Raw genomic sequence first — 72,089 nt, 5'->3', positions numbered from 1 at the left:
AGAGACTGATAAGGGCGGGCGACCGTTGTGCCTCGGTCGACTGCCGTGACATAGAAATAGATCCGTTGGGGCTTGCGCATGTTGACTTTCTCAACCCTGTATTTTATATTTTAACCCCCAAACAGTCATATTTCCTTATGGGCTGTATATGCAGTATCCAAACCTTTCTAAATAACCTTTTGGCAAGATTAAATCCTATCTTCTTGAACCTAAACTTTTATATGAAAGGTTAAAACTTCTTTGAACTTGTATTTGTGCATTCTATCAAAAGGTACTCCATAGGCTTTACATTTTATCTTCCTTGGAGTGTTTGTGAGCTTTCAAAGTTATAATCAGCCTATCTAAGAGGTAAAAAGAGTTTTTATTTTATTTCTTTATTTGTTTGTGACGGTCTCTGATTCGGCCCTTTAAGAAAGGTGAATCATTGTAAGAGGGAGGCGCCCTCGCAAGGCTTTGTGTGAAAAGGGTATGATCCCTTTGAAGGAAAAGTTGGTGTTCGGCTTTGAGATTCACCCGTTGAAGAATCTTATTAGTTTAATGGAGATCCCAAGGAGAAAAACTTGGAAGAGTGGAGTAGGTCAAGTTGTGACTGAACCACTGTAAAACTTGTGCCTTGTGGATGCTTTCTTATTTCCTTCTCTTTGCACTTTGGTGGTTGGTAATCTCTATCCTTTACTTGTGTTTATGTTTCATTGAACAAGGGTTAGAGTATATAAGCATAAAGTCATATCTAATCCCTATCCTACATTATATTCATTGATTGATAAAGGGTTAGACTTGTTAAGGCTTAATGGGTAAATTAATTTTAATAATCCACTTAATTAAGCCCCAAACTTTCAATTAGCCAATTCACCCCTCTCTTGGATTGTCACCTTGTATTTCACAATCCACTAAGGCACTTCCCATAAAAACCCTTGAAAATGTATCTCATATTGGACAACTTGTGTATTTGCGATTTTTTATGAATTCAACTTGTAATCATTCATTAAAATTATCTAACATAGTGAATGAAAGTGAAAAGAGTCAAAGAATCAAGAAATTTGCACTTAAAGTGGAGATTAGTGGCATAATTAGTATTTTACGAAATATTAGTAATTACCAAAATTTGTGAAACTAAGAATATCAAATAAATGCTATGGTCTTTAAATATGCTTTATATGTGTGTATTAAAGAAAGAAATTGAAGAGAAATCAACAAAATCCCTTAGAATGCCTAAAATATGTGGGGTCGGTCGATCAACCCTACCTGGTCGACGAGGTAGTAAAAATGCCAAAATAAAAATCGACTTGGGGTACTGTTTCTTCACTTTTGTTCTTAGTGGTTCTTCGGGAGGTTCGTTTTTATCTTTCTTTCATCCTCTTTCACAAAATCAATCATCCCTATTCGTTTCTTCACAAATCAAAATCTTATTTTAATTACTTCTTCCATTTCCATCATCCATTCTATTTTCGTTTTTCTTCAAATCCCTAACTACCATTCTCTAAAACCTCTTTTAACCTATCTTTTTCTTCTTGGTCTATCATTCTCTACCCCTAATCCACCATTTTCCTCTCTACTCACTACATCTAGATTCTCCACTTCTCATTCTCTTTTAGGATCCACCTCCAAACCTCATTCTCTCTTCAAACCCTAGGAAGCTTACCTCTTTGTTTTTCATATCAATCACATTTTCTTCCCCATTTCCATTTCTCTAACCTTAAACCACTTTCTTTTGGAAATTCCTAGATTATCTTCCCTAGAAAAACCCTAGATCTCAAAACCCACAAAATCTTTAAAATACCTAGAAAGACCATTGCCCCGACTAGGAACAAGGGAAAGAGGGTTGCTCAAGGGCCTTCAATTGATGAGGAGGAAGCCAAAATGGTGATTGCAAATATCATGGACGATAAATCCCAGAGCAACTACATTTGACTTAAATCAAGGGTCATCATATCCGATAAGGAAGTAATTGTGGGACCCGATCCCGCGAGAGGGGTGGGGCGCGAGCCGCCACGCTCTCTCTTGGTCTCTCGTACCCACGCGAATGGCGTGTGCTTTTTATTATTGATTTTAATTACCCAACCAAGCTGGTAGCAACCAAGCCATAGGGTGCAAACAAACGTGCAACCCAGTACCCATAAGGGCAGGGGTAAGCCGCCGAGCCTAGCAAGGTGTGATTTAATTCATCTTTTCCGTGAACTTGGGATTACTAAGGCAATCCGAATTCCACACAAAAGAGAGTGACAGAGTCGCCACCTAGATGAGGGATCTAGGACCCATAATTGATCAGAAATCTAGACTCGTTACCTGGTTACAAGAATGGAAGGTATGGGGAGTTACCACCACATGCACCATTCCTGCCCGGTAATCGGTCTTCAATTCCAAAAGTTAACTCTTTTGAATTTCTTTTAAATGGCTCATTTAACTCTATATTAATGTGCGAACTATGTGACATGCATCCTAAGATCTAATTTCAATGTAATTTCTAAATGTGTATCTTGATTTTCCTAATTTGTTTGAATTCAATCTAAATGAAAGTTCTCCTAAAATGTAACCGCAATCCAACGGCTCCTAAGACACGGATCGAGTTAATTCGATTTGTCGAACTTAATGATTTTCAATTTTTGAGTATTTTTTATTCCTAAACATCTAAGGATTACCAAAGGCTCTATGGTTCGTAAGTTTCGGCCTCGGATCGCAACCATGGAAGGGAATCGTGCTCTCAACACTTGTATAATTTAGCACGTAAATTATAGTATCTTATTGCCTGGCATATTTCTCAGGATTTTCGTGGACAGTGGACCTCAGAGCCAATATCATACTACAATTTACACACTCCAATTATGCAGGATTAATCGCAATTAGTATACGATTACGGTTGTGATCTCGGCAGTTAAATTGTCACAGAATAGCCAATTTACAAAGGCAATCTATGAACCCTAAGGTTTCTGTTTCAAAAAAGTTTGGGATTGCATTTACGATGAAAACTTAAGGTTTTTTGGAGATTTTTACTGACTTTTGTATTGATTTGCTATTAAATTATGATTTAATATCATTAAGACCAGATTGCTAGGAATACACAGTAATCATAAGCAATCGAACTCCAAATCAGTTGAAACCTTTCCAGTTACAAGATATGGATGATTGTGGCTTACTAAAAAATTTTCATGAATTATCATTAAGATTTGATATCAATTCCCGATTTTTCAAAATCTAAATCAGATTATAGATTAACACAGCAACCTATATCATATCACTTTCAAATTACTCCAAACTTTTATAGAATAAATATATAAATGATTAAAGCTTACTGAAAAATTTGGATGAATTATCATTAAGATTAGATATCAATGTCCTATTTTTCAAAATTCAAATCAGATTATAGATTAACACAGTAACCTATAGCATATCAATTTCAAATCAACTTAAACTCTTACAGTGTAAAGATAATCATGAAATTAGACTACTGTATGACTTTAATAGATTTTTAGGACTATTTGATGCCCATTTAAATTCACACAAAAATCAGATGAAACCAAAGAATTACTTAAAAAGCAAACATAATGGTATCCTAAAATCAAATGAAAAATTTCAGTAGATATATAATAGATTATAAAATTTATTATCAAAATTTCAAAACTTAAAACTTAAATCTCCTCCATAAAATTGGTTTTTAAATGCAAGAGATCAATTTGTTTCCTAGGCGTTAAAACCCGTTTATTAACATAAATTGCAAAACCTTATCAAATCTTTGCAAAATTAATTGAAAATATTTTTCTAACATTCCAGTAACCAAAGTTACTGGTTTGTAAAGAAAAGTTTTGAAAATATATTAATCTAATAAGAAAAAGAATTATGGCACGTAAAACGGGGAAGCGATTAGAAAATAGTAAAAACCATATTTGTTTTACAATATTTTTCAATGGAAACTTCCATTTATTATTAGGATTTAATTCTGGAAAGTTTCATCAATTTTTAAAATGATTTGGTATTTATTAAAAATAGCCAAAATTTAAAATAATTAATAATCCGATTAAATAAACTCCAAAAAATATGAAAATTTTTGGGTGATCTAAAAACCTTGTAAAACTACTGGAAACAAACTTTCACTAAAGTTGGACATGATTTGATATACTTTTGGCTCTATTCATCAAGAAATAACCCTTTTCGGGGTTATTCTTTGAAAAATAGAATGAAAAATAAAACAGCTGAACCGCGGTTGAAAATTAAGTTTCCAGTAGTTTTGGATTTTATATAAAACCCAAAAAATATCATTTTTAAAACATAACCATGTTTTCAAACACTTGCTTTGATAATCTAATTTAAATCCATATTGAATAAAAACAAAAGAAAACCATTTTTAAATGGAGGAAAATTAATTTTTGGATCAAATTTTGGATTTTGAAAACTCATAATCTATATTATAACATACTGAAATTTCAAAGAAAAACTCGTTGATTTGATCCATCAAAATTAAAACCCTAGCATGCTTTTTCTACTTCACAAAGATGAGGAATCCTTACCGTTGATCGCGATCCTTGTCTCTAAGGTTGGTGATCAAAGATATACTCTTTGTCCAACCTTTTATACGCTAAAAAAAGCTAGAAAGAACACTCCAATAATTCTTGATTGTGTGATGCCTTGGAGAAGAAGAAGGAATTCAAGAATTCCTTTTTGTGAAGAACACTTGAGAAAGAGATCACACTTAAAGAGAGAAAAAAAAAATTTCTTGGGAGGAGAGAGAAAAATGACGAATTTGGATTTTTTCCAATCCTTTCTAGCATTGTTTGCTTTGATTTTTATACAAAAAAGCTAGGGTTAAGAGAGAAATAGTAATTTTCAATGTGAGAGCTCCCTTTTTGGCTTGTTTCCAATTTTTTCCTCTTGCTTTCTTTCTTTCTTATTTCCAAATTGGATTTGATTCCAATCTTAATTTCTTATCAATCAAGACATGCTATTCTCATTCCACATTACTTCTTTGGAAGAAAATTTTTTTAAGCAATCATTCCTCTTTTCCTTCTTTTCATTTTTTATTCTTTTTATTTTTCTTTTAACAAATATGATGTCACCATTGTGACATCATCAAGGTTGGGTGCTCAACTCATGTGGGTCAACCATCTGGGCCGCCCACCATGGTGGTTGACCCATATGGGTGAACCCACATGAGCTCCATCTTTGCGGGCTTTAGCCCAAATGGCCATTTCACACGGGTTTCGGGTTTTTCCGTAAAAAATCAATAAAATCTTTCTAAATTCAACATTCTATATATGGACCCAACCCATTTGAAATTTATGGTGCATCACTCACACATGATCGGACCATCTTTTTTAGAAAATAACTTTTCGGACCAAAATGCCCCTATTTGACTGTTAGACATCCAAATGCGACCAAAATACCCTCATATTGGTTCACCCCTAAAAGAAAAAATTAAAAATGGAAAGTCTTTGTGGTCAAACTTCAAAAATAGAAACTTTTAAAATTGGGTCCTTTCGGTGAGCAATATTAAACAGGATCATTTAGTATCTCCTGAAAATACCCAAAATGCCCTCAACACTTAGAATTTCCAAATTAAGCGAAACTCCTGAGAATTTCTAAATTTAGCAGTTTTTTCAAAATTCAGAAAATCATTCATAATCTCTCAGACATATTTCGGGGATCAAAAGAATTACACAGGAAAAGACCAAATTACCCCGAGGTGCTAGAATTTGGCGAGACTAGTGAAAACCTTGAGAAATTCTAAAAATAGCAGATTTTTGAAAATTTATGAACGGACTCAAGATTTCTTAGACACAACTTAGGGACTAAATATGATATGTTTGGAAATGTCTAAAATACCCCCGAAGTGCAAGACTAAGAGAAAATCCTGAGAGATCTAAATTTAGCAGGTTTTTCAAATCTTACGAAATTACTCCTAATCCATCAGCCGTACCCTCGAGATGGTTTTGACATATGAGAAATGATTGAAATATCCATAAGATGATGAAAATGTGGAAGCCTCATGAGTTTCTAAAAATAGCAGCTTTTTCAAAATTTCTAAAATCACTCAAGATTTCTTAAATATAACTCGGGGGTCAAACGAGACACATCGGGAATGACCAAAATACCCCTGCAGTGCAAAATAGGCAAAAATGAGGGAAACCCTGAAAATTCTAAAAATAGCATATTTTTTCATTTGCTTGGAAACTTAAACTTTCATCTTCCAGAGGCCAAAGGAACCCCCTAGAGACCTTCAGGATCGCGAATCAACTTTAAAACTCCCATAATGAGGTGAAATCTACCCTAAAATGCATAGATGCGTAATCTAATGCTGAATACGGACTCAAGACTCGATGATACTACGGAATCTTTCACTTTTTAAAGCGTAGCAAAATGGGGGTGTCTACAGTAATTTTTGAGGATTTTTAAAAGTACGAACTTAGGGCAATGTTTGCTAAACAGGGTTGGATTACGTGTATGAAGATCAAGTTTGATGTATACCTGTTTGAATAAAATTATACCGCAAGCGCATGGGTCGTGTGTAGTTGTGGGTCGAACACAAGGAGGTAATCTTGATTAGTTTTAATTCTCAACTAAGGCAGAGCGCATGAATTACCCAATGATTTGTCACAAATTAACTGATCACGAGGCTCAAGCGAAATAAATTGGTAAATTTTAACGAGATGAGAAAAAAATCAATTAAGGAAAATACTTAGGGATGAAATCCACCATGAGAGAGCGTCAAACTACTGATCATCACACCATTGAATTTACATGTATGATGAATTAGGTCACTAGGGAATAAGGTCAAGAGACAATTATTTCCTATGAGTAACGCATTAAACAAGCAATTCAAATCAATGAACATACGTGAATTCATATGAGACACATCGGCAATTATACATACGAACTCAAAAGATGGCATGTATAATTTAGATTGTGTAAATATAAATTCCAATATATTATTTTAACAAAAACAAGCACACAGGTTTATGAAGATCATCAATCCTCCCTTCTCTCATGGCTTCATCCAAACCCTAAGTTGAGGGGTTTAGTTATCCATGGTGAGAGTTGAAGAAGAATGAGTTGAAGCAATGTAAATCATTATACTTTTAAGCTGAAAATTAAAATCTATGTTGCCGAAAATAAATCTAAATGTAAGAAACTTATCTCAATGAAGAACATTCACGGAATTGAAGTAGAAAAAAAGATTGATTGAAGAAGGTATTGTAATGCACCAATAAATCTCCAAAGAACAAAGGGTCTTCTCCAATTGAATTCCTGATTACATTGATCTAAAAATCGAAAGACAAATCTCAAAAATAAAAATTCTGCAAGTGAAGAGAACTCTCGAAGGAAACTTGCCACACCATTCTTCAAGGATTCCCTCCAACTCCAAAGAGAAGCCTCAAGATAGAAGACAATTTGTCTTTTAAGGCTTATTAAAGAAGATTACTAAAAAAATTTCCTAATTGGATAGATTCAAGGTTATGGCAATCTTTACAATAAAAGAGTGGTTCAAGATTTTCCTTCAACAACTGCTAAAAATCTCCCGCGTGGAGAGGAGTGGTTAACTTTTATGAGAGAAAGTTGCCGCAACTTGACACCCCTCACCAATAGGAAATTAAGATCGATTCCTATGAGCTGCACAATATTTCTTTGTGAGAATAAGTAAGGATTCCCCAAAAACCACTAATTACCAATTTGAGAAGTCCTAATGATATATATCGCCTTATATATCATTTCTTCCCTCTTTTAATTCAATAACCAAAGTGGTTGTTTTTCTAATAATTGAATGTTTCCTTTTTCCATTTGCCCATCCCAAATTAAACCATGTATGAATTAAAAAAGATCCATGAGGACCCCACTAATAAGATTCGACCCTTTCGGCTTGGGCAGCTTCCATTTGACTCGTCTTGAGCTAGAAAGAGGCCAAAACCTTGGACTTTTGTGTTTTTCTCTGACATTATCCTCATTAGACCTGAAACCTGAAAACAAGAGAAAACAAGCCGAATAGCTCCGTTCCAAGTATTAAAAATGCATGAATTAATACTGAAATTCACACATTAAAATGTGGTCATCAGATTCTCCCATACTTAGACATTGCTAGTCCTCTAGCAAACAAAAAGAAAACTAAAGAAAACAAGAAACAAAATCCTAACTCACTTTCGTAGGAATCACGATTGCATTTAGCATGTGCAATAAGCCTTTAAACTCCTAGGTTACCCTAGTGGACGAGTTGTGTCTCGTGAGTGTTTTCAGTGAATAAACACACAAAATTCGGTTTATTGATTCTGACAGAGGTTGAGATATGATCCGTAACCGATTCGAGATTGGATTTGGCCATGAAAATTTTACTTTGAGATTGAGATCCCATGATCTCCCACACTTGAATTTTACTATCCCATTCCAAGTTGTGAAACTGTCATACATCCTAATTAAGGAGTCTCCTCATGTTTTTCACATTATTTTTCCTAGTGTTAGATCCTAATGTCTTCTAGGCTACAAAAGACCTTAGCTCGAAGCTTTGACAGAATTTTGCCACTCACATGGTTCTATTTCCAGTTTTCTTTCCACATTCCCATATGTGTCTAAGAATTGAAACTCAATTGTTCCTCTACTACCGTTGGCTTGAATAACATGCAGAGCTTGCACCAGACACCCAAGTTACTAAGCAGCGTTGGAATAAAATTGTTGTGTATATATCTTTCAATCACCATTTGGCGTGACTTCAGAAATTGATGCAATATGAGTTCAAACTTAATTTTTCACATGTACCAATATTTTTTTTACTTTATTCCATGCAATGTCTTGACCTCTTAAGCATTCTAGATGGCCCTTGTAGCGAGTTTTAGGCTACTTACTCTCAAACCAAACGGTTTTAAGCAATTAGGTGTTAAACACCCATCGGGCTTACTTACTCGAGTCAAAAAGGCTACAAGCCAAGACTGGATCAAAAAAAAAAATTCTTTCTTATTTTTCCACATTACCATGTAAAAGCCCAAGTTCTAGTCTCATCTCCTAGCCAGGACTCATGTAAACATGATTACACAAAAGATCGGTCCTTTCGGTAGAAAGTGTTCTTTTTCGATTTGGCTCCTACCTCAAAATATACAACAGTCTCCTTTCTTAAAATAGGATTTTTATTATTTCAGAATGTGGGATACTTATTCGCCTCTCTCTCTTTCAAACTTCACAATCACTCACAAAGTCGAAGAAGTAACAAACTCGACCTTCATACAAGAATGATGCCCACAAACTCATCTCATTTGTAAAAGCTAGCACAACATACTCTTATTCAAATTAAAATGCTAGTTCTAAAGTTATACCTACTTGCTACTATTGTGGTAAAATTGGACATATAAAATACAATTGCAAGTTTAGGAAATCAAGTAGATATGTATGGGCAATAAAGGCTATCTCTTATGGAACTAATCCAAAAGGACCCAAAGAAATTTGCGCACCTAAGCTCAAGACTTGATTCCCTATTTTGTAGGTATGCATGAGTAGCAACTCCACCTTGGACAAATGGTACCTTGACAGTGGATGCTCAAAGCATATGACATCGATCCCTCCAAATTGTTTACTCTCAACATGGAAGATCAAGGAACGGTGACATTTGAAGATAATGCCAAGGGAAAAATCATCGGTGAAGGTACAATCAAGTTCAGAGATATTACCATTAAAAATGTATTACTTGTTGATGGACTTAGACATAACTTGCTTAGTATAAGTCAACTATGTGATAATGGTAATGAAGTACTTTTCAAAAATGATAAATGCATTGTTAGGACTTCAAATGATAACAAAATTGAATTTGTAGCTACTAGAGATAGTAATCTTTATACTTTTATGCTTGAAGAACTCATAAGTCAAAATGTTACTTGTCTTACATCTTTTGAAAATAATACATGGACATGGCATAGAAGACTAGGACATTCTAATATTGAAATCATTGTTAGAATCTCTAGAAGGAATATTGTGGATGGTTTGCCTAAACTCAATTATCTTAAAAACCATATGTGTAGAGCATGTCAACTTGGTAAACAAGTAAAAGACTCATTTCGACCTAAAAACATTATCACTATTTCTAGGCCATTGCAACTACTTCACATGGATCTATTTACTCTCATGAAGACATGTAGCTTTGGCGAAAAAAGATATGTCTTTGTAGGGGTAGATGATTTTTCTAGGTTCATATGGGTTTTATTCCTTGCTTCCAAAGATGAAACTTTTAGAGAATTTTACAAGTTGTGCAATATGTTGCAAAGAGATAGAGGATGTCATATCAAGCAAATTAGAAGTGGTCATGGAACAGAATTTGAGAATCATCAATTTGAGGATTATTGTGTAGAATTAGGCATAGATTATAACTTCTCAACCCCTAGGACTCCTCAACAAAATGGTGTGGTGGAAAGAAAGAATAGGGTCTTACAAGAAATGGCTAGAACACCACTTCATGATAACAACATTTCTAGACAATTTTGGGTAGAAGCTGTAAATATAGCTTATCATGTGATAAATAGAGTATTGATAAGACTCCACACTAGCAAAACACCATATGAGTTGTGGAAGGGAAGAAAGCAGAATATGAGCTACTTTAGGATCTTCCGATGTAAGTGCTATATTTTAAACATTAAAGACAATCTTCAAAAATTTGATCCTAAAGTAGATGGAGGGATATTTTTGGGGTATTCAACTAGAAGCAAGTCCTATAGAGTATTCAATCAAAAGACTTTGACAGTAGAAGAGGCTATACATGTTAAATTTGATGAACAAAGTGAGAAAAAAAGGTGACAGTTAATGAGGAAGATGAGATTAACCCTGTAGTATGTGAAAAGAACCCTTCTACCTTGACTAATTCATTGAAAAATCTTAGTATTGAAGGTGAATCAATTGAAGAGAGAGGGAATGAGGAAAAGGATCCAAAAGGCAAAAGAATTATTGCAAGTCACTCCTCTACTCAAATTATTGGTAAAGCTTGACAAGGAGTTAAGACTAGGTCTCATTTTAGGACTGTTTGTGGTCACTTAGCATTCATCTCACAAATTGAACCTAAGTTTTTGTTGAGGCAGAAAGGATGAGTTTTGGATGATTGTCATGTAAGAAGAGTTAAATCTAGAGTATGGCAATTGGTTCCTAGGCCAAAAGATCATCCTGTGATTGGAACTAGATGGGTTTATAGGAATAAATTGGATAAAAATGGTGATATCCAAAGAAATAAAGCCTGTTTAGTCGCCCAAGGTTACAACCAGGAAGAAGGGATTGATTATGATGAGACTTTTGCTCCTGTAGCCCGGTTGGAGCCCATTAGAATGCTTCTTGCATATGCATATTATAGAGGTTTCAAGTTGTAGCAAATGGATGTCAAGAGTGCATTTCTAAATGGATATATTATGGAGGAGGTATATGTTGAGCAACCTCTTGGATTTGAAGACTTCAAGCACCCAGATCATGTCTTTAGATTGGACAAAGCCCTATATGGATTGAAGTAAGCTCCTAGAGCTTGATATGAAAGGCTTAGCTCATTTATATTAGGCAAAGGATTTGAAATGAGAAAAGTCAATAAGACTTTATTTATCAAAAGAAATGGTGAAAACATACTCATAGTCAAAATCTATGTAGATGACACCATCTTTGGGTCAACTAATATGAGTATGTGTGAAAAATTCTCCAAATGCATGCAAAATGAGTTTGAAATGAGCATGATGGGAGAACTTAAATATTTTCTTGGTCTAGAAATCCACCAATTGCCTAATGGAATCTTCATTAACTAAGAAAAATAGACAAAAGAAATTTGAAATGGAAAGCTCTCCTCCAAAGTCCACTCCTATGAGCACATCTTCAAAATTAGCAGTAGATGTTATTGGACCAAAGGTTGATCAGAAAAACTATAGAGGAATAATAGGGAGTCTGCTCTATCTGACTGCTAGCCGACCAGATATCATGTTTAGTGTTTGCCTATATGCTAGATTTCAGTCAGACCCAAGAGAATCTCATTTGTTCTTTGTAAAAAAGGATATTCAAATATTTGAGAGACACTCCCGGTCAATGTCTATGGTATGGAAGGTCAAATTCTTTTGACCAAGTAGGATACTCTGATGCTAACTTTGCTGGATGTAGAATTGATAGGAAGAGCACTAGTGGCATTTGTCAGTTTCTAGGGAGATCCTTGGTGTCTTGGTTTAGCAAGAAACATAACTCTGTTGCTCTGTCCTCCATAGTAGCAGAGTACATTGCTGCAAGAGCTTGTTGTGCACAAATTTTATGGATGAAGAACACCTTAGAAGATTATGACTTAAAGTTCAAATGTGTTCCAATCCATTGTGACAACACTAGTGCAATCAATCTAACCAAGAACACAATTCAACATCCCGAACTAAACATATTGATATAAGACATCACTTTTTGAGAGATCATTCCCAAAAGGAAGATATCATTATTTCTTATATCAATACCAATGATCAACTTGCGAATATTTTTACTAAAAAATTTGTGATCTTAGAAGTGGTTTAAATATGTGAACACTCGATCATGTGAAAGAATTTGAATGAAACTTTACTTATATATCTATCTATATCTATTATGTACTTGATTGTGTGTTTGCTATTGGATGCATGCCTATTTGGATGCTATTTTGATATATGTATAGGCATATCCATAGTTAGATAGGGAGAGTTAAAAGTGAACTACTAGCACACAAAAAAAATTGGGGAATCTTGCTCTATCTATGGAGACTCTCTCTCCTCACTCTTTCTGATGTAACAAAATGGAGGAAAATATGACATTTTGATTATGGTTAGTATGTTCATGACTATGCATTGATTTGATTATTTGGATCATGAACCATATTTACAATTCCTCTATGCTTGAATGGACTACTAAAATACAAGTGTGACAACCCAAGAGGGGGGGTAAATTGGTCAATTAAAATTTTGGGGCTTAATTAGATGGGTTATTAAAACTAATTTACTAAACATAGATCTTACTTTACCATGTATTCACTAACCCTTGTTAAATTAAAACATAACTACAAATAGGGTTAGAGATTACCAATCACCAAGTGCTAAGAGAAAACAAGAAGAGGCAATCCACAAGAGACAAGATTTATAACGGTTCGGTCTATCACAAGACCTACTCCACTCTTCAAGTTTACCTCATTGGGATCTCCACTAAAATGTTAAGATTCTTCAAAGGTGAATCTTCAAGCCTTACACCAACTCCTTCAACTAAAAAGGGGACACACACTTTATGCATGAAGCCTTCTCGAGGGATCACACCCTCTTACAACGATTCTCCTTTGTTAACAGGCCGAATCGGAGACCCTCAAAGATAATGAAGAAAATAAAGGAAAGAACTCCCAATGGCTCTTAACAGGCGGGTTACAAACTTTGAAAGCTCACAAACTCTCCAAGGAATGGATACAAATGTAAAGCATATGGAGATCCTCTTGATAAAATGTAAAAATCCAAGCTCAAAGAGGTTTAACTTTTCATATAAAAGTTTAGGTTCAAGAAGATGGGATTTGATCTTGCAAAAGGTTATTTAGAAAGGTTTTGATAGTGTATTTATAGCCCACAAGGATATATGACCGTTTGGGGTAAAACTGTAAAATACAGGGTTGAAAAAGTCAACCTGCGCAAGCCCCAACGGCTAGTTTTCCCAGCCGCGACGGTCGACCGAGGCACGGCGGTCGCCCGCCCTTATCGGGTTCTATTTTCAAATTTTAAATTTCATACCGGCGCGGTCGACCAGCCCTATGGCGGTCGCCCGGCGAGGGAAATTTGTTTTGAATAAAATTCGGTTCAAAAACACTATCGCGGTCGACCGGCCCCATGGCGGCGTCCTCCAAGACCAACCTGGAATGGTTATGTTTCGATAGAACCATTTCCGCGGTCGCCTGGCTCACCCTGGTCGACCGGCCAGATAAATTTCGAGATGCCCTGGAATTTCAGGTTACATCCCGTGGTCGCCCGGCATAGCCCTGTCGACCGGCCCTGTGTGAAATTCCATTTTTAACTTTAAAATTCAGGGGCTTTTGGGCCACAATTGGCTCGGTCGACCGAGAATAAGTTTTGAATGAAAAAAAATAAAACAAACAATAAACCCTCGGCGGGCGACCGCGGCCACCCCGGTCGATCACGATGGTTTGAAATTTGAAAATAAAAAAGAAGCGCCCGATACGGGAGGGCGACATCCGTATCTCGGTCGACCGCCCCGGTATCGAGAACTAGATGTTGGTACTTGCGCAGTTTACTTTTACTTTGCCAAATATTTACAGTATTGCCCCCAAACGGTCATAAAAACACTTGGGCTATTTAAACCTCATTCAAGTCCTTCCAAAGAACCTTTTGAACATTGATCTTGCAAACCTAGAGCTTTCTCTCTTGAAAACAAAAGGTTTCTTCTTCCTCCTTGAAATACAGGTGTGACAATCTAAGAGGGGGGGTGAATTGGTCAACTAGAAGTTGTAGGCTTAATTAAGAGAAGATTAAAAATTAATCATTTAATTAAGCACTAATTAATCTAACCCTTGTTCAAATAATCATATTAGTAAAATCTAGGGATTAGACATTCTAATCATGCACATTTGCTAACTCTTGTTCAAATAGATATTATAATGTAATTTAGGGTTTAGAAATTCAACTTAGGTGCATTTACTAACCCTTGTTCAATTAAAGCATAAACATAAGTAAGGTTAGAGATTACCAATCACCACACGTGCAAAAGAAGGAAAGAAAAAGAGAGAGATAATGAACATAAGACTTATAGTGGTTCGGTCTATCACAAGACCTACTCCACTCTTTACGTCCACGTGTAAGTTCCACTATCTCGATCCTCCTTCAAGGCCGGATCAATGAGCCATTACATGACCAAGCTTTTCCATTCTCAAGGGCCAAAGCGAAGCCCGCTTTTTCATTCTCATGGGCCAAAGCGAAGCCCATCTGTACAAAGCCTTCGGCGAGAGGACACACCCTCATATGTCGTCTTCACCTTTTTTAACGGGCCGAAGAAGAGACCCTCAATGAAGAACAAAGAAAATGAAAAACATTCAATGCCTCTTAAATAGGCTGATTACAACTTTGTAAGCTCACATTCACTCTAAAAGAATAAGCAAAGAAAAGCCCTATGGAGTGCCTCTTGAAAGAATGTAGAAATGAAAGTTCAAAGTGGTTTTGATTTTGATTTTCAAAATGAAGCACAAAGAGAAATGGGATTTGATCTTTCTTAAATGTTCAAAAACTTATAGAGATAGGTTTTAATTATGTATATATAGTATATTTGAAAATATGACCGGTTGGGGTAAAACTGTAAATAACTGGCTTGAAAAAGTTAACCAGAAAACGCCCCAACGGCTAGTTTGCCCGATTGTCGCGGTCGACCGAGTCACCGCGGTCGCCCGCCCCTATCGGGCACCCTTTTATATTTTTAAATTTCCTACCGTCGCAGTCGACCGGCCCCATGGCAGTTGTCCAGTGAGGCTAACCTGTTAGCTCAAAAATTCAACTCAAAAACCTATCCCGGTATACCGACCCACGGCGGTCGCCCGCTGACACCCATGATGGATTGTTCTTGGATGTCCAAGGACACCTCCGTGGTCGCCTGGCTTGACCCGGTCGACCGGCCTGCCAATATCCGGCAAGTGCTGGATTTCCATCTACCTTGCCACGGTCGCTCGGGAGACCCTCGGTCTACCGGCCCTAGTTAAAATTCCATTTTTACTTTAAAGCTTTAAGGCTTTTGGGCCATGGTCTTTGGGATAAAGTCCTAGCTTTTTAAACACATTTTAGGGTGTGTTAATGGTTTTCAAGGTTGTAAAAAGTTAAGTATGAAAACCATTTGAAAACCTTTCGAAAGTGTATTTTTACATAAAATCAAGAGGATTACAAATAAATTCTAAAAATAAGAACCTTGAGTCTTCTTGGAATGTCTTAGCTCCTTTGCACTTTCTTGGACTTCTTCGGCTTGAGAGTGAACTTCTTGACCTTATTTGGCTCTTGTGACTGGTCCTCCAATGTTCAATGCATGTTGAGGTACATGAGGTGTCACCATGGCATGTTCAACTCCATGCTTCTTCTTGACAGTTGTTGGGAACTTGTAGAATCTTCATGATGAGCTTCTTGATTTGAACATCTTCAAATGAGGATGTCTTCACTGTGGATGCAAGCTCTTAGTTCCTTTGCTCCTTGATCCACAAGCCATGTGTTGTGAAGAGTTGTGTGATGGCGATTATGACATGAAATTCCTGTATGCAACACAACACCTCAAAGTAACACATCAGTCCATAAATGCTAATCAATTTGGTTTGCTAGCATCAAAACAAGAAGGTAAGGTGAATGATTAGCCCATGGAAACCCTTGGGCTTACATTCTCCCCCTTTTTGATGATGGCAAACAAATTGATTAAGGAGGCAGGAGATATTAAACAAATATATGAATAAGCATTAAATATTATAAATAATGAAGCAATGCTCCCCTTCATTATATCCACAAGTTTAAAAGGGTAATGTAAAGCATGTGGTGCATACAAAATATGGACTAACTAATCAATTTTTAAAAACTCCCCCCCTTTTGGCAACAACAAAAAGGAAGGATATGCAAGTGAAAGTGCAAGTGGGGTGTCCAGATAAATGATAGCTTATATAAGCGATATATATGGTATATGATATAACATTTATGCTCATAGAATGCTTACCAAAATTGAAAACAAAGTAGAGTGCATGATAAGCCTTTTTTAAAAAAAATCGAAAAGATTTGTAAGTTAAGCACAATTATGGGGGGCAATAGATCATGTGAGCATATCATAATGATCTATATAAACATGAATATGAAATCATTTGGCTCTCTCCCTATATATTTGTCATTAGCCCTAGGTGTAACCTATGTTGTAGGGCATGACAAGGCAGAATGGTTGAAAAGGTGAGAGATTTCAACACTTGGGCTACATTTGCAACTTTTGAAGCAGATAAGTATCTACCTGAGCAAGGATATGCTCAGATCTATGACACAGCCATTTAGATTCACAAGTTGCTTCAAGAAGGGGTTCTCTAGACAGTGAGCAGACAAGACTCTTCCAGAGCATGGATATTCTGAACTGTGATATAACTTTTGGAGTTCATTTGTTGCTTGCCCCTAGAGATTCTCATATGATAGTGAAAGCACCCCTTGACTATGTGCATCTAATACAAATGTTAGAGTTCAATCACATAGGCCCTTGATTCAATTAATCACCTTTAACCATTTTGAGTTGCTCCATTCAAATGAAGATTTCAGTTTGAATAAGAATGGATGGTTATTAGACTTTTAGGATACCAGATGAAATGAGTACAGTCTAATAAACACATGGACAAGAGAATGTAACTAATGAAGTACTGGAACACATCCATGGCAACCAAAAGAACATGTATACATAGATAAGAACCATAAAGCTCAATATACATGATCAAAATGGAAGATTAATACCATATTTCTTTTATCACTTCAAGAAATGACAAAAGTGGTATTTGAAAATCTCTCGAAGGAAGGTAAAATTGAACTTTGCATTCTTCTATCTGGAACTCTTCTACTGATGAATGTTTAGAAGAGCTTAGATCAATGCTTGACCCTTTCTTCCATGTAAGAGAGCATCTTTTGACAAATCTTTTTGGATTGAGAGATTGGGTACTTGTTTTAACTCTTCTCTTTCATCAAAAGGACATCCTTAGGAGGATGCTCATGAAGTGCACATGCTAGCCTTTAGTCATGACCATCTTATCATATCTGGCATGATGGAAGGAGATAAGTAATAATAGACAAGCTGCGAAGGACATATGATTTGAGTGGAGTCCTCCGAAGCTATAATCTTGGAAGAGATGATGGGACATGACAAAACTCAAAAATATTTTTAAATCATCCATCTTCCAGAAAATTGTCATTGGCCTTTGATAATTCTTATAATGTAAGGCCTGACAATATATAATGGCTTAGATATGAATGTAAAAGGCACAACCATTGAAACTTATCATGATAATATATTTTCATTCAAAAATACATGATAAGAGATTACTTCATAGACAATGAGAAGATAATCTCAAGCACTGTCCAATGAAGAAGGGTTCTAGAGATTTTTCAAACTCTAGAACAAGATACTTATCATTGGCGGAGATAGAAACATATAAGTCTATCCAAGATAAGTATAAGGCCTAAAAGGATATGGCACCAAGGCATTACGCCAAGGGAACTCGTCAAAAGATGAGAGATGATCTCAAACTTAAAGAATATGACAAGACCCAACTACCACACATATGGAGCAATGTGGCTCCACATGAGTGTACTTATCATATGTGAGCACATCAAACATCATATGATAAGATGGATGGACGGACATTGAGCATGTATAGCTCTCCCTTTGAGGTGACTCATACAGTGTATGAATCCAAAGGGTTGTTCAACCACAGAGATACCAAGGGATTTAAAGGTGAATGATTTTCAAACCACCCTTGGGTCACTAATGCATGATTTACTAAGGTTGAAGGCATCAACCTAGCATACCATACTCCCCCTAAATATGCGTATATAATATATGTATAACACACACACACATCACATATGGCTTATCATGGTTAAGATGTTGGCTAGAAGCCAAAGAAATTAGTGTTTTAATTAAAGGTGAGTGTACACTCTCCAACTTACAAGGTAAGAGGACTAAGAGTACCAATTGAGTGATTTTTAAATTTGAGTTTACCATCTTTACCATGTACCCAGTAGCATACAAGGAAAAATAACTATAGATTATATACATTATCAATTAAGCTTAAATCTATAGAACTTAGACATTATAAGAGGGATTAATATAATCCCATGTCTGAGAGAGACATCCATGGCTAATGCAATGAGAGCATTCATGGGTAGTCTATCATGTTTGGACACGAGAATCATAGTCCAACCATCTATGCCTACATCCACAAACCACTCTATACGAGATAGGGCATTTTAAGCACAAAGTGCAAAAGGCCCATGGAAAACCAAATTGTGTGGGATACATGTGTTCCCATCACAATGTGTTACATGATAACCACTACAATAAGTAGCTGCCCAATAGAGATATTAGATTCCTATGACATTTTCAATTTTACTCAATTGAGTTTTACACATAGACTCATTTTTAATTCTCTATAAAAAAATATTCATGCAGGACTGTAGAGAATAATCCAAGGACTCCTAGAGAATGTGAAGTGATGAACACCTTGGACACATGCATTCCAAAATAACCGATTCAAAGGGAATAGCTATCGGGCTTAAGGCGCATTGGTTTGCTAAATCGACATAGAAGACATGGGTTCGATTAAGTTAGCTACTTAGGATGTGAACCGTACAGAAATGATTTTGAACACTTCTCTGAAGATATATACTATGACTATATAGTTTTATCTTAGTCATGAGAGGATATTCATTTTAAGCTTTTTGGAATACATCAATTGAACCCATCAAGATTTCTTATGCATTTAATGATAATCATTGAGCACATAATAATGGGTTTGAAGGACAACTAGGTCCATAGTAATAGACATACTTACTCACCTAGGGCATAAGAGATGTCTAAGAAAGAATTTTAGTGGATTTTCTTAGACATGGCTTTTAACACTCAATTTTGTTAGAAATGATATTCTACCTAAGTTGAATATACCAAGATTTAGCAAATGCCAAAATTGTCCTAAAAAGAGTTCAAGAATGAAAGAAATGAACAAAATATCTTTTGCATTGATGCGCAATTTGAAATATTGTGAAAAATATTTGGAGTTAAACCACAACATAATAAAATCATAGCCTTTGAGCTCAAGGAAAATAATTTTATATCACCCTCAGTGCATTTTCTTGAAAATTTTGTTTTCTCTTTAATGACATCTAAAATGTAATCATTTATGGATTTAAGATAGGCTTGCATTTGTGCTTCCCAAGCTCCATAATTCGTTCCATCAAAGAATGGAGGAATTATGGTGGATCGGCCTTTCTTAAAATCCATTTGGATTGTGTAGACACCCCTATTTTTCTACGCATTAAAAAGCAAAAGATTCGGTAGTATGATCGAGTTTTGAATCCGTATTCAGCATTAGATTAGGCATACATGCATTTTAGGGTAGATTTCATTTCATTATATGAGTTTTGAAGTTGATTTGCGATTCTGAAGGTCTCTAGGGGGTTCCTTTGGCCTCTTGAAGATGAAAGTTCAAGTTTCCAAGCAAATGAAAAAACCTGCTATTTTTAGAATTTTCAGGGTTTCCCTCATTTTTGCCTATTTTGCACTGCAGGGGTATTTTGGTCATTCCCGATGTATCTCGTTTGACCCCCGAGTTATATTTGAGAAATCTTGAGTGATTTTACAAATTTTGAAAAAGCTGCTATTTTTAGAAACTCATGGGGCTTCCACATTTTCATCATCTTATGGATATTTCAATCATTTCTCATATGTCCAAAACCATCTCGAGGGTACGGCTGATGGATTATGAGTAATTTCGTAAGTTTTGGAAAACCTGCTAAATTTAGATCTCTAAAGATTTTCTCTTAGTCTTGCACTTCGGGGGTATTTTAGACATTTTTAAACATATAATATTTGGTCCCTAAGTTGTGTCTAAGAAATCTTGAGTCCGTTCATAAATTTTTGAAAATCTGCTATTTTTAGAATTTCTCAGGGTTTTCCCTAGTCTCGCAAAATTCTAGCACCTCGGGGTAATTTGGTCTTTTCCTGTGTATTTCTTTTGATCCCCGAAATATATCTGAGAGAGTATGAATGATTTCCTGAATTTTAGAAAACCTGTTAAATTTAGAATTTCTGAGGAGTTTCGCTTAATTTGGAAATTCTAAGTGTTGAGGGCATTTTGGGTATTTTCAGGGGATACCAAATGATTCTGTTTAATATTGCTCACCGAAAGGACCCAATTTTAAAAGTTTCTATTTTTGAAGTTTGACCACAAAGACTTTCCATTTTTAATTTTTCCCTTTAGGGGTGGACCAATCTGACGGTATTTTGGTCGCATTTGGATGTTTAACAGTCAAGTAGGGGCATTTTGGTCCGAAAAGTTATTTCCCAAAAAAGATGGTCCGATCATGTGTGAGGGATGCACCATAAATGTCAAATAGGTTGGGTCCATATATAGAATGTTGAATTTAGAAATATTTTATTAATTTTTTACGAAAAAACCCGAAACCCGTGTGAAATGGCCCATTGGGCTAAAGCCCGCAAAGATGGAGCTCATGTGGGTTCACCCATATGGGTCGACCACCATGGTGGGCGGCCCACATGGTTGACCCACATGAGTTGAGCACCCAACCTTGATGATGTCACAATGGTGACATCATATTTGTTAAAAGAAAAATAAAAAGAATAAAAAATGAAAAGAAGGAAAAGATGAATGATTGCTTAAAAAGGAAAAAGGTTTTCTTCCAAAGAAGCAATGTGAAATGAGAATAACATGTCTTGATTGACAAGAAATTAATATTTGAATCAAATCCAATTTGGAAACAAGAAAGAAAGAAAGCAAGAAGGAAAAATTGGAAACAAGCCAAAAAGGGAGCTCTCACATTGGAAATTACTATTTCTCTCTTAACCCTAACTATTTTTGTATAAAAATCAAAGCAAACAATCCAAAAAAAGAGGAAAAAAATCCAAATTCGTCCATTTTCTCTCTCGTCCCAACAAATTTTTTTTTCTTTTCTCTCTTGAAGTGTGTTCATATCTCTCAAGTGTTCTTCACAAAAGAAATTCTTGAATTCCTTTTTCTTCTTCAACAAATCACAGCTCAAGGATCTTTGGGGTGTTCTTTGGGTCTTCTTCATCATATAAAAGGGTGCGACAAAGCGTGTACCTCGGATCTACGCACCCTACAGACAACGAGCGCGATCAACGGTAGGATCTTTATCTTTGTAACATCAAAAGTAGAAAAGCATGCTAGGGTTTTACTTTTGGTAGATCAAATCAATGAATGTTTCCTTGAAATTTCAGTGTGTTATAATATAGATTATAAGTTTTCAAAATTCAAAATTTCACCAAAAAATTAAACTTCCTCCATTTAATAATTATTTTCTTTCGTTTTTTATTCAATATGGATTTCAATCGGATTATCAAAGCAAGTGTTAGAAAACGTGGGTTTCTTTAAAAAATGATATTTTTTGGGATTTCTATAAAATAAAATACTACTGGAAACTTAATTTTCAACCGTGGTTCGGCCGTTTTATTTTTCATTCTATTTTTCAAAGAATAACCCCGAAAAGGGTTATTTCTTGATGAATGGAGCCAAAAGTATATCAAATCATGTTCAAATTTAGTGAAAGTTTGTTTCCAGTAGTTTTAGAAGGTTTTTAGATCATCCAAAAATTTTCATATTTGTTGGAGTTTTTTTAATTGGATTATTAATTATTTTAAATTTCAGCTATTTTTAATAAATACCAAATCGTTTTAAAAATTGAAGAAACTTTCCAGAATTAAACCCTAATAATAAATGGAAGTTTCCATTGAAAAATATTTCAAAAAAAATATGGGTTTTACTGTTTTCTAATCGCTTCCCCGTTTTACGTGCCATAATTCTTTTTCTTATTAAATTAATATATTTTCAAAATTTTTCTTTTCAAACCAGTAACTTTGGTTACTGGAATGTTACAGAAATATTTTCAACTAATTTTACAAAGATTTGATAAGGTTTTACAATTTATTTTAATAAATGGGTTTTAACGCATAGGAAACAAATTGATCTCTTATATTTAAAAACCAATTTTAAGGAGGAGATTTAAGTTTTAAGTTTTAAAATTTTGATAATAAATTCTATAATCTATTATATATCTACTGGAATTTTTCATTTGATTTTAGGATACCATTAGGTTTGCTTTTTAAGTAATTCTTTGGTTTTATCTGATTTTTGTGTGAATTTAAATGGGCATCAAATCGTCATAAAAATTCATGAAAGTCATACAGTAGTCTAATCTCATTATTATCTTTATACTGTAAGAGTTTAGGTTAATATGAAATTGATATGCTATAGGTTACTGTGTTAATCTATAATCTGATTTGAATTTTGAAAAATCGGACATTGATATCTAATCTTAATGATAATTCATTCAAATTTTTCAGTAAGTTTTAATCATCTATATCTTTATTTTGTAAAATTTTGGAGTAATTTAAAAGTGATATGATATAGGTTACTGTGTTAATCCATAATCTGATTTGGATTTTGAAAAATCAGAAATTAATAGCAACTTAATTTAAAAATCTATGAAAGTTTTCTAGTAAGCTATAGTCATTTCTATCTTGTTACTGTAGAAATTTCAATTTATTTCAAATTTGTTTGCAATGAGTTCATTTGTAAAATCATTCATGTGATCTGAAATTGATAAAATCTATTAAAAATTGAAATTAACCAAAATCATTATGAAAACTTCCATGGAACCTTAAATTTGTGTCACGTATTCATTCCTTAAGCCGCTGAAACAGAAATCTTAGGAGTTTTAGATTTCTCTTGTAAAATGGCCATGCTAGGATAATTTAGATGCCGAGATCGCATCCATAATCGTATCCCAATTGCAATTGATCCTTGACAATTTGAGTATTTAAATTATAGCATGTTATTGGCTCCGAGGTCTACTGTCCACGGAAATCCTGAGAAATATGCCAGGCAATAAGGTGCTATAACTTAAGTATTAAATTGCGCAAGGGAAGAGCGCACGATTCCCTTCCATGGATGCGATTCAAGGCTGAAGCTTGCGAACCATAGAGCCTTTGGTATTCCTTAGATGTTTAGGAACCGAAAATTCTTGAAATCTGAAAATCATTAACTTCAACAACTTGAATCAATTTACCTCATGTCTTTCGGAACCGTTGGATTGCGGTTTCCATCGTAGGAACCATTAGAGCCCCATTTAGGAACACTTGTGTCATGTTGTGTCATAAATTTTAGGGAGTCTTAGAGTTAGGAGTCCAGCCTCATCACGGGCGTTTGCTATGGATAGCAACTGTGCCATAGATCTAGTTACACTAGTTATCCTATTTTCTTATAGGACAAGCCTAGTTACCTAGGACGTAGGTTAACCTGCATTAGTCTAAGGGACAACTTGCACTTAGATAAGATCATATAGCATCTTAGATGAAGTCCTACGATAATAAAATCTCCAACTTGAATTAAATAACTTATCTTAAAACTGTTGAAATAGTTAATCCAGTCTAGATCGGTATCCTAGATGAGTTAGGCATAAGTAGCTTAGCTTAGGTGCACCGAACTACGTCGACTCTGATCCCAATGAGGCTTGGGTACGTAGGCAGCTTGGATGCTTGATGGCATACCAATCACGAGTCGGCTCCACACATAAGTGGGGTTTTGTACATTAATCCTTAAATTAAAAGTAATTAAATCACTTAGGACTTTCCATGAAATTAGAAGTTTATGAGAACTTTCACTTAGATTGAATTCAAACAAATTAAGAAAATCAAGATACACATTTAGGAATTACATTGAAATTAGATCTTAGGATGCATGTCACATAGTTCGCACATTATTATAGAGTTAAATGAGCCATTTAAAAGAAATTCGAAAGAGTTAACTTTTGGAATTGAAGACCGATTATCGGGCAGGAATGGTGCATGTGGTGGTAACTCCCCATACCTTCCATTCTCGTAACCAGATAACGAGTCTAGATTTCTGGTCAATTATGGGTCCTAGATCCCTCATCTAGGTGGCGACTCTGTCACTCTCTTTTGCGTGGAATTCGGATTGCCTTAGTGATCCCAAGTTCACGGAAAAGATGAATTAAATCACACCTTGCTAGGCTCGGCAGCTTACCCCTGCCCTTATGGGTACTGGGTTGCACGTTTGTTTGCACCTTATGGCTTGGTTGCTGTCTGCTTGGTTGGGTAATTAAAATCAATAATAAAAAGCACACGCTATTCGCGTGGGTACGAGAGACCAAGAGAGAGCGTGGCGGCTCGCGCCCCACCCCTCTCGCGGGATCGGGTCCCACAGATTGTCACGGATCTTTTCTCTTCTAGATTTTTAAAAATAAAATTAACAATCTCTTTAAGAGCCTAAGCTTTGATACCAAATGAAATACAAGTGTGACTATCAAAGAGGGGGGTGAATTGGTCAATTAGAAGTTTTAGGCTTAATTAAGAGAAGATTAAAAATTAATCATTTAAATAAGCACTAATTAATCTATCCCTTGTTCCAATAGTCATATTTGTGAAGTCTAGGGATTAGACATTCTAATCATGCACATTTGCTAACCCTTGTTCAAATAGATATTATAATACAATTTAGGATTTAGACATTCAACTTAAGTGCATTTACTAACCCTTGTTCAATTAAAGCATAAACATAAGTAAGGTTAGAGATTACCAATCCCCACACGTGCAAGAGAAGAAAAGGAAGAGAGAGAGAGAGAGATAATGAACAAAAGATTTATAGTGGTTCGGTCTATCACAAGACCTACTCCACTCTTCACATCCAGGCGTGAGTTCCACAATCTCGATCTTTCTTCAAGGCCGGATCAATGAGCTATTACATGACCAAGCTGTTCCATGCTCAAGGGCCAAAGCGAAGCCCGTTTTTCCATTCTCATGGGCCAAAGCGAAGCCCATCTGCACAAAGCTTTCGGCGAGAGGACACACCTTCATATGTCGTCTTCACCTTTCTTAACGGGCCGAAGAGGAGACCCTCAATGAAGAACAAAGAAAATGAAAAACTCTCAATGTCTCTTAAATAGGCGGATTACAACTTTGTAAGCTCACATTCACCCCAAAAGAATAAGCAAAGAAAAGCCCTATGGAGTGCCTCTTGAAAGAATGTAGAAATGAAAGCTCAAAGAGGTTTTGCGTTTGATTTTTTAAATGAAGCACAAAGAGAAATGAGATTTGATCTTTCTCAAATGTTCAAAAGCTTCTAGAGATAGGTTTTAATCATGTATATATAGTATATTTGAAAATATGACCGTTTGGGGTAAAACTGTAAATAACTAGCTTGAAAAGCCAAGCAGAAAATGCCCGAACGGCTAGTTTGTCCGACCATCGCGGTCGACCGAGCCACCGCAGTCGCCCGCCCCTATCGGCCGCCCTTTTATATTTTCAAATTTCTTACCGTCGCGGTCGACCGGCCCCATAGCGATCATCCGGCGAGGTTAACCTGTTAGCTCAAAAACCTATCCCGGTCGACCAACCCACGACGGTCGCCCGCCCAAACCCATGATGGATTGTTCCTAGATGTCCAGGGACACCTCCGCGGTCGCTCGGCTTGACCCGGTCTACCGGCCCGCCAATATCCGGCAAGTGCTGGATTTCCAGTTACCTTGCCGCAGTCGCGGTCGACCAGCCCTAGTTAAAACTCCATTTTTACTTTAAAGCTTTGGGGCTTTTGGGCCATGGTCTTTGGGCTAAAGTCCTAGGTTTTCAAACACATTTTAAGGTGTGTTAATAGTTTTCAAAGATGTAAAAAGGTAAGTATAAAAACCATTTGAAAATCTTTCGAAAGTGCATTTTTATATAAAATCAAGAGGACTCCAAATACATTCTAAAAATAAGAACATTGCGTCTTCTTGGAATGTCTTGGCTCCCTTTCACTTTCTTGGACTTCTTCAGCTTGAGAGTGAACTTCTTGACCGTGTTTGGCTCTTGTGACTTGTCCTCCAATCTTCAATGCATGTTGAGGTACACGAGGTGTCACCATGGCATGTTCAACTCCAAGCTTCTTCTTGACACTTGTTGGGAACTTGTGGAATCTTCATGATGAGCTTCTTGATTTGAACATCTTCAAATGAGGATGTTTTCACTGCAGGTGCAAGCTCTTGGTTCCTTTGCTCCTTGATCCACAAGCCATGTATTGTGAAGAGTTGTGTAATGGCGATTATGACATGAAATTCCTATATGCAATACAACACCTCAAAGCAACACATCAGTCCATAAATGCTAATCAATTTGGTTTGCTAGCATCAAAACAAGAAGGTAAGGTGAATGATTAACCCATGGAAACCCTTGGGCTTACACTCCTCTTGAAGCATTTATTCTTGCATTAATTTCTTGTCAAGAGGCACCCCTTAGGACTTTGATTTGTAAATATTAGGAGTGATTGAGAGCTTTGAGTGATTTGTATTTGCCTATTTAGAGGTTTTTGAACTTTCATTTTCTTTTCGTTTCTTGTATTTGCAAAGAAGGGTTGTACCCTTTGAGGCGGTGTGGGAATAGGGTAAATTCTTTGGAGGCGGTTCTTGCAAAGAGAGTTTGTTCCCTTGGAGGCGGAGTTATTTGTAAAAGCACGGAGATTCGGCGGGTGGAATCTCATTGTAGTGGAATCTCAATTTATAAGCACTGGAAATTTTATTTTATTTTATTTTTTTTTTTTTTTTTAAACAGTAATGCTCTTAGAATTTGATTACCACTCCTAGGATTGCTTGGTTTCAATGCCCCCAAGTTTCTTGGATGACATTTAAGCTTGCTCGAACTTCTTTTCTCTTCTTCAATCTTGATACCGGCTGTAACCTTCTTATAATAACTCTCTTACCGTGACCAAGTCACCTCTTCAGCGTTTTTAACTTGGCGAACCGTGTTAGCCTTATAAATGTGCGAGAATTCAGCATAAGTTCATCTGGGCTCAGATTATGGCTAGCTTTCTGCTGTTTTGCTAATTTTTAGGCTCAATCTTAGGGATAACAGATTTAATAGCTCAGGGCTGTGGTTGCAAACCGATTGGGTCAAATTTATGCCGGGTTTGCGTAATGTTAAGGATCAAGCAAAGGTTTTTGTACAAGAATTTTTCCCACTCTTTATACCTACAATAGATCATAGTTCTGTTATTTAGGAAACACCAAAACTCTTCAGTTCTCATACCGGAGATACTATACCATAAGGGCAAGCAGATTCTAAAATCTGCGAATCCAAACAGACGGATCAAAGACCTAAGACCATCTGATCAAGAGGTTCTCAATGACATTAGGCTAGACTTGACGTCACCACTCCGACTAACAAATTTGATCACATGGAAGTAGCAAAAGTGGAGTATCTGTTCACAATTAAAACCTCTAATTAACGGTAGATTGCATGTCTAATTCAACTTTCTTCTAAGAACATGTAAATGAATAGGGAAGATCAAGTCGTTTGTACATTAAAAACCCAAAAATGGTGCACTAACATCTATTTATAAGTCTTTAATTAAAGTTTGGAATTAAATATTTGCAAGATTGCTTTCATCAGGCATTTGGGTACCTGAATGTGCTGAATTTGGATACTTGGATGGGCTTAATTATAGGTACACAATGCGATTGTAAAGGGTCTGAAATTTTTGACATAGGATAAAAAGAAGAGCCTCTCTGGGAAAAAAAAACCCCAGGCTGGTGCAGTGTAGGAAAACGGAGAATATATGGGAGTTCATGTCGGCCAAGGGTTGGGACCCCAAAAAATCAAAGGAAATGTTTACAATCGTCCCTAGGAATAGATAACTCATTTTGGCCAAAAGTTCTTCAAAACGAGTACTTACACACTCATTTTGACCAAAAGTTCAGCAAGTTATGATTATTTTAGTAAAACGAGTCTATAAGCTAAAGATACATTTGTTACTTAATTTTTCTAATTAAATAAACTTATTTCCTCCCATGTAATGGGATAAAAGATCCATCCATAAGATTCTATAATTCCCAAAATACCTATAAGTTAACAATTAATTCTTTGGGTATTCCAAATGCGTCATACGGTATGTATACACCAAAGGAACTACGCAAATCTTTTCCCTCGTATCAAATGTGACAAATCTAATTCTTCCGTGCAATCTAGTAAATGCGGGACCCTTATCCAAAGGATATCAATGGGTCATCCCAGTTATGAGTGGGATCATTGAAGGGATCTGACGATCGATCCTGGAGAACCCAATGATGGGCCCCACTAATTTCTTGCTCCGTAGTTAACAACTACAATAGCATTGGATTAGTGGCCTCCATCGAGACGTAACCCTGAAGATGACCGTCAAATCATCATACCCCTAATCAAATCTAATATGTGCAAGTCCTTTCTCCATTCCACATCTACTAAGTTGGGTTCTATAGGGAGTGGACAACAACTACCTCCTAGACCCACTCGTAGTATACCTTCCATTCAAGCAGTTAGGGCCCGCATATACATTTGCAAAATCATTTCAAAAACATGTTTTAATAAAATATTTGATAAACTATTTATAAAATCCGCTTTGCCAAGCTATTTTATAGGCCTACTGCTCTCACCGAAACTGTAGATGATATCCCCGTAAATAGAGGTGGAGAATTCCATGTCAGGTATCCCTATTAGCCTCGTGGGTTTGTTCAAGACTCCAGTACTACCCTCTAATGACCCATGGAAGGACCACGGTTAGATAGAGCAAGAATCAAGGGCATGCCCACAGACCAGTATGAACCCTTAGACCTAAGGACATGTAAAGGGTCCTATATTGTAGAATAGCCTTATTAACTCCTATCCACATGCTAACCTAGTGTGATCCTGTTCATTGCGCAATCCCTATTGTCGCACTCACTCTTCTTCCTTAGGGTCTACTACCCAAGTGATTGAGATAAGCCACTCCACGCCACGCCACGTGTATGTAGACAAGACTTGGTGCTGGTGGTGTACAGGAGGCGATGTCCAATCTCGACCCCAACCAGGAGCACATCACACATATTCAATCATATATTACCCATTAGATGTCAAGAAATTAAACCTTTATTAATATTAATGTCACAAGATATACAAAATGTATAACAATAAAATCCTCAAATCACATCTAAATTGCTTGATCTTGGGCTCATTAGATAGGTAATAAAAAAACCTTTCTAATGATACAAAAAACAAGTCAAACAGACAAGATTTGATGCCTAACCATAAGGTAAAAATATGATGACAAAAATAGAAGTTGCAGAATAAGAGACTAGTTTCACGCCACACGTTCTTGATCATTTTCTTTCGCATCATTCTCTCCTCGTTCAAAAAACTCGTCTTCAAATTTTGAAGTATCGAAGAATGAACACAACTAAAACTCTCGAGAATCAAACTCTTCTACATAATCTCTAAGGTGAAATGATAATATCTCTTGATCTTTAACATGCTTGAATTCATGAATATCTATTGTGTGCTTCAATATAACATCTAATAAAAATATATCAATATAAATTGTTGCAAAAAATGATGTAATATTTTTTCCTTGAACTATCTTTCCAATCTTCATTGGTCCACCTAATGTTCAGTCAGATCTAATTTCTTTTAGTTCTTTATTTATGACTTCATAGTGCACGTCAACAATCGCTTCAAGTGAAAAGAGGCTATTGTCATCGAGTTAGCACTTCAATCATCATCTATGCTCAACTCTTTTAGTTTGTTGCACTTAGAATTTTCCAACTTAGATATGGGTTCAGGTGGGGGCGGAGAGAGGAATTTGTTTCGCGCGGCGGGGGGGGGGACGACAATGGTTGATATATAACAATAAAAATTTAATTATAAAAAAAAAGATGAGTCAAATTTTAATTCAAAATGCTTTCAATTTAAACTTTTATTTATATTTATTAATTCATGTGCACGAAATGATGCCATTACAGTGGGCAAACAATCAGCGGAATAGTGCCATTGAGCTTTTATATGGTGTAAGCTGTGAAGTCCAATATTTTCCAAAAAAAAGTACTGTACATCCCACACAGTGGGTTGATCAAAACCGTCCATTTGATGGGACACAACATAAATAGGTTGTGCCCAAAAATCATTTTCATGGGATGATCATAGCCCTAAGATCTATAGAGGAACTACTTATGATGGTGATCCCCATAGATTGGAGTGTTAGGATCATCCTATGGAAATGATTTTTTGGGGCACAACCTATTTATGTCATGGCCATCAAATGGACGGTTTGGATCAGCCTATAGTGTGGGCCATACAATACCTTTTTGAAAAATACTGGACTTTACGAGTTTTTATATGATGAAAGGCCTTATAGTCCATTATTTTTCAAAAAGTACGGTACGTCCCACACCATAGGGATGATCCAAACCATCCCACAACCATCTTATGGACGGTTTGGATCATCCTATGGTGTGGGACATACCGTACTTTTTGAAAAATAATGGACTATAAGGCCTTTCATCATATAAAAATCGGACTTTATGGAAATCGTCGCTAGCTCAGTTCGATTGAAAACCAAAAAAATATGGTGAAAAGAAATCCCTAAAAATATGGGATTTTGTGTGTTGGAAGGACTCCAATTAGGGGTGCAACTCGGGTCGGGTTGAGACCAACCCGACCCCGACCCGACCAACCATTTGCTCAACCCGAACCCGACCTGACCCGAGTTCCAACCCGACGAGGTTCAACCCGACCCGACCCGAGGAACCCTTTTTGTCAACCTGAACCCGACCTGAACCGAGTTCAACCCGAGATTTTAAGCTTAAAAATAAAAAAATATTAAAAACGTCGGGTTCACTTGGGTCGGGTTGCCAAGCCCTCAACCCGAACCCGAACTCAACCCAACCCGACTTTTTTTTCTGGTTGAACCCGTTAGGTTCAGGTTGAGCCCACCCAAGTTGCACCCACAACTCCAATTCGTTTTGAAAAAGTAAAAAAGAAGTCGTAAATTACAATAAGGACCTTTGCCCTCCTTTTAGACATGGCAAAAAGTGACCCGCACCCGCGGGTCCACCCGGCCCGCCCGCAAATTTGCGGGTGTGGGTCTCTAACTAGTGACCCGTTTGAAGTGGACCCGCGGGTCCACCCGGCCCGTCAAAAATGGGCCGGGCCGGGTAAACCCGCGGGTGCCCGTAGTATAAAAAAAAAACAAAAAATGAAAATTTTAAATTAGACTTTAGGTTTTAACTTTTAAGCCCTTTTAGAGACCAAGTCACCAAACCCTCGTTGCAACTCCATCTCTCTGCTGTTGTCTCTTGCAAAGGTTTTAAGCCCTTTTAGAGACCAAACCCTTGTTCGAGGAATCGAGCACGGCAGCACGCCCTTAATCTGCTGTTGACTGTTGTCTCTTGCAAAAGTGAGCTCTCTCTCTCTCTCTCCTAGTCTCCTTCTCTTTCTTTAAGAATTCCATCTCATTCCATCTCATTCGCCCTTAATCTCCTTCCAATGTCTGTAATTTGTTAGGTGCTTTTGAAGGCTTCATTTCCTCCTCTACCTATCTGTTTTTTTGTAATCTGTCGCAAACCCTAAATCTAATTTGTCTGTATTTTTACGGGACTTTGGGTATTAGGCTTTCAATGTCCTGTAATTTTACCCTAATCTAAACCATGACGTGATGCCGTTGTTCGGTTGTTGCATTCTGCAACCCTAGTCAAAACCCTGATCAACAAAAGACTCGGAATCCCCTATCCTGCTAATAAAACTCGAAAAATTCTTGCCCAGCATAAGCAGAGCAATAGGGGCATAGGGCTAGGAATCAATTTTTCTCTATAAACAATATTTCATTCGTTCTTCAAAAATTCAAGTGTGGCCCGAATTGGTACCAATATGAATAAAAAAACCCTCCCTTATCACTGATTACTGATAGGTTCGGGTCATTGATTAACTATCATACAGTTGAATATTTTAAAGATTATTGTTCATTTATTTTTCTACCAACCATTCTTTACATTGTTCCTTGTTCACTTTGATAACACTTCTTGGTGTCAAATACTTTTTCTCAACAGCAGTCTGTAGTGAGAAAGTTATTATCTCATTGTCCCTCTCTATTCGTCGCAACGGAAGTGACAGGTATAGCTTCCTAGTTCTTTCATTTTTTTTTTCCAATTTCTTACAGTATTACTGTGTGTGTATAAGAGGACTTTTATTATTGGTTTCTATATGTGATTTCTGTTTATAAATTTCTAATAGGATATTCAATTTCAATGGAATCTGTGAACAAGAATCCCACTGTTGGTGTGGCCAATTTGTCCAATGATGATGATGATAGCCATCTGTTGCTTAATAATTTGTCTAACAGTGAAAATCCTCCGGCTAGTGAAACTCTTTCAAATAAAAAAGCAACTATTTGGGATGATTATGAGAAATATAAGGATTCTTCTGGAAAAGAAAGGGCAAAATGTAAGTGGTGCAAAGTTGTATCTTATGCCATAGGGAGTAATAGTCATGGTACCACAAATTTGAGGAAACATCTCACTAAATGTGCAAAATACAAGCATATGAGCATGGATGTAGACCAAATGCTATTTGATCAAGGGATGAAATTGCGTAAGTTAAAAATTTGTCAAGAGACTTACCGTGAGAAAATGGCTATTTCCATAATGAAGCATAACTACTCATTCTTAATGGTTGAACATGAAGGTACAAGAGATGTTCATAGTTATTTGAATTTAGATGTCAAACCATATTCTAGGAACACGGCGAAAGCTGATTGTTTGAAAATACATAAGAGGGAAAAAGAAAAGCTTAAGCTTGCTTTGGGTAAAGTTGATGGGAGGATTTGCTTTACTTCGGATGTATGGTCATCAATTACACAAGATGGGTATATTTGTCTTACGGCACACTTTGTTGATGAGGATTGGCGTTTGCATAGTAAAATTCTTAATTTTTATCACATTCCTCCTCCACACACTGGTTTCCTTTTGTCGGAGAAAATTTTTCAATTCTTGAAGGAATGGGGAATTGAAAAAAAAGTATTTTCTCTTACATTAGATAATGCTTCTACTTGTGATAATCTACAAGACATATTAAAGAATCAACTTCGTATTCAAAATTCTTTGTTATGTGGTGGTGAGTTTTTTCACGTGCGATGTTCGGCACATATCTTGAACCTCATTGTTCAAGATGGATTGAAAATTGCTAGTGTTGCGATACAAAAGATTAGAGATAGTATCAGGTATGTGAAAGGATCAGAGGGTAGGTTGAGGAAGTTTGCAGATTGTTGTGCACAAGTTGGTATTGTGACCTCAATGGGTTTGCGCATGGATGTTCCCACTCGATGGAACTCTACTTTCTTCATGCTTGAATGCGCCATCAAATTTCGTACTGCATTCGTCCATTATGATCTTGTTGAAATGGGTTATATTTATTGTCCATCGGAAGAGGAGTGGGAAAGAGGGGTGAAAATTGCCAAATTCTTGAAACCATTTGCGGAGATGACTAATCTTGTATCCGGTTCCGAGTACCCAACGGCAAACTTGTACTTTATATGTGTGTGGAGAATTCAGTTGCGTCTATTTGAGGAGATGATGTGTAAAGATGAAGTTATTAGTGATATGGCTCAAAATATGTACCCAAAGTTTGAGAAATATTGGGATTCTTATAGCATTATTCTAGCCATGGCGGTTGTTCTTGATCCTAGGTACAAGTTTGAATTTGTGAGATTTTGCTATAATAAGATCGATTCACATACGGCGGAGGGAAAAGTGTCATTTCTCAAAGGGAAGTTATTTTTACTTTTTCAAGAATATGTTGATCAATATTCCACGCATGATAAAGATACCACTTCGGTTGGGACTAATGGCACTCATTCCTTCACCGATGATATTTGTGTAAGTTACATAATTCTTGTCGCATTACATTTTTTTTTTTAAGTTTCAATTTTTTTTGTACTTGATATAAAAATTGCAATGATGTAGGAATATGACTATTATAGAAAACGACGAAATGTCAGCAAGAAGTCGGAATTAGACCTTTACTTGGAGGAGCCAGACTTTGATCCCAAAGAACATCAAGTTTTGGATATTTTAGAGTATTGGAGAAGCAATCGTAGTAGATATCCCATACTATGTAAGATGGCACGTGATATCATGAGCATACCAATAACCACTGTTGCTTCCGAGTCGGCTTTTAGCATTGGAGCTAAAGTCCTCTCAAAATATCGAAGCACGCTTAGTCCGGATAATGCACAAGCTTTGATTTGCTCTCGAAATTGGTTATTTGGCTATGAAGTTCAAAGTAAGTTGTAACATTTAATTTATAACAACACAACATTTATTCATTTTATAATAATATTTACTTCATTATTTATATTTGTAAATATAGGTGAAGGTCCGAGTGATGATCAACTAATGGTGAAATTTTTCGAAGATGGCACTTCGGAAACAAGAGACCCCTCAATTGTCGATGGAATGGAAGGGATATAGCAACTTCTTTCGCTTTGGTTGCATTTTGTTTGATGTTATCGTGCGGTTGCATAAACTTTGTTTTGTTTGTAAGATGTAGACCTATGCACAAGAGCTCTTCCACATGCATCTGGTGGTGTTGAAGCCTATTGTAGTGTTGGAGCTATTCCACATAAGAGCTCTCCCACATGCATCTTATTTTAGATTGGTCAATCAATTTTGAATTTTCAGGTTGCCTGTTGGCTGTTGTAGTGGACTTATGCATCTTATTTTAGATTGGCCAATCACTTTTGAATTTTCAGGTTGCCTGTTGTAGTGGAATTTTCAGGTTGCCTATTGTAGTAGACTTATGCATCTTATTTTAGATTGGCCAATCAATTTTGAATTTTCAAGTTGCCTGTTGTAGTGGAATTTTCAGGATGCCCGTTGTACTTGGAATAGACTGAAGGTATTTTCATATGCTATTCTGTTTTCATTTTCATTAATGTGTTCTTTGATGTGTATTATATATTATCTTGAGTTACTGATGTTATTTCTATTTATTTACTTTCCAAACCCCCACCTTTTTGGGTTGCTTGACTTAAATGTAAATTTATGCACCATTCACATGCTTTAGGTATTAAAAGGGATCATCTTGAGATGAGTCAATAGCAAGAGAATCAGTTTTAGAGCATTGGCTTGATGAGAAAATCGGTAACTGAATACTTCAGTGCCATATGCATGTCTCCTAACTCTCCTAAGTGGTACTCTGCCATTGCTCAGGTCAAAAGTCTTACACCATCGACAACCGTGATTTCTCATCCACTGTATATGTTGTCTACATCACCAAGATTTTTGGGGGTGACACAGAACAATGAATTGAAAATTGGAAGGAGATGAAGTAGTTTAATATTTTGCATGTTTTGCAGAAGCTCTTTGAAGAATGGCAACAGGGAATGAGAAATAAGAGAAGTTCTCAACTTTTATGGTGTTTGTCAAAGTTATCTAGAAAACTAGAACAACGGGACCTTGTCTTCATTGGAAACAAATTTTCTGATTTTGGTCTAATTTGTCACAGGCACTTTTATGGTGAAATGATGGACGAAATGTATTCTTCTACTAGCTTTTATGCTCTGCATATATCAATTACATCTTTTGTTCATGCAACAATTGCTTGTGTTCAATTAGTATTTATTGTAATATAACCTTAGTTTCTGTTAAGCCACCAGTGTAAGTGCAAGCAGGAGTTTTTATTTAGTGTAAGCCCATACCATACGGTGATCTAAACTGTCCATTTGATGGGCCACAAATAGATTGTGCCTAAACAATCATTCCCATACTGATCTATGGAGAAACGGCATATTATAAGTTGGGCACAGCCCTATTTCCATTGTGGCCCATCAAATGGACGGTTAGGATGGACCGTACAGTACCTTTTGATTAATACTGGACTATATGTATCGGGCTTACACCATATAAAATCCATATTTCTTGTTACCAGATGTGACTGTATGGCCAACCACTGGATGGTGTAGATCTGATAGACCCAACAAATGGACTTATTAATGAATGGAAGGATTTTCTTCAAAAGGGAAAATGTTATCTTTCTTGTCAGTATGGGTGTAAAGGGATTGAATTTGAAGCGGATATGGCTAGACATCAGTTCATAAGCAGTTAAGCACACAGACTTTGAGAAAAAGTACAGCACCTTAGTTTCTATTAAATTTACAAAATTTTCCGGGTTACCCGCGGGTTTACCCGCACCCGCCCGGGTGGGGTCCGGGTACATGAAATGGCTACCCGCAGAATCGCGGGTATTTTTTACCCGTACCCGTTGGGTCAGTACCCGCACGGGTCGTACCCGTACCCGCGCGGGTTACCCGTTTGCCAGGTCTACCTCCTTTCACAAAAAAATTGAGAAATTGGGGGGCGGGTTCGCAAAGGGTATGTGTGGTATTTTCATGAGCAAGAAAATCTCTTGAGATTTTTCAGGAGGCGCAATTGCCCCCCCTCCACACCTGGGATCAAGCCCGATGCTCAACTGGTTATCAATTCAATCACTAAGATGTCCCACACTTTGGGGTGATCACTAGAGCCTCCCCATCACCCCTTTTAATTGAATTCCATACTGGAAACGAAGGTAGTCTTCCAATCGTTCTTTCTCAATACCAAATTCAATGGCATTTTTGTTAAGTGACCGATATCCGCACTTCTATATTTTAATAGTGGCACTAAAAATTTTGTTTTATACATTTTGTTTAGCTTTCAAGGGCTGTTACAATAATCAGGAAGCCATGGAACATCGAGTGGCATTTACGTCATTTTTCCGACAAAGTCTATCTCCGATAGTGTGAAGACTCGTAACATCATGAAATCATCCATTCGCAAAGCTTCAAAGGATAAGTCGATAGAACAGTGGATAAGAATTGTATTGAAAGGACGATAGTAACCTTAACAACTAGAAGAACAGTCCCTGCAGGCTGCAGTTTCCTGTATTAATTCATTTCGCTTTTTGATTGGCTTCAGTCAATCAAATTACTTCGTTCATTTTGTAAGGGCGTTTTTCTTGTAGAAAAACCGAGGGCATTTACGTAAAATTACTTGGAAAGTTTTCCACTTCCCCTCTTTTCAGCCCTCAAAGGAAGAAAGAGGTTTCAGAGAAATTGAGAAACCGTTCAGATTTTTTCCGGCAAGAAAATGTCTTGCATTTTCAGCCCCCTGTCTCTCTCTTATTCTCCTTGTATTTTCCCTAAATCTTCCTTTAAATCTCATTCGAAATCGAAGCTGAGAATCCACTGTGCTGTTGGAGGTAATCTTCTTTCCTTAATTTTTTTTTCATTATTTTCTTTTTCTTTCTATGCAGAGCTTTTTGCACCTTCATAAAAAAAACCTAGGGTTTCGCTTTATGAAATTCCTCTTGGATTTGAGATCATGTGAAACTGTTTTTTCCTTCAGTTGAGCTAATTTTTTTCAACATCTTTATTAAGAACGAATTCTATGTGCAAATTGTGTTTGATTTGAATAAGAAATTTTCATTTATTTTTATGTTTTTTATGTTCTTCAGTTATTAATTCATTGTGTCATTTGAAAGGAGGTATCACAATGAATTACAGTAAATTTAGCAAAAGGGAGAATCTTTATTCACTCTGTGTAGAGAAATTCAGCAAAAAGGAGAACCTTGTATTCAATCTCTCTTCATGACTAATGACCATGAGCACATTTGGATGTCCTTTTGTGTCAGTTGTATTTGTTAGAATTCTTCTTGTATTGATGCTTACAAAGGAGTGTGTTTTTTCCCAATTGGGCTTCATTATTGTAATCATGAGATTACCATGTCTCTATCTTGCCTGCGATACATGAAGTATATTTGCAGGATAATTGGCAGTATCCAAATAGTTTGCCACCACATCATGGACTTGGTTGTAGCCCAAAAATTGCACTGATTATATGCTTTGAGATTATATGTTTCCTACAAGGTTTTAAATTTTGGTTTCGGACATAGTTGAAACTGAAATTTCGGCCGAAATACCAAAATTTTGGCCGAAATTCGGTAAAAAAAGAAGAAGCAAATTTCAAAGTCGTGCTGAAATTTCGGTAATTTCGGCTGAAATTTTGGAAAAAAATTTAAGAACTTACAAAGTTACAATTTCCTGAAATTTCAGTCGAAATTTCAGTTTCATGTAGTTCCGGTTTCGGTCCCAACTCAACTCAACTAAGCCTTTGTCCCTAACTAGTTGGGGTCGGCTAATGAATCCTTTAGAAACTTTTCATGAAGAAGGTGAAAGAATCTACGCGGCTCAAATTGACTAAGTCTAATCCTGACACTAGTTGGGTTCTTCTACATGGATCATTTTCTTCCATTCTCTCCTATCCAAGGTCATGTTCGTCTACAAGCAAAATCCGAAATTTTAGTATTTCGGCCAAAATTTAAAACCATGGTTTCCTAGAAACATGGAAAGTTTGTCAACTAAGGCCATGTCTGGCTGCCTTTCATGATAAATTAGTGTCTCCAAGTGGTAAGAGAGGGGTAGGACGGGTGGGAGGAGAGATTTGAGAGGGCACCAATGAGTTGAGCGTAAGATGTGGCTAAAAAATAGGAAAAAGTCAATCAGATTTTGAGTGGAGTTTTTTGTTTCCTTGTTTTTCAGGCTTTTCTCTCTTCCTCAGTCAGTCCCTCTCGTATCTATCCCTCTTCCACCATCGCTAACCATTGGATAGGCTAATATTCCAGGGAAAAAAATTGCATGGTAGCCAAACGTGCCCTAAATGCTTGTGATAATCATCAGCTTAGCTCAATATAGAGACATATATTATTTGTGTTCGAATTGAAACGTGCTATGTTGTTGTTGACCTTCTTCCATACAAAATTAAATTCAATTTTGGTGTACTTCATTCTTGTATGCAAGACTGGACTCTAGGATCCTTTAATAGCACTCTGCTTGTTTTTTATTGATCAAGTAATTCATTAATAAAAAGAAACGCAGAAAAAAGGGCTAAAGAAAGGACTAAAACACAGAAAAAAACTAAAAATAAATGGATTTGTCATCGTGAGCCACACAAATTTGTGCAAGATATTCCAAAATTGTCTACAAAATTCGCCCCAATTGTTTCCTTCAAGATGTGAGCCTTGGATAGAAAATCCCTTATTTTCCAAAGATAAAGCCTAAATTGCCAAGGAGAGAGGGATTCCTCCTTAAGCCAACCTTTGGTGTTAAGGGAATCACTGTCAATCTAGTTCTAAGATAGGTCAACTTACGTATGACCTTAATACCTTCCACACTACCATCACTTTCACTGGAGCTGGATTTGCATGCATCACCCCAATTTAACTTTCGGTTTTGTTCTAAAGGGTATTTCGGTAGTTTTCTTGATGTTGTGGCATTGATATATAAGCCACATATTAGGGTTATGGTTTGTGAGATTCTCTCTGTGTTTTCTTGGCTGAGAAGGAGAGTTTTGTAACCTTAAACCGAAATAGTGGAATTTCTCCCATGGACTTAGGCTCACTACCGAACCGTGTAAATCTTTGTGTTCTTGTCGTTTGTTTGATTGTGTCTCTCTCATCTTATCTTGATGTTTTGCAACAAATCGAGCGTGATCCTATTTGAGAAGGTATTTCTTGGTATTCTTCACAAAAAATTACATGTATGCCATTAATGACTAGAAATGACTTCTCTAATGCCCCCTCGAGCTGAACTGTTATTCCGAGCCTTTAAGATTGTCAAGTAGATGTAGATGATGTTATGCACTCAGTCCCTTGGTGAAAATATAAAACACTTGGTCGTTGCTCTGTATATGGGTTACTATCACTTCGCCACTTTCTAGCTTCTCACAAACAAATTGAATGCTTGGTCCTAACTCCTAACATGGAACAATAAATATTGTGACATTTTCATGGTGCTTTGATTGGAAGCTTTATCACGAGCAATTGTAATCAAAGAAGGGAAACTAATGGGTGAAAAGCATGGTCGTTCTTTTGAGCTAGCTGATGATGCCATACGGACGAGGACGAAGACAACCTAGAAGTGGTAGAGGCATCAACTTTGAAGTCTTGATGTGAGGATTTGACACTAGGAGTGGCCAAAGCAAATAAATCACCCCGGCGTATGCCTCTAGAGGGGAGCTTCCTCTAGCGCTAATCCTTACAAGAATAGTGCAGTGTAAAGATAAAATAGCTGTACGGTACAACAAAAAAGTGAATTTGTCTAACAACCCATGTTAGTTATGCTTGAACGAAAAGAAGTGATAGACAGTGGTGCACATGAATGTCAAGTCATCTGAGGAGCATATTCAGTGGATGGTGGTGTGGGCATTTTAGAATGCTAAGAGAGTCCTTAAGGAGGTCGCGAATTGGATGTCCAGGGTTGTGGATTCTGAAATCTTTGCTGATTGTAGGGGAAGCATCCACGATGACCCCAACCACGAAATTTAGATGAGTTGACTTAAAAGAAAACCTCAAAGTTGTACTGGGAGGAGGAGGATTGGATAGGGGGTTTGTTGGTGTTACAGAAGGCTGTCGTCAGTCCATCAATTGGAGTAGAATCCTCAATTCAATGAATGTAAAGAACTCTGTTTGAGTGAGGAAAGTTGAAATAAAGATAATATATTCAGCCTGCAGCTCAATATTGAACTTTGTCAGGTTCATGAAGAGGTTTTTGGATATAGCCCAAATGTTCATCTTATTAGTTGTGGAATCCTTTCTTTCGTTTTCAATTTCAAACTTCCGCCCGCACCTGCAGAATCCTACCTTCAAATTGCTTGGAATAGGTTTTTGCAACTATTTTCCAGAGCTTTCATGTAGTGGGGACATCAAGAAACTGTGTGAGAACATCTAGGGAACATGTTTTGTAGACAAGGTTTTAAATTTTAGTTTCGGTTTCGGTTTCAGTCGGCACAGAAACAGAAACATTTCGGTTTTGGTGAAAATCTTGTAAAATCACGGAAATATATGGAAACATATGCAAATGATGAAATTTTTTAATCTTTTAACATAGGCAAATGATGAACTTTTAAGATGAAACTTTAGGGTATGCTAGAATAAGCACAAATACATGCTAAAAAACCATCACATAAGCAAGAAAGCCATCCATAATGGCTTAATCACATCGAACACCTAGCAGCATGCGTTATCACACGTGTCTGGAATAGTAAAGTCAATAGAGAAGTACAGTATAATGAAGTCTAAAAAGGGACAATGATTGGTCTCCCTTAAGGACCTCAACTCTATGTCAATAGAGTTACAAGGTATTATTGGTCCATACCTTAGTTATAAATTTCGTTTTGTTGAAAGGGATGAAACGTTTCGGTTTCGTTCTGATAATGGAACGAAATCCGAAAAATTTCGTTTCGGTAGAAATTTAGGAAAATTTCGGACGAAATTGGATGAAATCTGGAATTTCGCCAGATTTTGTCCGAAATCGTCAATAACGGCTAGTTTAATTTTTCTAATTTACGGAAATTCCCCTGTAACGGCTATTTTTCGTTTTTTACCATTATAGTCCCAAAATGTGATCGTTTATAGCTGTTGGAAAGGGTATTTTAGTCATTTATACTTTCACAAGCCATAAAAAACGCCATAAATAGCCCTTTCCCCTCTAACTTCTTCTCCACCTTCACATAAGTGATTCATTCCTTCTCTTTTTTACTTTCACTTACACTATTCACATAATTCTTCTACACTCTTCTTCAACGTCTATAATCTTTAATCCAAGTCCATTTTGGAGCAAAGGGAAGGCCTACCTTCAACTTACAACTACAAGAGTTATTTCCAAAGTCTTACAAGTTACACTACAAATTTCAAGTGAAGGCTAATATTCTCTAATTCTCTTCAACTCAAGTTCAACCTCAAGGGCTTCGCTTCTCCTCTAAAGGCTTCAAGTCCAGGAAAGTTCAAGCTTTATTTGTTTCCATTTCCTTTCTTTCATTTCAATTTATTTTCTTACTTCATTTGTCCCCTTCTTCTACTTCATTTTATTTGTTTCCATTTCCTTTCTTCTACTTCATTTCAAAATGAGTGGGTCGGGCTCGAGACCTTCTGTAGGAGCATCCTCTATTGGTTCGGCACCCGCTAGATCGGATGACCCAGCATGGGCTTACGGAACATTGGTTCCGGGTCAAAAAAACAAAGTAACTTGCATATTTTGTGCCAAAGTCATATCGGGTAAAGGTATAACCCCCTTGAAAGAACATTTAGCGGCCCTTCCTGGTGAGGTAGCATCATGCAAAAAAGTGTTTGAAGATGTAAAATACCGAATGAAGCAACTCTTAGATTCAAAGAGAAAAGAAAGGGCTAGGATGAGCATATCCAAAGCAGAGGTTGGAGGTTTTTATGGCACACCAGACGAAGAAGAGGAAGAAGAGTAGGATGATGAAGACATTGGCACTCGACCATTGCCTCGGCGAAAGGGTAAGGAAGTTCTTGAAGAACGGAGTGGTACAAAAAGGAAGAAGAAGGGAATCACAAGAGGGATCAGGAATTTCTTTGCACCACGAACAACCCCGGGAGCCCAGCCAAGCCTTAAAAGTGCTTTGGCTACCAAAGAAACAGTGGACATGGCAGACATGGCGGTTGGCATGCTTTGCTATGATGCCAATCTCCCTTTCAATGTTGCCAATTCACCTTTCTGGCAACCTATGTTTGATGTTGTGAATGCCGTGGGTTCGGGTTATAAGGCACCTGCTTATCATGGTTTAAGGGGTTCCATTTTGAAGAATACAGTGGATGAAGTAAACAACTACTTGGAGAAGATTAAGAAATCATGAAGATACACTGGCTGTAGCATTATGGCCGATGGATGGACAGACACCAAACAACGTTCCCTAATCAACTTTTTGGTATACTGCCCCAAAGGAGTCATGTTCCTACAATCCGTTGATACATCTGGCATAGTGAAGAATGTTGATGAATTATTCAATATCTTTGATCATATTGTCGCAGAAGTTGATTCAGAATATGTGGTGCAGATTGTAGCTGACAGTGAGCCAAGTTACAAAGCTGCTGGGAAAAGATTTAGAAGCCAAATATGGTACGTTCTTATGGAAGCCAAATATGGTACGTTCTTATGGACTCCTTGTGCAGCCCATTGCTTAGATCTCATCTTGGAGCATTTGAGCAAACCGAATGTATTTCCTCACATAGCAAGCACAATTGAGAGGGCTCGAACGATTACAAAGTTCATCTACTTGAATTTGATGAAGAAGTTCACAGGTGGGAGGGAGTTGTGCCGTCCTACTTGGACCAGATTTGCAACAAATTTCATCAGTATACAAAGTCTGGTGTTGAATCGGAAAGCACTTCAACAAATATTCGTGTCTGACGAGTATAGTGCTAGTGGTTCAACACCCACTGAGTGAAGGGGTAGTCAGTACTGTGTTGGACAAATCTTTTTGGGACCAGTGCAAGTGCATTCTAAATGTCAGCGAGCTTTTAGTGAGAGTGCTACGTTTGGTAGATCGCCAGGACAAACCGGTGATGGGTTACCTATATGAGGCCATGGATAGGGCCAAAGAGAACATCAAGGAGAGGTTGAGGAAAAAAATTATATTATATGCCCATCTGGAGGATCATCGACCAAAGATGGCATAGGCAACTCCACAGTCCCTTCCATGCAGCAGGATACTTTCTTAACCCTGCTCTCTTTTTCACTCGTACTTTCTCTAGGCACAGTGAAGTAACCAGAGGCTTGCTGGCGTGCATCACTCAACTAGCACCTGATGAAGCTACACAAGATCTCATCAGCAATCAAATTGAGAGTTATCGAGAGGCTACCGGTATGTTTGGAATGAAGCTTGCAATCCGCAACCGAACGAAGTTGGGACCAGGTATATTTGATTTGTTTGTTTAATTAAGTTTACTTCATTTTAACTCTCAGTTCCTCAACAAATAAATGCTTTACTATTTGTTACTTAACAGTTGCATGGTAGAATCAATTCAGAGGTGACGTGGAGGAATTGCAGAGCTTTGCCATCAGAATCCTCAGTTAGACCTGTAGTGCGACTAGGTGTGAAATGAACTGGAGCACCTTCGAACACATTCACTCCGCAAAGAGAAACAGGTTGGAGCACCAGAGATTGAATGACTTGGTGTTTGTCCATTACAACCTTAAGTTTCGGCAAAGGTATATAGCTTAATATAATGTTTTCAACTCTGACCTCATCACTTTAAGCTTTAATTTAAACTTTGACATTAAACTTAATGTTTTCCTTTTCAAGGACTTGTTGAGGAAATCTTCTACCACTAGTGACCCTTTGAGTATAGATCATCTGGATGTTATGATGGATTGGGTTGCGGAAGAAGATGTTATTTTCACGCCGGAAGACATTGGTTGGTAGAAACTTGAGGCACCTACTACTGTGGTTGGGGCCCGGGGCCGGGGACGAAGATGACGTCATGCCTCTTGAAGAAGATGTCCCTACTGGTGGTCCAGGTGGTGACGACGACGACGGCGACGACGACGACGACGACATTGAGTATGATCATCTGGGTTATGAGTGAGAGTTGTTGGTGAGAGCTACTGCCTACTGTCTATGTTTTACTTTCATGTATTACTTTTTTTTTTTTTAAGTTTTTCTATGTATCAGACTATCAGTTGGACTTGTGCAAGACCTTTCAGTGTTTAAGTAATGAATATGCCTTTTAGTTTACATATTTTGGACTATTTATTAGTTTTTTATCCTTTTCTACCCATTTCAGATTTTTTGGGATTTTTCTCATATTTTTTAATATTTTTTTGGTGTGACCGAAAAGTTTCGACCGAAATTCACCGAAATGACTGAAATCTCACCAAAATTTCGTTTCGGTGGCCAAAACGAAATGGCCACCGAAACAAAATTTACAACTAAGGTCCATACCAATCTGACATCCCATGCATAAGATACAATTACTTTGTTGTGCAGTTCAATGATGTTGCATACCAAATATCATTCTCTACAATAATGAAATGAAATGAAATTCAAATAATAACATCTTTCTATTTTTTTGTTGGTCTGATCATTTCAGTCGAATTTCAGGGAAATTTAAAACCATGTTTGTAGGTCATGTCATATACTTCGGACTAGTCTCCCACTCTACTTTGTTATCAGGCTTCTCTTTCTTCACGTAAATATCATTAGGTATTACTTGTCCCTCGGGATGGGGAATGATACCTTGTGTACGAGCAATGTGTAAAATTTGGCCTTCTTAGAGAAGGTAGTTGCCCTTGGCTAGAAGGTAGTTGTCATTGGTAAGTTTAATGTTGACCAATTGGGAGGGAATGGGAAAGGGGATGATCAAGAGGTGTTTAGAAAGGATGCCATATTACTCTGTTCTAAAAGGCGGCCGCCTCGGCGCCGCTTAGGCGCTGGGCACAGAACAAACGCACCGCCCAGGCCCTGGGCGTTTAAAAAAGCGGTCTCACCGCCTGGGCGTTATTAGGCGGCCGCCCAGGCTCCGGGCGTTTTTGACTTTTTGTTATTATTTAATGTTTAGTGCGTATACATAAAATGGTTTGGATTGTTATGTATTCAAGTATTTGTATTTTATATAAAAAAATACAAGATATTATGAAAATATATTAATATCTAAAAAAAATGAAAAACGCCTCAAAACGCCTAGGCGCCGCCTGGGCGCTGGGAGGTCAGTCAGCCGCCCAGCGCTTTTTAGACCATTGGCCATATAGTAGAGAAAGGATGTCACGTAGTTGTTATATATATGTATGAAGATAGATGGAGGGATAGAAAATAGGTAAAAAAGAGAAATGGAGGAATATAGGGGATGAGAATGATTGGGAATAGAATCGACGGAAGGATTTGGGTTTTGGGACAAACAAACGGTTGATATAGGGGAGGACGGAGGTAACGAATTGAAATGGGATGGGAGAAGAGATTATAAGGTGATATGATGGATGGGAAGGGGTGCAAAGATATGAAATGGATTGTGGAGGGTCCACAAAGAGATAAAGATATGGTTTGGGTTGCAAAGGGGCTACTAAGAAGAAGGATTTTGGGTTTTCATGGATTTGCGAAGGGTTTGTAAGAGTGGAAGAGAGGAAAGAGATTTGCAGGAGCCAGGATAGGGGTTATGGTTTTCCTTTTTTTTCCCTGTTGAATGATTAGGGGTTGTGGTTTTCAAATTGGATAAGGGAGATGGAACTTCTAACAGAAAACTCGAGGGCTTACCATGTAGAAGATGTAAGCAAAAAAAAAAAAAAAAGAAAAAGAAAAAAGGAAAAACATCTGATGTAGAAGAGAGTGATCAGATCTAAATCAACCTTGCTCGTGTACATGTAAAGAATTTGAATATTTGAACTTGATGAACGATGCAAATAGGTGAGGAAGAGAGATGGGAGAGAGACCACACAATTCAAGTGGGATGACTTCTTTCTATTATTATGTTAAACAGATTAAACTCATATATCAATGTTGTACAAAATTATGTATATGCCCTTAATGACTAGAACTGACTGACTTCTCCAATTCTGAAATGGCTCCTTTAGCATGTGTTGTTCCCGACATTGTAATCAAATTGATCCCCTTAAGCATCTTGTTGATGGCCATTGAGTTTTGAATGGTCATCAAATTTTCATACTCATTTTCAAATAATTTAGCCCTTTCTTATTAGACATGTCTCCGATATTAGAAGGCTCATTGATGTTCAAGAAATCTACACATCAATGACTTTTGTCAACTGCGTCAATCCGGGATATATTTCTTGATTTTTTTGGAAGCAGTGGCCGCAGTTTTTGAGCTCATTTGGCCTCTTGTTCTAGATAGTGCTCATTCATACAATCACCACGAGATGAAAGGATTTCCATTGTGAGAATTTAAAATTATTATTTTGTACCTTTCTTCTGGAATTACATGTACAAAATTCCATAGTATTCATATGCCCCTAATTATAGCTAAGCTTATTTCCTTCGATATACAATTTATGCTTGATATTAAATTTTAGTTTCTAATATTTGCATTTTCTTTATACAGAATCTGTTGCAGTACCCAAAATAGTTGGTATTTCGGAACCTCTCCTTCTTCATGCTGTGCATGGGGAAAAAGTTGAAAGGCCCCCTGTTTGGCTTATGAGGCAAGCAGGGAGGTACATGAAGGCAGGTTTGACAGCTGCTATAGTTTTGGCTAGAATGTAGCGTACATGTTTACTCAATATATCATAAGTCTGCATTCTTTTTGAATTTCCATTCTCTCTTTGATTAGCACCCTCCCTAGAAGTAAAATAAATCTCAAAATTACAAGATTTAAAAACACACACACACACACACACAAGTATCTCTTCATGAACTTTTTTTGGTGGGGGAAGCTATGAAGCATGAAGTTCTCAAGTCCCCTTATCTTTCTTTTTTTTCATTTCACTGAAATAACCTGCAGTTTCTCTGATACTTGGATCCTTAAAAACACTGGTAATAGGATAAGTATACCTTATCACACTATTAAGACACTGTATGAGACAATCACAATTTAGAAGATTTCCGTACTCAATCCTTTCCATATCTTATCCTGGTAGTATAGATATGCTTGTCTTGGACTGTTAGAAATAAATTATATGCACTGAAGGTAATGGCACAAGTCCTCTTTGAGAAGTACTGCCAACCTGATCTTTCTATGCCCGGTGCTTTTGTTTTGAATTTTTAATTACTACTGGTCTCAAATAGGGAGTAATTTTTTGTTCAATTATTTGAATTTTTTTGTACGGGTATTGATTGAGAGCATTATTCTGGTTTCATTTCGCAATCACACATACCAGTCTTCAAATCCCTGGAAAATCTACCACTGCAGTTTGGTGAAGGAATAAGTTGTTTTACATGGCTACAGTTCCTTTCTGGAATTTAAGACTCATCTATATGATATGTGTTGTCCAAACGATTTCATTTTATGGTAGTTGAGTCCAAAGCACCAATGTATAGGATGAAACAAACCTTTACTTTGTAGTTGTTTAGTGGAGTATTTGTGTCATTGTAGTCAGTTCATCTAGTTATATATCATGATCTTTTGTAAGATGCATTAATCTTCTTAATTCTGATTCCCTGTTACAACTTTAACTTGCAGGTTATGTTGAAGTTACATTTGACACGTACAATTATGCAATTGAACACTACAAATAGTTGGAGTATAAACATAATTCTAAAAAGAATAAAAAAAGAACTATTAAAAAGGAATTAGAAACATGCTAGCTTAGTCTAAAGTAAATCTGAAGTCTAAAGACTAAAAAACTATAAAGTCGAACTTTTTACTTAAGCTAATATGCGACAAATTATAATACACACTCACAAAATATCAAAACACACTCATTCCAGTCTTTATGGTATTACAACTCATCAGTTTAGGGCTGGACGATATGATCCCAGAAACCGGGATTTTGGTTTTCTTTTCCCATCGGCTAGCATTCAACTTCAAAGTACTCTCTCTCGTCCTTCTGTTCCCTTGGAAAATGGTTAAAAGTAGTGCATTTTCTATTTTAGGTGAATGCTAATGATTTATTAGTTCCATGCTTTGTTAATTAATGATATACATTATTTTTGGTTCATTCTTAAATTTCAACTACAGAATCAATGGAGGACACATTGTGATTAGCCTTCAGGTACTGCTAATGGAGATCAGATTGACCACAACAGTTTTGTCTTTCCTCACTTTTATGCAATAAAAGTCATTTAGTTGTGCATATCGTTTGTCAAAGTGAAAATTTATGGAGCTCAAGTAAATGGATTTAGGATTTCAGAGCTTTTTTTTTTTGAAAGGGCAAATAGATAATATATTAATAAATGAGACCGAGGAACTCCCGAAGGGAGTACAAGATAACAACAAAAATAAACATAAACATAAACTCTACAGATATCAAGAAACCGGAATCTCAAGGGGGAAGATAGTCAAACTGTTCTAAAACCTCCCTAAAGACTCATTCTTTGGCTAATTTATCTGCCATCCCGTTTGCTGATCTTTTCACATGATATGCCTGAAGATGAAAGCCTCCAATCATGTCTTGAATCTCATCAAAGAAATCTGCAATTCTCCAAGGAGGCGAGTGTGATCCATTAATCCAACTTATGAAGTTTTTTCAATCACCTTCAATCTCCACCCTATTTAAGACATTGTTAAGAAGTTTTATACCATGGTGTACGGCTCGAACTTCTGCCTCATTCGAATCCGAAATCCTAATTGGACCCGAAAAAGCCCAAATGAGCCTCCCTTGATCATCTCTTAACACCCCTCCAATACCAGATGGACCAAGATTTCCCATGCTAGACCCATCAAAATTAAATTTCAAAAAGCTTTTTACAGGTGGTTCCCATACTTGATCCACCTTGGGATTTCCCATAACTCCATTGCGTATCACCCTCCAACCATGCCAAAAATCAAAGGCCGATACAAAAGCAAAGCTGGGTATGAGTCTCACCCAGGAAATGATAAGTGCTACAACTTTGTTGAAGAGGAAAGAGGGGCGTCTGGAGAATCCTTTGAAGACTCTAGCATTTCTTACCTTCCATATCACCCATATTATAGCTAGAAAGGAGATCCTCCGTAGAATTTTTCCTTTACCATTCCATGGACACCATTCCCAATGTTCAAACAGGTCTAATAACTTTGCTGGGAGAACCCATGAAACACCAAATCTAGATAACATCCTATTCCATTACTCTGTAGCTACCTTGCAATGAAAAAGCAGATGGTCTACCGATTCCTCCTCTTCTATACAAAGAGCACAGGATTTCGGAGCTTTTGTTCATTACGTTTAATTTTTGTTGTACATATTATATATATGTATATGTATATATAGATATTGTTCATTGTTTTTCATTTTTGTACCTATCTCTCTCTCTCTCTATATATATATATATATATATATATATATAGTCACCCACATACAAATAATAAACCAATATGGAAGTGCTAGTTTTTGTAACATTGATCTAAAATTTTGATTCTTTACTTTGACAGAGTTATCAAATTATCTGCGAGAAGCATCCTTCTTTTCGTGAAAGATCAGAAAATGTTGATCTCATAGTTGAAATCTCTCTACAGCCTTGGAAAGTTTTCAGGCCTGATGGGGTGAGAAACGTCGCTTGGAAACATTTTATTTCTTTTTCCATTTTATTAGGGATCAGAATGACTCAAGCTGGATGCTTCATTTTATGTGGAGGGTAGATCTGAAAATTATGGACTTATTTCTTCTCTTTAGTTTCATATTATTGCATGTAGTTCTCTACAGTTTGCATAACAAATAAATTTCTTTGAGGTTTTTTAGCAGGCTACGTAACCACACAACTGCCATGATGTGTCCTTTTCCAGTGATAGCACTCTATGCTTGATCTTATTTTTTGTCTTGCCTTTATATCTTGATTGAGAGTATCGTCTCAAATTATTGTACATGGGAACCATTTCTGTCTGTAGTACTATGAGGTAAAAATAATGGATAGGACAAAAGAAAACTTATATGGGTATTGAGACTCGTGAGAAAATTTTAGATATATCTTTATTGGTTGGCATAATGTTGATTTAGTGTTCTGAAAGTAGTGCTTTCCTTCAATAGAATATCCAGTTCTGCATTCTCTCTCATTTGCTTGAAGATATTATTTTGAAGAGGCATGTTGCTCGGGTCGACATTAAAGTTCTCTTTACTAACAAGGTTGTTCCCTTTTTTTACTTGCTATTTGTTTCTTTGGAAGATTTTGAATCCATTCTGGCACTAATACAAAACTGGTTTAGATAGTCTTCTTTAACCTTTTTCTTTTGGTTCTTAAGAAATCCTTTTCTGCATTGAAATTAACAGATGGTATTCTCAAAACATTAGTAAAGAGAATAATCAAATCCCTAATGCAGTTGGTCAACTTTTGTGAAATTAAGATCTACCAAATTACCAAAATAAAAAAGAAAAGGGAATTGAGGTCATCTACACATTCAATCAGTTGCAACTTAGATTCAATCAGTTGCAATGTAGTATTTGTCCGTTATATTGTACTCATGGTTGATGGCTTAGTAAGAAATGCCGAGTCATAACTTTTCAGGTTATACTAGCATGAATTTGAGTTCCATGGATCATGATTACCAACAACCTGGAATTCCTTGATCAAATTAAATCTACCAACAACCGGGAATTCCTTGATCAAATTAAATTTCACTGAATCAAGCTTAAGGCCCGCTCTAAATTCAAAGGATACTAGACAACATAATCTGGCATCAATCGATAATTATCATCTTTAATTAGTGTATCCTATCGTTTATTTTCTGTAATAGGAACTATTATAAATTGTATAAGTTGGTTATTTTTAGAACTCGGTGTCCATACTTGATTAATTTGGAGTAATTGATGACATGATACAAAGCAATACCATCTGAAATCCATCAATATTATAATTTAATCCACAATGCCTCCCCTGTTTCATTTTAATATGGAGGAATTCTGACTGAGCATTGATTTTAGGAGCATGCTGATCACTTGCTAACTTCTTTTCCCTATGATACACATAGATCAGGATCAAAAAGGTCAAATCATCTTGTCTTTAGCCTTTCAACACGCACACAACAGAGGAAATATTCTTTCGGCTCTTATATTTTGTCAAGAGGGGTGATGCATCCTATAGCATAAGTATTACTAGCAGTGTTGATGTTTAAACGATTACCATCGTTGCTTTATTCATGTGAAAGAAGAAGAAAGAGGAAGAAGAAGAAGAAAAGAGGAGGAAATAATTTTCGTGGATGTTGAATCCCCAACCCCACGAATTGAAGCATTTTTATAGTCTCACTTAATAATTACAAGTTGTGTCATTAGCATCATCTATGATGGACCTTTTTTAATTAATATTAACATCAGCACTCTAAATAAAAGAAATACACCGCAACTTAATGTATGTCCAACTTAAGAACTTCCCCTCAAGATAGTGCATAGATATTATCCATATCCAGCTTGGAACAAATGCTTCTAAATTGGTCTTGTGCAAGTGTTTTTGTAAATGCATTCACTAACTTGTCTTTATACCTCACACACGGAATAGATACTAATTTGCTAGTGGCCTTTTTACGTATAAAATAACAATCTACTTCATTGTGTTTATTCCTCTCATGAAACACATTGTTGCTAGCAATATATGTAGAAACTTGACTATCATAATACATCGTCATTCCCAAAATCCCAACTCTTCCATCAATGTGTTCTATCATACCAACTCACACGTTGTGTGTGCAATTGCTCGATATTTTTCTGATGCACTAGATTGCGTAGCAACTTTCTGCTTCTTGTTGAGCCAAGGAACTAGATTCCTCCAACAGAAATATAGTAGCCAATTGTAGAACGTCTGTTAGAGGGAGATCTTACCCAATTTGGATTTCAGATATTTTCATTCTGATGCGAATCTGAGGTTCGGAGATTGCTTTTCTGGAAAGAGAAAGAAAGGGAACAAGAAAGGAACCAAGATCTAAAAAAATAATCAAAATCAAGAAAATAGAAAAATAGAGACAGAATGCGGAAGATTGTGAACCCAAGTGGTTGGTCGGGGGGAAGAAAAGGGCGGGGTAGGGGGGGGGGGTGGGGGGTGTTGTGTTTGGTTTAGGAGGGAGAGGAGAGGAGAAATAAAAAGGAACTGAGAATGGAGATGGGGGTGGTAAGTGAAGGAAGAAAAGAGAGAAGAAGAAAGAAATAAAGACGAGAGTTTAGGGATAGATAATTGACCTAATATGAAGCATCCCATTTCAGAAAAGGTATCACACCCAATCAATATAAGAAATCATCGATTTTCATTCATATTCAACTGTTTTTAGGGCTAATAGACCTTTCATATTTATAGGCTATACAAGCCATACAAAAAAAAAGACTTAATTCATGTTGTAAAACAATTCTTAGTCTAATTAGGATATCTATTATACTTTACTAACTCCGCATTGAAATAAAACAACTCTTACTGGACTCTCCCTAATAGTGGACTCTTTAGACCCACAAGGACTCCTAACTCATCATGGAAAATAACCCGCTTCAAGTCCCTCAAATACAATGACTCTTATGTTGCAATGTGGATCCTTGTGGTCACATAATAACAATGATTAATTACAAATCACTTGCATATCCTTTTCGCTTAAGATTTTGGTAATGAACATGTAGGCCCTATTTTAAACACCTACAACTCAAAGAAACCAAGTGATATTAGTAGGAAAAGACTATGGTACCCCTATTATAAGTGACATAAAAGACATCTAATGTACACTTAAAACAATTAGAACATCGGTCCTATAAGATGGTCCCCATCATACTCCTTTCCTTAAAGGATTTGACCCCATAGAATATAATGATTGGCATGGGAGTTCTTCAACTGAAATCTTCTTACACATTGCATACGGTTATCCTTTCCAATAGATTAAGTACTTCCAATGCATATGTAGCTTTCATAAATCATGTTTGAAGTAGTGTGATCATCAGGTGCACTTTTGATGTATTAACATGTCACCTTAGGTAGAAAACTATTTAGGTCCTCTGCTTCATTAGGCGACTCATGCGTTCATGATTAAATATTAAAAAATTTGCGAGAGGTCCAAATACTATGAGTGGTGGCTCTGTTGAACGTATATCGACAAAAGTATCATCTTAGATCTCCTTTTCTTGTTATAGTTGCTGTATAAGCACTTCTTGTTGGGTATGCCAAACGATTCACCTCTTCCAAGCATGTTGGATAGCCCGTGATGCCCTTTGATTCCCAGCTAGTATTCACGGGCTAACTTCTGACGGAACCGACTCTAAAGGATGATGTATGCTTTCTAAATCCTTAAGTAACATGAGAAAGCTACTTACTGTGGGAATTTTTGGAGTACCAGTATAGATTCTCGTTGTTTTAAGCTGAGTGATTGTTGTGCTGTCAATCTTCTCATTCAAGCTAGGATTTTGATGACTGAAGCCAATTGCCTCTCGTGTGCTTTGTTTGGCCATGCACATCTGCCATGTCTTCTGGATCCTTAGATTAGCAGATAGTTTTGTCCCTATAGTTGAAAAAAGCAGATAGTTTCGCCCCATGGACTTTGAATTTCTTGGATTTCTCCTCACGAATCGTTTTAGCTCAAAGTATTTTACATTCCTGAAAAGTCTCTACAGCGAACTTCTCCAAAAATTGATCCATCATATCAATCTAACAAATATCAGGTGGTTTTACCATTATTCGTCGTTTTACTTCAGTATTAGCCATCACCTATGTTGCATGGATTCGGATTTGTGTGTCGGGATCCGACACCGATTCGAGGTCTTGGATTCGGAAAGCCCCCAAAAGAATATCTATATATGTGTGTGTGTGTGTGTATTCATGAAAAATTTGAGGGTAGAGGGTTGTTGCGAGTTTTGAATTAAGAGAGTCGAAGGAGGAAGAGGTTGTGCATTGGGTTTTTTATTAAAAGAGTACGAGTTGTGCTTTCATATAAAAAAAGTTAAGAAAAACACATTTAAAGGGAAAATATACAGAATTCACATTTTAAAAGAGACAACGATGAATCGGATTTGTCTGAAAAAACAGGATTCGTGTGGAAAAGAGACAACGGTGAATCGGATTCGTCCAGAAAAAACAAGATTCGTGCGGGACACGGCTACGACAAGAATCCGGGTGTGTCCCACGTGAATCATGTCCGATTCGCATGTGGAGACGTGTTGACACGGATTTGGCATAGGGGGCAAAGAATCCATGCAACATAGGCCACCACTCTATGTGTTTCCATACTAACAAAAATAGAAATATGTTGGTTTACACCAGATGAAATTCCAGTGAAAATCCTATAAAATCATGAAACCGTATTGAACAAATGCAAATAATGGACATTTAAGATGAAACTTCAGTTAAATGCTAGAATGAGTACAAATACAGACTAAAAAGCGATATTAAAACAGTCATTAGTTACGACATCCAACACCTATTGGCATTAGCCGTCACGCATGTCTAATAATTCAACACATGCCACATTTTACATATAATTTATATGAATATTTATATATAATATACACCAAAATTATATGTGAAATGTGGCACGTATAGGTGTCAGTGGAGCTTTAAAATTATGCCCGTATGACATGGATCTGCTTGGCAAAAGATTGATCGGAAGTTCCTAAATGATCAAAGTCATTCATAAATGGGTTCAAACCATACTAGCCGGAAACTCCTTGTGCAGGTGGGAAACTCGTTTCCCCTAAAACATGTTTCGGAAAGGTGGGAAACTCATTTCCCCCAAAAGGTGGAAACTTGTTTCCTAAACGCATGAGAAACATATAAGAAACTTATATGAAACATGTTAGAAACGTATGGAAAACCTACAGAAAACGTATGTGAAACGTGTGGGAATTATGTGTGAAACTTATGAAAACATTTTCTTAAAAAAATACAAAAACAATTGTGGAATAGATATTAAAAAGGAAAACAACAGTGTATATCGTAATAAAAACTAAAAGTAAGAAATATCCAAATAGAAATTTGAACTTAACAAAATTTAAATCTACAAAACCATATATTTCATGGTTTCCTTGTCTTTCAACTGTGTTTTCATTAAAGTTTTTCTATCGGCTCTGAAACGTTTCTAATGTGTTTCCTAAGACGTTTCTCGTACGAGTTTTTATTGTTTTCCCGTTTATCTTTTCCACTCTATTGTCTTCTTCCATTTCGTGTTTCCGTTTCCCAAATCCATTTCCCACCCTGGCAACTATGGTTCAAACACAATTTCAATGTAATATTAGTCTTTCATGATGATAATGAGGAAGACTATCTTTCACGTGATCTCCAATTCTATTTACTGGATAATGGTACAAAATTTGAATCTTTATACCCCCACATCCCTCAACAAAACAGTGTAGCCAAGAGGAACCATCACCACTTCCTTGAAGTCACTCGTACTCTTCTGACCGAGATGCAGTTACATAGATGTTTTTAATGCGATCTTGATCTAGGTACCTGCTATTTGATTAATCATTTGTCTTGTTAGTGTTAAATTATAAATCTCCTATTACTTGTTTTGTTGTTGGTCATTCCTCTTCTGTTATTACTTAATGTTATTTAATTGTTTACGTTTCGTCTGAAAACTTGATCCCTCTCGAGATAAGTTGTCGAATAGATCTATTAAGTGTGTGTTTGTCGGATACTTTCATTATAAAAAAGTATACAAATCTATTGATCCTATCACAGGAAAGTGGTATGTCTCCATGGATGTTACTTAGTTTGAAGGTAAACCATATTTTTGTAGTGAAAGGAAGAATCTTCCTGACTCACATCATGGGAGGGAATATAGGATTGTCAGGTCAAGATGCTCAACAAAGTGGTACAAAAGTTATAGGGAGCATTACTTATGAACAAGAAAAAAAGAAAAGAAAGAAAGAAGAGATATACGGTTGAGGCTTTGTTTCCCAACCTTGACGTCTCAGGTTCGATCCCAGCTTACCGATAAAAAAAAAAGAGATATACCCATTGCTTTGCAAAGTGGGAAGAGATCGTGCATGACCGATCCTATTAACCAATTTGTTTTATATGATTGTTTAGTTCCTACAAAGATTTTTTTTCATCCCTCATTGTTTCAAAAAGATTTTTTTTTCTCACTCCAGATGGATGAAGGCAACCTAAGTGAATAATCATACATAGGGCTTGGTCACATTATCAGAAATAAAATGACCAATAAGGTGCAAATGGATATGTACTATAAATTACAAGACAAATGGGGAGGTTAGGAGATTTAAAGCTTGTCTTCTGGAAAATGGATACAATCAAACCTATGAGCAGAGACTTTTGCACCAGTTGCCAAGCAGAACATATAACTATGTCGAAGCGACTATCTCTGTGGCAGTAAACCAGAAGTGGCCACTATAGCAGCTAGACGTGAATAGTGGATTTCTTCATGGGTAGTTGAGGGAAGAAGTGATATGACTCCACCCAAATTTATTCATCAGAGAAGAAGAGACTGGTTTGCAGAATGAAGAAGTACATCTACAGACTGAAGCAATCGCATAGAACATGGTTCCAGAAGTTCACTAGTGTTCTTCTAGAGATTGGGTTCGGAAAAGGTTTTGCTGATCATACATTATTTGTGAAGAGGAGGAAAGGTACTATAATTCTTATAGTATATTTTGATGATAGTATCTCGACAGGTGATGACATAGTAGGGATTCAAGAATTGAGCAATGCCTGCAAAAAGTGTTTTACATAAAAAACTTAGGCCCTTTACTATATTTCTTGGCAATTGAGGTGGCTAGATTCTTTCATTGTGACAGAGAAAGTGTGTTTTAGGTCTCCTGGCATAGATGGGCAATATTGGGGTGAAAGTGTGAAACTAATTGATACTTGTATGGAATTCAATCATCAGTTATCAATAAAAGTGATAACTTCATGATAATCCAGGTAAATATCAAGAAATATTTGGCAACTTGATATATCTTGCTGTCACTAGGCCTGATCTAACTTATTTCATGCATGCCCCAAGGACATCTCACATGTAAGTGACTCACCGTATCTTGAGATATCTCAAGTATTCTCCTCTTTATGGTATCTTGTATAAGATTAACGTGCATCTTGATATTTCAGCCTACATAATTGCATATTGGGCTGGGTCTTCTGATGACAGAGATCAACATCAGGGTATTATACCTTTGTTCGAGGTAATTTGAAAAGTTTAAATGTATGAAGTAGAGTGCGGTGCCAGATAAAGTGCAAAAGCTGAATACAAAGCAATGAAAGTTGCAAGTTGCGAGTTGGTCAGGTTGAAAACATTGCTTTATGACTTGGGTGTTCCTATACATCATTCGATGCCTATGTTTTGTGACAGTCAGCGTCTATACATAGTGCCTCTAATCCAACGTTTCATGAGAGAACCAAGTACAAAGAGGTAGATTATCTCTTTGTACGGGAAAAGGTATAAGCAGATATTATCTGTACTCCCTACATTTGTTTAGTGGATCAATTGGCAGACATGTTTACCAAAGTAATTATGAGAAATCAACATCATTCTTCCAATCTGATACTGTTTAACATCCCTAGCTTGAGAGAGAGAGAGAGAGAGAGAGAGAGAGAGAGAGAGAGAGAGAGAGAGAGAGACGTGGTGGTGGTGGGGGTTGGGGGTTGTGTGTGTGTGTGTGTGTGTGTGGTGGGGGGGATGTGTGTGTGTGTAAAAGATAGCACATATGGTTGCATTTCTCTCATATCACGAAAGTAAGTGATTTATAAAGAGGATTCTCACATGTAAAAAATCTAGAACTTCTTGATAGTTGATAAGGTATCGGAAGGATGAAAGAAGAAATCATTGGTTTCAGAATTTGAATTAATCCAGGAACACTCAATTAATTGTCTGCTGTTAGAGGCTTCCTCTCCATTTGATGGAAGTTAATTTATGGAAAAATATTACCATTAACCCACTCATTCATAGGAAAAAAATCTTGTTAATAAAATGTGTTAACTTACCAACTTCTCCAAAAGCTTAAACTGTTGGAGAAAGGCGTTATTTATCTTTAATACTTTAACACTCCCCCGCACGTGTGGCCCACTTGGCAAACACGTGGCACATGTGGTCCCACTTTGGGTTGACCATTGCATGTGGATTTTTGCTATTTTAGGAGGTTTGAACTCGAGAGTCGAGACCTTTGGCTCTGATACCATGTTAAAAACTTACCGACTTCTCCAAAAGCTTAAGCTGTTGGAGAGAGGCAGTATTTAATCTTTTATATTTAATCTACTTGTTGCAGTGAAAATTCCTGTTTATTCTGCAGTTGATTGAAGAACTTGCAAATTTTGAATCCTGTGCCGGCATTTCAGCTAATGTGATCATTCTATATTGTATTTAAGACATAAGAGATATTCATGATCACCGTTATAGAATTTTTTGTTGTTGAAACAATGGATTCTTTGTTATGTAGTTCGTACTAAAGTCACTACCTTGCTCAAGGTAGCCTGTGGTCCTTTACTAGTCGTGCTGGCCTCCGGCTCTCATTTATTTATATCTACTCTCTCTTACTGTTTGTTTTTGTGTATCCTCAATTGTTACCGCTAATAGTATCACAAAAATTACTTACTGATTTATGGATCCGTATGGGACACCTACGTGTCTTATAACTGCTTCTATTTCTTCTATTTATTTGATTTCTTTCTAACACAGAGGCACATCATTGTATTGACCTGGACATATGCTGAGCAAGGTTAAGGATCCTGTCACTGTGAATTTCAATATAACTAAAATTTGTTACATTTGTGAGTTTGAATCCAGCACACTTGATCCACAATTGTCGTCAGTCACAATTAAAAAGTGTAAATGTTTTACAAGGGATGCATATGTTGCCTGTGTGTTGTCCAGTCTAGTTTGTGCATCCTAGGTATAGTTATGTGGTCTTGGTGCCTGTCTGGTCCTATTTTAAGTTAAAAGTACCTACAAATTTGGCTAATATTTGAAAAGTTCATTATTATTATTTTTTTTTGAATGATTGAAAAATTCATTATTTTTCCAAAAGAAAAGGATTTTTTTTGTGAATTAATGAAAATTTCTTTATGTTTTTAAGTTTTCAATAATTTGCAAATAGTTCATGAATTAATAAGTATTATTACAATTGTTGTTAAAATGATCATATTAATAATGGGTACTTACTACTTAGTTATTTGGGAAAGTTCATTTCTTAAGAAACCATTGATTGTTTAAGTTTGGGGTAAGAAAGGAAACACAAATTAATAGGTGATGTGAGTCTAGTGAAATTAGAAAGGTCTGTTTTGGAATTGTTGTCTAAACAGCCTGGTTGAACTTGAAGAGGTCTGTTAGCTTGATTTATTTTTAGAAATAGGTCAGCTGGTTTTGTGATTTCTAAGAATAAATGTTTATAATTAATAATTAATTATTTGAAATAAAATCTCTTCTTGCTGCTTTTGCATTTCATTATGGGATTCATGGTCTGCATTTTTTCAGTTTATGCTGCTGTAAATCTTAATACATAACATGTTAGATGTATTCTTATTATTTTTTGTTCCTGTTTTTATTTTCCAAATAATTTTCAAACTTTACCTACTTTTCTCCAATCATGAATAGTTGCCTCCCCATGAATCTCAACTTTCTAACTATGTTTTAACCATTTCTTGTGACAGGTCATTTTATTCTCGGACATTCTTACCCCTCTTTCTGGGATGAATATACCTTTTAACATTATAAAAGGAAAGGGACCCGTCATATACAATCCGATAAGGAGTGCTGCTGATGTTGATCAAGTTAGAGAATTTGTTCCTGAGGAGTCAGTTCCATATGTTGGGGAGGCATTGAATATATTGAGGGCAGAGGTTTATTTTATCTCTTACCTTTTTTTTTTATTGTAAATCCTCTTTGTAATGTTTCTGATTTGCGTAATTATATATCTTGTGCTATAGAGTGATGTTGCCATGCTCCAATATTTATAGTAAGGGATTTGCTAGGGACCATCGCAGATGGCATTTCGCAGACTGGCCGTTGCATGAGAGAGCAACAACATAGGATGAATTATATGTATAAGACAAATTCTTTTGAAAAGTTGGAAGAATTAAATGAAAAAGACATTCTTTTGAAAAGTGAGCCTAGGTGGCTGCTCTCTCATGTGACAGCCGGTCCACGAAGCCTTCTGCGATGGTCCCTTGCAAATCGCTTATGGTAACATTCAAGAAACTTAAAAGCAATGATGTTTTAAAGAACCTCGAGGAATTTATGCTTGTTATTTCTGCTTTGGAGCTTATGTTATTCAATTAAAACTTGTGAAAGTTTCAGCTATTAACTGCTGTAGCTATGGTGGTTTTGTATTGATGCTTCAAATTAGAATAATTTTCCAGATTGAATATTATTTTAGGTGCAAAATTTAACAATTTCTGTACTTGGTCAGGTAAACAATGAAGCAGCTGTGCTGGGTTTTGTTGGGGCTCCTTTCACATTGGCATCTTACGTAGTTGAAGGTGGTTCGTCAAAGCACTTCACTAAAATAAAGACCCTGGCTTTCTCTCAACCTAAGGTATGTACTGTGCTCATCTTACAGTAAATTTTCTAGGCCGTCCGAATCAATCACATAGTCTTAAGAAATGTAATTTAGACCTCTCATTAAAATTTCCCCATGTCACTGAACGACTAGCCTGGGTTGGGCTCCGTTTTACCTTGTACGAGCTCTTGTTTGAGTCCCGGTATTGCCCCACCTAGTCAACCGGAACTCCTTTGACTCACCCGAGTTTTGAAAAATTGACCACATCAATCATTGACTCACCTAAGTCAATTCCTTCTTACCATGGTTGAGTTCTCATCCGATCCGAGCTCTTAAATACTTGACTTACTCCGAGATGTTGATCAAAATTGGACATGGGTGCAAAGTGTTGGACACGGAGAGTTGATAAAGCGCATCGTGCCAACACCCCTGTACAATCTTATGGTAATGTTAGAAGATATATTATTGTTTTGAATTCGATATTAATTCATACTTCGTAGAAGCTTAGGATAAAACCAGAAACTGAGGAAAAAGAATGAAGGATAAGGTTTTTCCCTAATACCGTGATGACAGTACATGTGTTCGACATGGGAATTTTCACTAAAAAATGGTGTGATTGTTATGTTACTTGTGAGCCCCCCTTAGCTTTTAGCCTGTATCTTTTCAAACCCAGTTCCATCTGGTATTAATGCCCCCTTAGCTTTTAGCCTGTATCTTTTCAAACCCAGTTCCATCTGGTATTAATCTGTCTCATCTGTCGCTTAGGACAAGAATCACAATCACCAACAACAAAGAGCTTTCAAACATTAGTTGCACCATTTGATTCATTTAGTTCCAAGTTGATCAATGAGCTTTTGAACAATGATCCGACTCTTATCCCTTAAACCTATCAGTGAACTTGCTATTGCTAACAACCCATCTTGTTTAAGAATTGAATATTCCAAAATATAGTTGTGTTTGTTTTTTGTAAGAATTGATGACTTTGAATTGATAACTTCGAAGACCCATTCTAAGTACAATTAGGTCTAGTAATATTTGATTGAGCTTCTTTCTCTGGTAGGTTCTACATGCTTTACTACAGAAATTTACAAGCTCTATGACGGAGTATATCCGGTACCAAGCAGACAATGGGGCTCAAGCAGTTCAGATTTTCGACTCTTGGGCAACAGAACTTAGTCCTGAAGATTTCGAGGAATTTAGTCTCCCATACTTGAAACAGATCGTGGATTCTGTTAAAAGGACACATCGAGACTTACCCTTGATCCTTTATGCAAGTGGGTCAGGAGGCCTATTGGAAAGGCTGCCATTAACAGGCGTTGATGTTGTTAGCTTGGATTGGACGGTCGATATGGCAGAAGGTCGGAGACGTTTGGGATCTCATGTGGCTGTCCAGGGCAACATAGATCCTGGCGCACTTTTTGGGTCGAAAGAGTTTATCTCCAAAAAGATTCATGATACAGTAAAGAAGGCAGGTAACAGTAAACACATTCTGAATCTTGGCCATGGCATTGTAGTAGGCACACCTGAGGAAAATGTGGCACACTTTTTTGAAGTCGCCAAAGGAATTAGGTATTAAATTATGATCAGTTATTGCTTTTTCATGATTTTTCGATGTATGGGTGTCTGTGATTAATGTCAATTAGCTGAATTTTCTTCTTCTAACAAATATTAGTTCCCTTGAGATTGGAGATGGTAGAGAGAAAGCTCAAAGATGAAATTTTGTAGTAGATTGAACTTCCTGTTTAGTGTTATAAATGATGAGATCCATTTTAATGAAGGGGAGTACAAGGAAATCGCATTACATGCCATGGGTTTCGAAGAATTCAAAATTTTGGAAAATAGTTATGGCTCCGTTAATTTTACGTGGAAAGAAACGGAGCCTATGGGAAAAATCTGAAAATCTCAGACTAAAAATGGCAATTCAAGATTAAATCCTATGGGAAAAATCTGAAAATCTCGGAGTAAAAAAGGCAATTCAAGATTAAATCCACATTTATACGACGATGTAGGCATGTTTGGATGAATAGAAAGCTTTTTCTTGAAAAATATTTTTCAGAAAAGGTTTATTGTGGATTCTTTTATCTTGAATTTTTTTTCTACTATTTGGTTCACATGAAAATTTGAAAAATCTATTGTTTGGTTGATGTTGGTCAGCATTCTCTTGGGCTCTGTTCACTTCGTTCTCGGGAAAGCAAATCCCTGGAAACAGACTCCTTTTTTCTTGACAAGACATAATTCTGGTGTTCACTTGCTTTCCTGAGAAAATAACAAGCCTGGGTGGAATATGTCAAATAATGACATGGAATTGCCAAAAATGACGTGGAAATGTCTCTTTTCTCACTAGTGTGGGAAACCAAATCCCATTATTTTGGTCGGATTTGCTTTCCTAGGAAAACTAGTGATAAAAGGTGGGCAAGCAGTTTCTCGGGAAACATTTTCCTGCATAGATCCTGCGCACGTGAACAGGCGCGGGAAACCTTTTCCTACACAGTTTCTCTAGATTTCTTTTCCTAATGTCACGTCAAAATCCCGGGAAACCTTTTCTTTTCCTTTCCCGGGAAAACAAGTGAACAGAGCATTGGAAAATTATGTAGAGGGAGGATAAAGTGAAGGGCGCCTCTGGAAGAGCCCAGTGGGAAAGTCGGTCCGTTCTATTTATGGGTGTTCTAAGATTTTTTCTTCTTCTTGTTTTAGGGATTTTTTAAATCTTTTTAGCATAGCTAGGTTTTCTTGTTGTCTAATTTCAGGAGAAAATTTTATCCCATGAATAAAAAATCCCTCGTAAATGTGATAACCAAATTTGAAAAACCCACTTTTCAGGTAAAGTTTTTCTGAGAAAATAAAATCCTTACATCCTAAAATGCTGGTAGAGCTTTTTTTTAATGGTTGCAAAAAAATTATTTACTGTCAGAATACTAAATGATGTAAAATATCTACTAATCATGCCTAATACAGGTACTAATATACATATGTTGAAACAGAAATGCTAAAAAGACTTGGCTGTTAGACTCCTTCCTAAAAGCCACTTTCTGGGCGCCAGTTGTACCAAGTGGACATGATCAAGTCCATTGGCTTATCATGTGGGACCCAGACAATCTTGATTGATTTCAACTGGGCATGTTTGGTAACCATTCTACACATGCAAACAATTTTTTAAGGTGTGGAGAACTTATAACCGCCCATAAAAGGCGACCTTCATTTGTGGACACTTTATTAAAAATAAATTATAAGCAAAGGATTTTGCACTAACAAAATCCTCCAGGGGGTGTGGAAATATCAAATCCATGGCTACTTTTTATTTTCAAAAGGGATTGATATTTCCGCACCCCTTGCTATTACACTATTAGCAAGGAGTCTGGAGGAACTTCCTCCAACTGATCTCGATCCAAGTTTTATTCATTTTGCACTGCGTGTAATCCTGCATTAAGCACTGTTTGGATTCAAAGAATTTTCAGGTAAAGTTTGGAAAGGAAAATTACTCCTAAAATTTCTTACCTTTTTACACACAAAAAAGATTATGTGACCTAACCATATTCCATGATTACTTTGAGAGAGCTTCAATTTATGATAATATCTCTCTAAATTAACGATAATCATATCATTTCCCACTAAATTGTATAAAGAAAAAATATCCCTAAGAAAAAAAAATTCCATCAAAAATAATTTTCTAGCCATACAAACCGGCCGTAATTTTTATAGGTGAATATTTTTTACTTTCACTAATGGTTTCGACTAACTGTAACACCTAGTTCTGTGGTAGTCATAATTGTAATGGCATAGCAACAATAATAATGGTAATCTACATAAGATTTCCATTAGATATGTTCCTATCCCTTGAATTTACTCTCCTTCCCTTTCGCTACATAAGATTTCCTTTAGATATGTTCTTATCATTTGAATTTACTCTCCTTCCCATTCCGGCCGTTACTTAAGATTTCCATTAGATATGTTCTTATCCTTTGAATTTACTCTCTTTCCCTTTCTGGACGTATGTCATATCTTCGTAGATATGAACTGTATCTGCTAAGATTACAAACCTTTTAAATGGATGAAAACATCATTTAATATTCTGATACGCCTGAGCCCATAAAAACCCATCCCCATTTCTTTCTCTACCGTGCCTTTGAACTTCTCAGTTGCCTCTCCTCTGCTTTGAGCCTTGGCTTCCTTTCTATCAGTATCCCCTTTCTTTATATTATCTTTGAGCTTCACATGCCTCACCGATACACGTAGCCTCGAATTCCTTTCCATCAGTCTCCTCTTTTTTCATCCCTCCATTTCTTCGCCATGCAAAACCATGTATCGGCTGGTTCAAGCTTGAGTGCGAACCACTTAATACCTGAGATCCACCTAGAGAGGTGGTTAACATCAGGAACCCTAGCAAGGTCAGTGCCCTTGCTCGGTTCTGACTACGTACCCGAACTTGAGATAGGCCTTATACTCGGTCCCAACAGAGGGTCAATAAAAGTTGATACTTTCTCCATTCCATAATTGATAGTTCATATATTCACCAAAACCAACTGGAGAGGCTATTTGATCCCTCTTAAGAGTTAAATTTTGGGATCGTTGCCGCATCCAACAGAGCAGCAACTATACCGATCGTTGAATTAAACAAACAAAAAAGGTCAGTATAGATGTGGGAATGGGTATGTGTGGACGGTGTTACTAAGTTAAGCTTTGATCACTTGTACCAAACATGGCCCAGTTGGTTTCTTTGTATGGAGAAGAAGTCATTAGGGTTGAACGCACCTGCGTCGGTTGGAGTAAGACATAAGATTGGTGGGTTTCATGGCTAACAACGCCTTTCGATGTTAAGCGGATGACTGATGGAAACTCGGTTTTCTATCTGAAATGTGAAACTCCTATGAGACTCACGCGCATCTCCTTGGCTTGGAGCTATGGCTTGCTGCTTCTCCATGGTGAGAGAGAGGTGGGGCGGGGGAGATGAAACTTGAAGAAGAGCACTAGGGTTGGACTCACAATCGGTTCTCAAAATCCAAAACTAACATGGCCTTACAATATTTTCATAAGGCCACTGTCCATGAAAAACTGTAACTAAGATATTGCTATAAGATTGTCATGTAAGACTTTAACTGTATTTTTTCTTTCTTTTCTTCATTTCTAGCCTCTAAAATTTTCTATATTTAATGTTTGGGAGTCATTTGCATTCCTTATCCTGGATTCCTTTTCAATAAATCTCATAAAATTATTTTAGAGAAGTTATCTGCATTGAAGAGAGAATACCCATTTTAAGCAAGAATATAAGTATTAATATTTTCTTGATGCCTATAATGATTTACCTTGTCTGGTGTGGATGAGAATGCTCAGAATCTCATATCATTTTCATGCAATCCATGAAAGTTGAAATGATGTCTAACTTTGGGGTCGACTTTTATTACACGAGGGTAGCGGCTGTTGCTTTTATCGGGTGATTCCTCATCACTGTTCTGGTAGAACCGTTCTTTGTGGTGATCCCTATACCCTTGGTTTAGGGATGGGTATCACCCGTGGTGAACCGGGAGTTCCGAGAGGGATCCATTCTGCTCAGAAAAGATATGACTGGTAGACTCCTGGTATAACCCTCACTTGGCTATAAGCCGTAGGGTGCCAGTCCAGCCCCACGTTCTATTCTAATTGCTGATAAAACTACAAGACTCAGCATTCTCATAGACTAGACTATTATCATGTCACCATGAAGTATACTCAAATAGCAAGTAAAGTGTACATCTAAATGCACCATCATTGAACCAAGTACTCACATCGAAAAAACTCAGAACTTTTAACTTGGAAGCCCTTCTTTTGTTCAAGTGCTAACAGCTAAAAAAGTAGCAACTTTTACCATGAAATCCTGTCTCATAATGTCATAATATCAAGGAGATGTCACTACAAGAAACGGTGTTGAAATCCCAGGTATGATGGCAACCCAAGAGGGGGGTGAATTGGGTTTTAAAACTTTTTGCCAAAAAACAATGTAGAAGCTAAAAACAAAGGCAAATGAAATCTTTTAAGCACACAAATGAAAATAAACAACAAATGTACAAAGAGATAGAAAGAGTGCACTCAAGATTTATAGTGGTTCGGTCACTACCAAGGACCTACTCCACTCCACCAAGACTTATTGGTGATTTCACTATGGATTCCCTTAATGGCGGGGAATCAATCAAATTACAACTTGGTTCGGCTACGCCTCGCAAGACTCGCCACGAACCGAAGAAAGCTACGCATCTCCAATACTTGCTCTTGAGATGGCTCCGCGTCTCTTCGCACTTGCCAAATATAATATTCTTTTAAAGAAAGAAACTAAAATCCCTTCAAGAGGGTTACACAAGATGGATAAAAGATATACAACTATAAGCCTAATCCACTTCCTTGCTTAGAGATGAGAGAGGCACAAAAAAAAGTTTGATTTTCTCTTTTTGGATCTTCAAGTTATTGCAAAGAGATGCTTTTGAAAGGTTTGGATAGTGTATATATAGCCCATTTGAAAATATGACCGTTTGGAGGTAAAACCGTAATAAACTGGGTTGAAAAAGTCAAGCCTCGCAAGCCCCAACGGCTCTTTTGCCAGATCGTCGCGGTCGACCGGGCCACAGCGGTCGCCCGCCCCTATCGGGCGTTCTTTTTTATTTTCAAATTTCAAACAATCGCGGTCGACCGAGCCAGTGGCGGTCGCCAGGCGAGGTCTCCCTGTTTGATTAAAATTAAGCTCAAAACATTATAGCGGTCGACCGGCCCTTAGCGGTCGTCCGCCCCAACCTTGCTGGATTGTTTTTGTCAAAACAGAAACATATCCGTGGTCGACCGAATCACCCCGGTAGACCAACCCGCTATTGAAAGCCAAGTGCTGGATTTCCAGCACGGCTTCCGCGGTGGCCAGGGACACCTAGGTCAACCGGCCCTGTGTTAAATTCCATTTTAACATATGAAATTCAAGGCTTTGGGCCATGGTCTTTGGGCTTTAATCCTAAGTTTTCAAATACATTTTTCTAAGATTTCAAATAGATTTTCAAGTTCATTTTAAAACATTGTTAAGTGCCTTTAACATCTCTAAAAACAAAGGAGAGGATAATACATTTTAAAAAGACTTGAAAAGCACTTCAATCTTCTCTTAAACTTCAAGGCTTCAAGTCCATCATGGATCATATCTTCTATTATTTTGGCTTCACAAGGTCTTCATGAAATGCTCCAAGCCTTCATCTTCCTTTGGCTTCAAATGATCTTCTTCATTTGGTTCATGCCACGATCCATGCTATTTTCCTTGACTTTTGTGTTTGATTACTTGAATTTTCAACACATGCACTTCAACATCAAACACATTAGAAATACAACACAAATCAACTTCTGTTTGGAATCATCAAAACATAGAAGATTGCCAAGGTGAGAACCGTTGGGCTTACAATCTCCCCATTTTTTATGATGACAACACACAAGGTGATTGCCACAATTTAGCACAATTAGCATAAAACTTCTCCCCCTTTGTCATCACAAAAAGAAGGGATGAAAGTTTAAACATAAGAGATTAAAAATATGCAATGTATAGCTCCCCCTTTGACAATGAATGAAACAATCTAAAACTCTCTCTTTTTACTATCAAAATTCAGAACAAGGAGGTTTTAGAAACATAAATGGGGTTTTGAAAGATAACATAATTTCAAGCTTCCCCTAAATCAAATCTCCCCCTATTTGAAATACAAATAGAATAAATGTGGGGGCCATCAAAACACATTGCCAAGTTAAAGATATAACAATCTAAACAAGAACCTTTGGCACAAACTACCAAAATCATAAAGATATTCAAGTTAAAGCACAAGCCCCTACTCTAATGCAAAAGCATAGAAAACTAGGTTGGGGCTTTTGGAACCCAAACCAACTTAGTTCCAATAGGTTTAGATTTACCTAAAATACTCTTTTTAACCCATACCATTTTATTTTTAGGTAAAATCCTAAACATACAATCACTCTTATAATGTCCTATTCTACCACAAAAATTGCATTTAGCACAACATGTAGAAGGACATACAAATTCACAAGAAAATTTATGATTTTCAATTGTTTTCTTCTCTTCTTGCAAATCATGGTTTTCAAAAACCAATTTTTCATTTTCTTTCTCAAGTGAATTGCATCTTTCAATCAAATCAAAATTAGCACTAATCAAGTTTTAATTCATTTGATTCAAAGCATCATTTTTGAGCAAAAAATTAACAATTTCCACTTTTAAAGAATCAATCTCTTTTTGCATATTGGAAATTGAAATGTTGAAATCCTTTTCAATATCAAAAGACTTTAAATGCTCATTAGGATTCACAATACAATCATCTATATGAGATGCATTAGAATCTACAAATGCAAAATGACAATCATGAGATTTATAGATATTTTCAAGTTTAACCCAAATTTCATGAGCATTTTTACATTTTAAAATTTTCTCAAATACATGCGGAGACAACGAGCAACAAATGGCGATTAAAGCTTTAGCATTCAAATCAAGCCATTTGGAATCAATTTTCCCTATTTTCTTTTTATAAAAAGATAAACCATTTTCAAGTACATCCAAAATATCATAATCTAATGATTCTAAAAAGAAACTCATACGAATTTTTCATTTATCAAAATTATTTTCATAAAAAATAGGTGGATCTAAAATTGATTGGCTAAGATGAAAATCCATGGTTTTGCCAAAGAAAATCTTTTTTCTCTTTTAAATTTTTGAAAATTCAAACATCCCTAGATAAGAGCCTTGTGCTCTGCTACCAAATGAAATCCCAGGTGTGGGGGGGGGGGGGGTGAATTGGGTTTTAAAACTTTTTTCTAAAAATTTAAGCATACAAATGAAAATAAACCACAAATACACAAAGAAATAGAAAGAGATAGAAATAGTGCACCTGAGATTTATAGTGGTTCAATCACTACCAAGGACCTACTCCACTCCACCAAGACTTCTTGGTGATTTCACTACGGATTCCCTTAATGGTGGAGAATCAACCCAATTACAACTTGGTTCGGTTATGCCTCGCAAGACTCGCCACGAACTGGAGAAAGCTACACGTCTCCAACACTTGCTCTTGAGATGGCTCCGCATCTCTTCGCACTCGCCAAATATAATGTTCTTTTATAAAAAGAAAACTAAAATCCCTTCGAAAGGGTTACACAAGATGGATAGAAGATATACAAATATAAGCCTAATCCACTTCCTTGCTTAGAGATGAAAGAGGCACTAAAACAAGTTTGATTTTCTCTTTTTGGATCTTTAAGTTATTGCAAAGAGATGTTTTTGAAAGGTTTAGATAGTGTATATATAGCCCATTTGAAAATATGACCGTTTGGGGATAAAACCGTAATAAACTGGGTTGAAAAGTCAAGCCTCGTAAGCCCCAAAGGCTATTTTTCCAGACCGTCACAGTCCACCGGGCCACAGGGGTCGCCCGCCCCTATCTGGCATTCTTTCTTATTTTCAAATTTCAAACAGTCACGGTCGACCGAGCCAGTGGCGGTCGCCCGGCGAGGTCTCCCTGTTTGATTAAAAATTAAGCTCAAAACACTATAGCAGTCGACCAGCCCTCAGCTGTTGTCCACCCCAACCTTGCTGGATTGTTTCTGTAGAAAAAGAAACATATCCGCAGTCGACCGGATCACCCCGGTCGACCGGCCCGCTATTGAAAGCCAATTGCTAGATTTCCAACAAGGCTTCCGCGGTCGCCCAGGACACCCAAGTCGACCGGCCCTGTGTTAAATTTCATTTTAACATATAAAATTCAGGGGCTTTGGGACATGGTCTTTGGGCTTTAATCCTAAGTTTTTAAATACATTTTCCTAAGATTTCAAATAGATTTTCAAATTCATTTTAAAACATTGTTAAGTGCCTTTAACATCTCTAAAAATAAAGGAGAGGAGAATACATTCTAAAAAGACTTGAAAAGCACTTCAATCTTCTCTTGAACTTCAAGGCTTCAAGTCCATCATGGATCATCTCTTCCATTCTTTTGGCTTCACAATGTCTTCATGAAATGCTCCAAGCCTTCACCTTCATTTGGCTTCAAATGATATTCTTCATTTGGTTCATGCCACGATCGATGCCATTTTCCTTGACTTTTGTGTTTGATTACTTGAATCTCCAACACATGCACTTCAACATCAAACACATTAGAAATACAACACAAATCAACTTGTGTTTGGAATCATCAAAACATAGAAGATTGCCAAGGTGAGAACCATTGGGCTTACAGGTGTTTTTACCGGCGGTTTTGTATGACGGTCGGGAAATCACAAAAACAAAAAGAAACCCGCCTTCTCTTTGCTATGTTTTTTTTCAAAAAAGCATATAACGGCATGTTTTACGGATAGCCGGTTACCCTTTGTGTGAAATAAACCCGCGCACGTCCTATATCCACGCTCCCTTACGCCCTATCCTCCCTTTTTGCTTTCCTCATCCCTCTTTATGTGTCAAGATGTTGAGAGGCTCTCTTCGTGCCCTAGCCACCTTCAACGTCCCGACCTCGGAACGCAGCGACCAAGCATTTCTACCGACAGGTACCCTTTCCTCTCCTCTCTATCTCTCTCTCTCTCTCTCTCTCTCTCTCTCTCTCCCTCTCTAGGTTTCTCTTTCTCATTTTTCTCATTTTGTTTTTCAGATCTAGGGTTTTCATTTTTCTCTTTCCATTTTCTAGAAATATATACCCAAAAAGGTCATTCTTTTTTTGGGGTTATTTTTTCAAAATACGGTCTCGGAAAATCAA

At 36.8% G+C, this 72,089-nt stretch overlaps 1 protein-coding gene and 1 long non-coding RNA gene across 2 annotated transcripts; both read left to right on the top strand.

Moving 5' to 3' along the window:
• The first annotated feature begins 37,342 nt into the window (after positions 1–37,342).
• Positions 37,343–63,133, top strand: LOC143856115 (uroporphyrinogen decarboxylase). The gene is made up of 6 exons (XM_077366195.1): positions 37,343–37,779; positions 47,427–47,548; positions 50,391–50,501; positions 60,509–60,697; positions 61,267–61,392; positions 62,417–63,133. Exons 1-6 carry the CDS (start codon positions 37,668–37,670, stop codon positions 62,930–62,932), a joined length of 1,176 nt encoding a protein of 391 aa, XP_077222310.1. The 5' UTR covers positions 37,343–37,667; the 3' UTR covers positions 62,933–63,133.
• On the top strand, positions 43,658–45,895 carry LOC143856116 (uncharacterized). Its single transcript, XR_013238114.1, has 3 exons — positions 43,658–44,291; positions 44,383–44,587; positions 44,682–45,895. It is a non-coding gene; the product is annotated as an uncharacterized LOC143856116 (long non-coding RNA).
• Positions 63,134–72,089: the final 8,956 nt, after the last annotated feature.

This window comes from Tasmannia lanceolata, unplaced genomic scaffold (genome assembly GCF_043159265.1).
Source record: "Tasmannia lanceolata isolate RefF3 unplaced genomic scaffold, GAP_Taslan_0.1 ptg000023l, whole genome shotgun sequence".
In the NCBI taxonomy this organism is placed as follows: domain Eukaryota; kingdom Viridiplantae; phylum Streptophyta; class Magnoliopsida; order Canellales; family Winteraceae; genus Tasmannia; species Tasmannia lanceolata.
Note: the sequence above shows the minus strand (reverse complement) of the source record. Positions and strands in the feature narration are given on the sequence as shown.

Excerpts from the sequence above, each read along its gene's own strand:
- LOC143856115 (XM_077366195.1), top strand. The coding sequence starts at position 37,668 with ATGTCTTGCATTTTCAGCCCCCTGTCTCTCTCTTATTCTCCTTGTATT. Across the intron at positions 37,780-47,426 it reads AATCCACTGTGCTGTTGGAG|AATCTGTTGCAGTACCCAAA; the intron begins GTAATCTTCTTT and ends TTCTTTATACAG. Across the intron at positions 50,502-60,508 it reads AAGTTTTCAGGCCTGATGGG|GTCATTTTATTCTCGGACAT; the intron begins GTGAGAAACGTC and ends TTCTTGTGACAG.